Source organism: Sus scrofa, chromosome 18 (genome assembly GCF_054392235.1).
Source record: "Sus scrofa isolate SSC_HxYL_T2T_F1_AM1 chromosome 18, Sscrofa_HxYL_maternal_Yorkshire_Landrace_v2.0, whole genome shotgun sequence".
In the NCBI taxonomy this organism is placed as follows: domain Eukaryota; kingdom Metazoa; phylum Chordata; class Mammalia; order Artiodactyla; family Suidae; genus Sus; species Sus scrofa.
In genome coordinates, this window is record NC_139400.1 from 9,007,830 (window position 1) to 9,079,918 (window position 72,089).

Consider the following 72,089-nt stretch of genomic DNA (forward strand, 5'->3'; position numbering starts at 1 on the left):
GCAGCCAGGTTTGGGGGGTGGGGTGGGCAGTGTGTTTTGAGCGCTAGAGGCAGTCACTGGGTTTCAGAATTCCTTGCGTCCCTCCAGAGGTAGGACCCTAGACCCACACTGCATTGGTGTTGACTCGTGAGCTGGCCATCTTCAAGGCCCTGAAGGTCAGGGGTTTAGGTATGTGGCGAGAGGGGCTGGTGGTGATGAGTGAATGTGAGACTTCCCTGGCATTATTCGATGTGCTAATCCCCATGTGCTTTTGGCTCAAGAGACCTAGGGAAATTTCCTCTTACCCTTTGGGATAAGCATCTCTTTTCAGTCCATCCCCAGGGTAGGGAGGCCTGACCCAAACCAGCTATGATGAAATCAGCAGGTTTGATTCATATCATCAAGCAAGCACTCAGGGTGTTCCCTCTTGGCTGCCAGGCTAAGGAATCTCCCTCTTAGCTCATGAGGCTGTGTTAAGAGCTGCCTTGCCAAATCACATCCTGGCCAGAAAACAACCCGATGTTGCAGGTGGCACCCCCAAAAAATTAGAAGGAAAAATAGATATTGATAAGGATGAGCTCTATGGTTATAGAAATGAAGAAATACATATATACATGACTACAGAATAGCTAGAGGAAATGATAGGTAAGGCAAGATTTTTCTTTTTTTTTTTTTTTTGATCTTTTGTCCTTTTAGGGCTGCCCCCACTGCATATGGAGGTTCCCAGGCTAGGGGTTGAGTTGGAGCTACAGCTACTGGCCTACACCACAGCCACAGCCACAGCCACTTCAGATACAAGCTGCATCTGCAACTTACACCACAGCTCATGGCAATGCTGGATCCTTAACCCAATGAGCAAGGCCAGGGACTGAACACACAAACTCATGGTTCCTAGTTGGATTCATTTCTGCTGGGCCATCATGGGAACCCCTATATAAGGCCATCCTAAATGCTCTCCTGACACAACAGCTCTGTTGGCAGAGGCTTTGAAGTCCTAGCACGGGGTTATACAACAGTGGCATGGATGCAATTCCTAGCCAGAGAAGGTTTGCAAGACTCCAATTGGTGCAGAAAAACAAATAGGTAGGTTGAATAAATGCATACAGAAGGCAAGATGTTAATATAGAAATAAATTCATATATAATAATCTTAGGGAATTAGTTAAGGTCCCTTGTCACATGGCTAAAAATCTTGACTGATTCAACAGGGTCAGGTTGCCTGCTTGTATTTAGAGGCAGTCCTCTGGACCCAGCCACCATTTCTGGTTAACACTGAGCTGGCCATTTGGGTGTTTTTCATCAATTTTTAGTTTGATTTTAGCTGATTGGTAGTTCTCAAATTCTCTTTGACAGCAAAGTAAGAGATATCCATGTCCGTACATCTTCTTTTTCTCATATTATCCTTGACTTTGTTCCAATGTAAGTGACTAGACATACTTTCTGATACTATACATCAGGATCTCACTGCTTACCCATTCCAAGGGGAGATTTCACATCTATTACCCCCAAATCCCAGTCCTTCCCACACACTCACCCTCCAATCTCACAACCACACTTCCTTTTTTTTAATGTGTGTGTTTGGTCTTTTGTCCTTTTCAGGGCTGTACATGTGGCATATGGATGTCCCAAGGCTAGGGGTCTAATCGGAGCTGTAGCCACCAGCCTAGGACAGAGCTTCAGCAACACCAGATCCAAGATGCATGTTACCTACACCATAGCTCCCAGCCACGCTGGATCCTTAACCCACTGAGCAAGGCCAGGGCTTGAACCTGCAACCTCATGGTTCCTAGTTGGATTCGTTTCTGATGCACCACAGTGAGAACTTCATCACCATCACACATCTGTTTTCCAGTCCATGAGTTTCTTTTCTGTAAAGGGGTTCATTTGTGCCATTTGTTGGATTACAAATGGAAGGGCTATCCTAGGCTCTTTGTCTCTATCGCGCTTATCTCACTTCGTGTGGGAGTTTCTATTTCCATCTATGTTGTTCTGAAAGGCTTTGTTTTGGTACTATTTTATGGCTGAATAGTGTTCCATTGTGTATTTGTACAATATCTACCTAAAGCAATCATATGTTGATGGATATTGTGTTTGATTCCATGTCTTGGCAATTGTGCATTCAATATAGCAGGGCTTTTACCTTTCGGATAGAAATTTTTCTCCAAATATATGTCCCAGAGTGGGATTGTTATGTACCACAGGGGTTCTTTATTTATTTTTTCGATTTACCTCAACATGTCCACAGCGTTGGTAACTTATGAAATACACACTCACACTGTGAAGGGCACCCTCTTTTCAACACCCTCCTCAGGATTTGTTATTGGGAGGGTTAGTAGTAATAGCTATTCAGACAGGTGTGAGGTGGTCCATCAGAGTAGTTTTCATTTGCATTTCTCTCCAAATGAGTGATGGTGATATTTTTTTGTGCTTGTGGCCCTCTGCATATCTTCTTTAGGGTAATGTCTATTTAGAACTCTGGCCCATTTTTCCATTGGGTTGTTGGTTTTTTTTTCCCATTTCATGTTTTTTTAAATGGAGACCCCTATAATCAAACAAACTGCCAAAATAGACAAAAACTTGAAAGTCATTAGTCACAGGAGTTTCCTTGACTCTATAGCCTATAATTGTAACATCATGCTTTCCAGAGTTAAAGCTTGAAGAATTAATGAAACTCAAGGAAGTGGAAAAAAAATGAAAAGACACTGCCTACAGATTGTCCAAGCCATTTTGGGTTGTTGGTTTTGATTTGCAGGTGGGTGGTATCATTTGCCCAGCTGGAAACTGTGGAACCCCAGCCTGACCTGGCCTTGAGATCTGGATCAAATGCCTCTGGGTTATGCAAGGAAGTTGGTCAAATGGGGATATTTTGGTGAACAGCTGCTCTTATCCCTGTGCTTATTCTCTCAAGAGGGCTGCTGAAACTCCTTCCTTTCTTTCCATGGGAGCCGCTTGTCTTCTCTCTATACACATGCTCTGATGACCAGATCCATAGCCAAATTCAGGTGCATTAAGGCTGGTAGATTGATATAAAGAAAGGTCTCACGGAGATCCCACCTGGCTCTCTTGGGAAAAGTTCTGTCTTTGCACTGGGGGTGGTTTGGTAACCTCTGTGGTTTGAAAGCCATCGATGGGCTGGCATGTCATGCATGCTTCAGGTGGGGTCAATCAATGAAGAATAAAAGAGGGATCGAGAGATAGACAAAAAAGAAAGAAACAAAAGAAGCAAGACTTTATTGTATGAATTAAGGCATAAGTGTTGGAAAATGAAGAAAAAATCAATGGTTCTATATATACGCAACTAGCTTCATCAATCCATTAATGCAATGATATCTAAAATGAAGAGAAAGGGGTCATGAGTTGATGTGTCAGGAACTGAGGTTCTGGATGGTGTGGCAGGGGGTAGTTGGCCTCAGGGATCTGAAAGACTTTGACAGAGAAATAGCCCACTTGGAATGGACCTTCTTGGTATTTCAGAAAAGTGGAGGAGGGGAATCAAACCAGCATATTGCCTAAGGACAATAGCCAGAGAGAGGAGGAAAACCTGACAGTTGCTGTTAAAGCAGATGTCCACAAGATGGCACCAGAGTACCCTTTGGACCCAGGTGCAAGGCTGCAGGTGCACTCTCAGAGGTAGGCTGGATGGTGAGTTTGGTGGAATCCCCCCTGAGAGGTTTGGGTTTGTTTTCAGGGCAGGTGGGACTCTGTTCCAAGATGCCTCCTGTCAGGCAGAAGACACAGGTGTCCCTTCAGCATTTGGTGTGGATTGGCAGTCTGGTTGGGGGCTAGTTTCTTTTGAAACTTTGAGGGATTCAGAATGCCTTTGGTTCCTCCAGATGTGGGAGCAGAGAGCCACACTGCATCATTTTTAAATCACGAGCTGGCCACGTTCAGGCCCCTGACTGTCAGGGGTTTTAGTATGTGGAGAGAGAGGCTGGTGGTAATGAATGAATGCAGACATCACAGGCATGATGACAAGAAGCTGTGCAAATCCCTCTGTTGTTTTTGCTCAAGAGACCTAGGGAAATGTCCATCTTGCCTTTTGAGTTGAGCATCTATTTTGTGTTGGGTACCAGGGGAGGGAGGCCTGACCAAAACCAGGTTTGATGAATGAAGCAGGGTTGATCTGCATGATCAAGGAAGCTCTCAGGGAGTTCCCTTGTGGCCACCTGGCTTAAGAACCTCACTCTGTCCCTTCTGTGGCTGTTGTAATAGCTTCATTGGGAAGTTAAACCCTGGACAGGAAAAAAAAAAACAATGTCACAGGTGGCACCCAAATAAATTTGAAAAGAAAAATAGGTATTGCAAAGATGTAGTTCAATGGATATAGAAATCAAGAAATACATATATACCTGCCTACAGATTAGCTATGGGAAATGATAGATAAGGCAATCATAATAGATTTCCTGGCACAACACCTCTGTTGGCAGTAGGGATTCAAGTGCAAGCATGGTGTTGTACAGCAGTGGCATGAATTCAATTCCTAGCCAGGCAGTATCTATGGGACACAAATGTGTGCAGAATAATAAATAGGTAAGTAAAATAAATTAATAAATACATAAATTAAGGTGTTAGATAAAAACTCATACACCTCAGGTAATTACTTAATGTTGCATGTCACATGGCTACAAAACTTGACAGGTTCATTGGAGTCATGTTGCCTGTTTTATTATGGATAGGCAGTCTTCTGGACCAGGACACCTTCTCTGGTCAACACTGAGTTGGTACTTTTAGTTTTTTCCCATCAATTTCTGTATCCATTATTGCTGACTTACAATGCTCTATTACCCTTTGACAGCAAAGTAACACTGTCATGCATATATGTACAGATATTTTTCTCACATTATCTTTGATCTTGTTCCAAATAATGTGACTAGATATACTTCCCCATATTATATAACAGGATCTTATTGCTTACCCACTCCAAGTGCAAGATTTTGCATCTATTACCCCCCAAATCCCAGTCCTTCCCACACACCCCCCCTCCAATCTGGCAACCAAACATCTGTTTTCCAGTCCATGAGTTTCTTTTCTGTAGAGGGGTTCATTTGTGCCATTTGTTAGATTCCAGAGAGAAGGGGTATCCTAGGCTATTTTTATTTCCCTATCACACATCTGTCACTTAGGATGAGAGTTTCTATTTCCAGCTCTGTGGCTGTGAATGGTTTTATTTTGTTCTTGTTTTATGGCTGAGTCACATTCCATTGTGTGTGTACAACATCTACCTATTTCAATCATTTGTCAATAGATATTGTGTTGGTTTCCCTGTCTTGCTATTCTGAAGAGTGCTGAAATGAATATAGTGGGGATTTTAATTTTCAGAAAATAACATTTTTGTTCTGGATATATGCTTGAGTTGGATTGCTGTTTACTATAGTGTTTCTTTTTTCTGGATTTACTTCAATCCTCTAGTCGAGAGCAATGGTACCAAATTAACTGTTGGAGGGGACCCTCTTCATGGCACCCTCCTCAGGATTTGTTATTTATAGACTTATTAATAATGGCATTCAGACAGGGGTCAGATGGTACCTCAGAGTAGCTTGTATGTCCATTCCATTTCTCTCCTAATGAGTGATGATGATCTTTTTTTTTTTTTTTCCCCTGGTGCTTGTTGCCCTTTGTATATCTCGTTTAGGGAAATGTCAATTCAGGACTTTTGCCCACTTTCGAAAATTGTGTTGTCTTGTTTTGCTCTTGGGTGGTCAAGCTTCTAATATTGAACCCACAGCCTGACCTGGCTTTGGGATCCAGATCCAGTTCCTGTGGGTTGTGCATGGCAGGTAGTTAAATGTGGATATTTTGGTGAGCAGCTGCACCCATCACTGGGCTTTCCTCCCAAGAGGTCTGCTGAAACTCCATCCTTTCCTTTCCATTGTAGCTTCTTTTGTTCTCTCTCTACAGGTGGTCTGAAAACCAGAGTTATAGCCCCATTCAGATGAATTAAGGCTGGTGGGATTGGTATAAAATGAGCTCTCTCAGAGATCCTACCTGTTTCCCTAGGTTTAAGTTCTCTTAAAATCTGCATCTTGAAGTCCTTTGATGGGCTGGCAATCCATGCACACTTCTGGTGGGGTCAATAAAGTAAGAATGAAAGATGGATTGAGAGAGAGAGAAAGAAAGAAAACACGCAGGGCTTTTGCATGAACAGAGGTATAAGAGTAGGAAAATTAAGAAAAAAATCAATAGTTTTATATACACCCAACCGTCATCATCAATACTTAAGTGCAGAAATATCTAAAAGCGGAAGAAGATGGTCATGAACTGATGGGTTGGGAGCTGAGTGTTTGAACAGAGTGGCATGGGCTACACTGGCCTGTGGGATCTGAAAGCCTTTGAGAGAGAAATAGCCCACTTGGATGGGCCTTTCTTGGTATTTCTGGAAAGTGGAGTAAGGAAATCCAACCAGCATTTTTTGTCTTTTCTAGGGCTGCACCCACGGCATACAGAGGGTCCAAGGCTAGGGGTCTAATTGGAGCTGTAGCTGCTGGCCTACACCACATCCACAGCAATGTGGGATCTGCGCTGAGTCTGCAACCTACACCATAGCTTACAGCAATGTCATATCCTTAACCCACTGAGCAAGGCCAGGGATCAAACCTGCAACTTCATGGTTCCTGGTTGGATTTACTAACCACTGAGACATGATGGGAACTCCCCAACTAGCATTTTGACTAAGATTAATGCAGCACCTGGGGGTGGCTGAGCCAGAGAGAGGAGGAAAGCCTGACAGTTGGCACCAACAAGATGGCACCAGAGTACCTTCTGGACCCAGGTGCTGCTGCAAGCCTGCAGGTGCAGGCTCAGAGTTGGTGTGGATGGTGTGTTGGGCATAACACACAGCAAGAACCCATATGTTTGCAGTTGTTTTCAGGGCACCTGGGGCTCTCTGCTCCAACATGCCTCCTGTCAGGGAGAGGGCACATGCATCCCTTCAGCATTTACTGTGGAATGGCAGCAGGTTTGGGGGGGGAGTTTGTTTCAAATGTTTGAGGTGTTCACTGGGCTTCAGAATGCCTTGAATTCCTCCAGAGGGAGGAGAGACTTACACCGCATCAGTGTTGAATCATGAGCTGGCCATGTTCCATCCCCTGACTGTCGGATTTTAGGTATATGGAGAAAGAGGCTGGTGCTGATGAATGAATGGGGAACTTTGCTGTCATGATGGTGGGCTACTGTGCTAGTCCCTGTGCTGTTTTCACTCAAGAGGCCTAGTGAAATTTCCTTCTTGCCTTTTGAGATGAGCATCTACTTTCTGCACAGCCCCAGGACAGGGAGGCCTGACTGAAACCAAGCCTGAAGAATTAAGCAGTGTTGATCTGTATCATCAAGAATGTTCTCAGAGAATCCCCTCAAGGCTGCCTGGCTTATGAACCTCCCATGGTATCAGTCTTTCCCTTTAGGACATATTTCACTTGGTATGAGAGTTTATCTTTCCATTTATGTAGATGTGAATGACATTTGTTTTTTTTCTCTTTGTTCTTTCTTTTTTTTTTTTTTGCTGTCTATATGGCTGAAAGTATTCAATTGTATATGTGTATATCCTCATCCTAATCCAACAAGCTGTCCATGGTCATAGAGTGTGTTTGCATGTCTTGCTATTTGAATAGTGCTGCATGAACATAGTGGGGCAATGAAATATTTAAGAACATTTTCTGGATACATGCCCAGAGTGGGATTGCTGTCTCTTAGCGTCCTTCTATAATTATATTTGGATTTACCTAGATCCTGAGGTCCATAGCAGTTCTATGAATTTTCAGGCCCACCCACACCTTAGGAGGGCACCTTCTTCTTCACACCCTTTCCAGGTATGGTTATTTGAGGACTTAATAATATTGGCCATTCAGAGAGGTTTTATGTGGTACCTCAGCTTCTTTTTGATTTGCAGTGCTCTATGAATGAGTGATGGTGATCGCTTATCTAGTGCTTGTGGTTCTCTGTATAGAGAGAATGGTCTATTCAGGTATTTTGCCCATTTTTCAGGAGGGTTGTTGGTTTTGCTTGGCTGTTGGGTGGTATCAGTGGTAAAGCTGTTAATTTTGGAAGCCAAGGCTGACTTGGGCTTTGGGATCTGGAAAGTGCCTGCAGGTTGTTCATGGGAGGTTGTAAATAACAGATCTTTTAAAGAGCGGCTGTGCCAATCGCTGAGCATATTCTCTCACATGTTATCAGGAAACGCCATCCTTTCTTTCCATGTGAGGCTCCTTGGTTCTTTTATGAACCTGGTAAGAACAACTGGCCTAATGCCAGGCCAGGGATATTAAACCTGGTACATTGTTTGATATAAAGAAACCCCTAACTGGAATCCCTCACAGCACCCTGGGTACACTTCTGTCATTGTCACTCTGGTGGGTTTGGTAAAAGCTGTGGATTGAAAAGCATCAATGATCAGGAAACTCATGCATGCTTCAAGTGGGGTCAAAAAATTCAGAGAGAGGGAAAGAGAGAAAGCAAAAAAAAAGAATCCAGAATTTCCTGTACAAATGAAGGAATCACAGGTGGAAAATTAAGAAAAAAACAGTTGCATATCTACATAAAAATCTTTAATCATATGTAAGTGCAGGGATATATAAAAAAGGAAGAGGATGTCATTACATTATAAGTAAGGAGCTGAGTGTTTGAATGGATTGGAAAGGTGAAGTTCGGCCTCAGAGTTCTGACAGCCTATGAGTGAGAAATAGCCCACACGGAAGAGCACTTACTGGTATGTCAAGAAAGCAGGGTATGGAAATACATTGAGCAGTATAGACAAAGGGAATGCTGAGCTAAAAAGAGGAGGAAAAGCTGAGAGATCCTCTTAAATCAAATGTACACAAGAGAGAGACAGAGTACCATCTGGATGCAGGTGCAGCCCCAAAGTGCCAAGAGGTTAGAACTCCAAGCACTTCAAGTGCAGGCCTGGAGGTATGGCTGAAGGAGTCTTTATCTGAACCCCCAGCAAGCAACCAGCAGTTTTTTGGTTGTTGCCTGGGCACCAGGGATGCTCTGGTCCAAGACGCCTCAGGTCAGGCAGAGGGCACAGGTGTCCCTCCAGCATTTGGCAGTGGAGTGGCAGCCTGGTGGGGTGGGTGGCTGCGTGTGTAGAAGGCTTGAAGGATTCCCTGGGTTGGGAAGGCCTGGTGTTCCTCCAGCAGCAGGGGCCAAGATCCACACAGCATCTGTGTTGTATTGGGAGCTGGCCACTTTCAAGCCCCTGACCATCGGTGGCATCAGGTAGGTGGAGAAAAAGGGTGGTGCTGAAGAAGGAATCAGGGATTTTGGTGGCATGAGGCTGGGCCCTGGTCTAGCCCCTGGGATTTTTTTCACTCAAGAGGCTTAGAGAATATTCCATCTTGTGTGGCAAGATGAGCCTCCCTTTTCAGGTTGGTGCCAGGGTCTGGAGGCCTGACTGAAACCAGGTCTGATGAACTAAGCAGGCTTGGTTGATATCATCAGGCACGCTCTCAGGGAGTAAATTTGTGGCTGCCTGGCTTCCAAGTCTCTCCTTGTCATTGCTGGGACTGTGGCAAGAACTGCGTTATGAGATCCATCTCTGTCCCAACAACATCCTATTTTCATAGGTGGCACCCAAATATTAAAACCTTATACTGAAATGAATCATCTTCACTGATGAGGAAGTCACTGAATACATGTATGTCTACACACACACACACACGTATTCCTCCAGAGTAGCCAAGGGAATTGAGAGAGAAGGCAATCCCAAAAGCTGTCCTTACCAAGAGCTCAGGTGGCAGAGGGTATAAGGGATGAGGCTGGGGATGGATGTCCAGCATAGGAGGGAATTCATTGCAGGGCAGAGTGGATCTGCATGCCATACATGGGTGCAGGAGGATCAATAGGTCAGGAAAAACATCAGTTATGATTGTAATGTTATCCAAGAAATACCTTCATACATCCTAGGTCAGGTCAGATGTCATTTTCTAGGAAATATGGACAGGTTCCACGGAGTCAGTGTGCCCGTCCTTCTTCTCAAGAGGTGACAGTCATGACCGAGACACCTCCTCTGGTGAACACTGAGCCACCAGGTTTAGTGGTTGGTTTGATCATTTATTGTTCTCCATTGTCACTGCCGTTGGTGCTCCCTTTCACTTTGACAAGAAAGGGACCCAAACATATGCATATCTACAATTTTTTTTTCTTCAAGTGTCCTCCCCTTTGTTCCAAAAAGAGTGACACAATATTGTTCCTGGTGCTATACAGCAGGATCCCGAGGCTTGCCCACTGCAAAGGCGAGAGGTTGGAATGACTACCCTCTGAATCCCAGGCCTGCCAATGCCCCCCTCAAGTCTGGACACCAAACATTGGTTTTCCAGTCCATGCCTTTCTATTCTCTACAAAGGTTCCTTGGTGTCCTTTGGAAGATTCCAGAGGGAAGGGGTTTCCCATGGTTTATGTCTTTCACTTTCGGACACATGTCGCTTCATACAGAAGTATTTCTTTCCATGTCTGTGGCTGCCAAGGGCGTATGTTTTGGTGCTGGTGGGTGGGGTTGGTCTCCTTTTTATGGCTGAGTCATATTGCCTTGTGTACATGGACACCCTCTTCCTGATCCCATCATCTGTCCGTGGACATAGAGTGTGTTTCCCAGTCTTGCTCTTATGGAGAGTGCTGCAGGGACACAGCAGGGCACTGAGATTTTTGCAAAGAGCAGGTTCTGGATACATGCCCAAGAGCGGCATGGCTGGCTCGCATGTTCGTGCTCCGCTTCTTGTTTGGACTACCTGGATCCTGTGGGCCATAGTGGTTGTACACATTTCCATACACACCCACACTGGAACAGGGCATCTCTTCTCCAGCCCCTCTCAAGGGCTTGTCCTTTGTAGGTGTATGAATAATGGCCCCTTGTAGAGTGGTAAGGGGGACCCTCAGCTTCATTGTATTTTGCAGTTCTCTAGGAATGAGGGACGGGAATCCTGTTTGTGGTGCTTGTTGCCCTCTGTCTATCTGGTGTAGGGAAAGGACTCTTCAGATCTGTTGCCCCCTTTTCCATGGGGTTGTGGGCTTTGGTGGGCCCTTGGACGCTATCAGTTGTGGAGCTGTTCCTTTTGGTCAGCGCAGCCTGACCTCAGCATTGGGATCCCAAGAAAGTGCCTGCGGGTGGTGCACGGGAGGTGCTAGGCGGCTGGCAAATTGGAGAGCAGCTGTGCCAATCGCTGAGCACTTTGTCTCAAGACGTCTCCTGAACCTCGATCCTTTTCTTCCCATGGGAGCCTCTTCTTTTCCTTCAGGATAAAGTGCCCGTGGTTGGTGCATGGATGGTGGTACAACGGCGATGCTTTGGTGAGCAGCTGTGTTAATCCCTGTGCATTTTCTCTCATGAGGTCTCACGAAACTCCGTCCTTTTCTTGACCTATGAGCCTCTTCAGTTCTCTCAATACATGTGGTATTAAAATCTAACCTATGGCGGTAGATTGATGGATATAAAGAGAGTTTTCAGCAAGAATCCCCCCAATTCCCTGGGTAAAAGTTCGGTCTTTGTCCCTGTGTTGGGTTTGCTCACCACTGTTGCTTGAAAACAACAATATACAGACAACTCAGGCCAGATACAGTGGGGTCAATAAATTAGGAAGAATGAGGGAAAGAGAGGAGAAAAGGAAGGAAAGTAAAGAAGCAGTATTTTGGCATAGGAAGGAAGGAATCACATCTGGGAGATTATGAAAAAAAAAACATTGTTACATACCTACTTACCTCTCTTCATCAATACATCATTTCAGGGATTGCCACACAAGGAAGAAGGCTGTCATGATGTGATGGGTTGGGAGCTGAAGGTTTGAATGGAGTGGCAAGGTGTAGGTTGGCCTCAAGGCTCTGAAAACCTTTGCGAGAGAAATCTCCCACATGGATTGGCACTTCTTGGTATATCCCCACTTGGAACGTGGAGGGAGGAAATTCAAGGAGCCTATTACCCCCGGCCAGTGCCGCCCTGGAGGGCGGCTGAGTCAGAGAGGGGAGGAAAACCTGAGAGTTGCTGTCCACAAGATGGCGCCAGAGTACCTTCTGGACCCAGGTGCAGGTGCAAGGCTGCAGGTGCAAGGCTGCAGGTGCAAGGCTGCAGGTGCAGGCTCAGTGTTGGGGTTGATGTTGAGTTGAGCAGAACATGCAGCAAGAACCCAGATATTTTTCAGTCTCCTGGGCACCTGGGACTATCTGGCCCAAGATGTCGCATGTCAGGCCGAGGACACAGGTGTCCCACCTCTGAGGTGGATTTGCATCCTGGTTGTTGGGAGTGTGCTTAGAACACTTGAAGGATTCACTCTATGTCAGTATGTCTTGTGTTCCTCTGGAGGCAAGAGCTGAGAAACATACAGCATCTGTGTTGTATCATGAGCTGGCCATTTTCCAGCCCCTGACCATCAGGGCTTTCGAGACATGGAGGAAGAAGATGGTGCTGATGAAATTATGGGGGTCTCGGTGTCATGAGGTTGGGCAAGAGTGCTGACCCCTGTGCTTTTTTCACCCAAGAGACTTCGTGAGGTTTCCTTATTGCCTTTCGAGACAGGCCTCAGTTTTCAGTACCGCACTAGGTTATGGATGCCTGACTGAACCCAGGTCTGATGAATAAAGCAGGGTTGATTGGTATCATCAAGAAAGCTCCCAGGGTGTACCATCATGGCTTCCTGGCTTAAGAGTCTCTTTCTGTCACTGCTGCGGCTGTGGTAATAGGTGCGTTTTTAGATCAATCTCTGGACAGACCACATCCCAACATCACATATAGCACCCAAATCCCTTTATAAATAAAAAGAGATATTGAAGAGAATCAGTTGAATTGATAAGCATGTCGATGAATACGTATATTCCTACATAGTAGCAAAGCAAATTGATAGATAAGACAATCACAAAGGCTCTCCTGACCCAATACCTCGGGTGACAGAGTGAATTAAGTACTAGCCTGGGATGAAGAGCAGAGCCTTGCATACAATTCCTAGGCAGAGGGTATATACATTCACTGACACATGAATGTAGATACTCTCAAAGAAAGCTATCAGGGAGTTCCTAAGTGGCAACCAGGCTTAAGAGTCTCTCATGGTGACTGCTGTGTCTGGGGCAAGAGCTGGGTTGGGTGATTCAACTCTGGCCATACCACACCTCCATGTGTCAGGGGGCACCAAAATCCATGGATAAATATGAAGAGCGACTGAAACGAATGAGCTGAATGGATAAAGAAATGAGTCAATGTCAATCTCTCTCTATTTCTCTCTTTCACTCAGTCTCTCTCACTCTCTCTCTCTCTATGAATATATATACACACACATACATATATACATGTATATTTGTACATGCATACACACAAACACACCCCTATATAGTATGAAAGAATACCTAAGGAAATGGATAGATCTATCAATCCTAACTCTCTCCTGACCCAACATCTTGGGTGTGAGTGGGTTTGAAGTGCCAGCCTGGGGATGTCTAGCCTAGGAGGGGATGCTCTTGCAGAGCAGAGTGGATCTGCATGCCACACATGTGTGCAGGAAAATAATTCCATAAGTGAATAAATTCAAAATGCATCATGTCTTTATACTCAAAAATTCATCCACGCCTGGTCATTAGGTCAGGTCCGATGTGGCTAGGTTTGGAAATCTTGACCAAATCCACATATTCCTTAGGTCGGTTTCTTTTCCTGAGGGGCAGCAGTCTCAACCCTGACACCTTCTCTGGTGAATGCTGAAATGCTAATTTTTCATGTTTTTATTTTCATGACATATATTTGATTGTTGCTTACTATCAGTGGATCCATTGCAGTTTCCCAAAAAATGATCCCATCGCACATGTCTATCCATCCAGTTTTACACACATTCTCCTCCCTTTGATTCCAAGAACAGTGACTAGATACCAAACCTTCTGTTACACAGCAGGATATCTGCAACACACTGCAAGATCAAGGCTTTGGATTAATGATCTCCCAAATCCCAGGCATTCACACACCTTCCCCTCCCATTTGGCAACTGCAATCTGTATGGCAGTCTAAGGGTTTCTGTCCTGTAGGAAGTTTCCTGGGTGTCTTTTGTAATATTTAAGAGGAAGGGTGTCACATGATGTGTGTGTCTCTCACACAGACATATTCCATTTCATCTGAACGTTTCATTTTCCAAGACTGTGTCTGCCTATGGCACCATCATCTGTGCAATTTTATTGCTGAGTGATCTTCCATTGTGTATAGGGACAGCTGCTTCCTAATCCAATCCTCTCTCCACAGACAAAAAATGGTTTTTCATGCCTTGCTCTTGTGCAGCGTGCTGCCTGAATGTAGTGGGGTGTTTAAGTTTTGGAAGAGAATACTTTTCTGGAGACAGGGCTATGAGTGGTAATGCTGGGTCCAACAGTCAGGCCAGGGTTCTTTTTGGGATTCACTGGATCTTGTGGTCCATAATAATTGAACAAATGTATGTACGCACCCACCCTGTGGGAGGGCACAATCTTTGCTACACTCTACCCAAGGGTTGTCATTCAAATGCCTCCTAAATATGGCCATGGGGACAGGCCTGTGAAAGACCCTTGACTTCATTTGGATTTGGAATTCTCTAGGAAATAGAGTTGGAATTCTTTTTCTGATGCTGGATTCCCTCTGGCTCTCTGGATATTGGAATTGTGGCTTCAGGCCTCCTCCCCTTTTGTCCCCTGGGTTGTTGGTTTGGGTTTCTCTTTCCTGCTATGTGTGCATGGGCTGTTCCATTTGGAATCCCAGCATGAACTGGGTTTTGGAATGCACATAATATGCCTGTGAGCCATGAATTGGAGGTGCCAAAAAGGAGCTCTTAGGGATAGCAGCAGTGCCAAGCGCTGGGCATAGTCTCTCCAGAGGGCACATGAACCTCCCTTTGACTTTCACTGGGAGCATATTCTCTTCTTTCTAGGCACCTGGTGAGATGGTGTGAGCTAGAGCCAGACTGGGCATATGTAAGCTGCTCTATTAACTGAAACAAAGAAAGTACTTCCTGAGCTCCCTTCTGGCCCCCTTGGGGAAAAGGGCTGATTGGGTCAGTGTGGGAACCGCGGCGCCTTGGCAAACATCGATGGGGATCCAAATCAGGCATGCTCCAGGTGGGGTCAATCAATTTTGAGAGAAATCAGGAAAGAGAGAATCAGCAAGATCAAACAAGGAAGAAGGAAAGAATCGAGGCCAGACTGAACTGTAAGAAGGAAGGAATGAAGGGGAAAAGTGAAAACCAAAATACTCATTCCATCCTTACACACCTGTCTTCCTCCATACATATGTGCAAGGCTCTATCCAAACGGAAGCAGGCTGTTATGACCTGATTGATGTGGAGACAAGGGTTTCCAGAGTGAGGCATGGTCTAGGTTGGCCTCCGTGCTCTGAAAGTCTTTGAGAGATAGAGATAGAGCCCACATGGGAGGGTCCTTCTTGGTTTTCGCTGAAAGCAGGGGAAGGAGACTCTACCCTCCTATGGGCCCAAGACAAGGAAGCACCAGGGACTGCTGAGCCAGAGAGAGGAAAGCCTGAGAGTGGCTCTTTGAGCATATGTCCACACCGCCTCTAGTTCTCGAGGTATGTTCGTAGTTATTTAAAGGCTATTCCATTTGACGGGTGGTATGTTTGGATGAAAAATATGATCTCCACCTTTGCCTTATGGCCACCACTCTCATCAGTGTACCGAGGAATCAGTTCTAGAGGCTTGTAATTTGATCAGGGTATTTCTTAAGGGGAGCAGTGTGCAGGTCATCTTAAATCTTTAACTAAATATGGGAAAAATGTAACTACTCTATTTTGGTCATAATTAACACATCACTACAGAGTACAAACATGGAATACTTGCCCCTCTGCCTTCACCAAGCATGAGGATCTCAATATCACACCTGATAAATTCATTCTAAAGGGTGAATTTACTGCTCCGCTCTCCTGAATGTACATGTCAATAGCTAAAAAGACATGCTAACAGTTCAAAGGAAAAGGAATTTTAAACAGAGATTGGAACCTGGATATTTCATGTTGTATATCCATGGGTTGATGAGCTAAAGCCCCCATTCGCTTAGGATGCTGGCAGGTTCTTTGTTTACCAGAGCCAGTGTGAACTTGTCAGTGGTGACCACAATTTTTAGAAAGGGAAGCAAGATCTCCCTGCTGACTTCTGTGAGCCTTGGCATGAGGTCTTCATATTGAGGGTCTTGAGGGTTCCCACTTGGAGGATAGGGGGCTCTGTTCCTGCAAGTCCTGGGTCTAGAGATAGGCGAGTTGTTTCCCATAATGGACTATGTTTGGGTGACAGAAACCTCGCATTTTGGCCCACTGTTACCCAGCCTTTGGTCAAGATTGCTCAGACAGGGTTCCTATGCAAATGCAGTGAGACATGAAGAGTCACAGACATCAAATCCTAAATCCCACATGCACTAGACAAATAGTCCACCTCCCCAGTGAATTCAAAAGACAATCTTCCTTGTGTGGTCTGATGGAGGAAAGCTGATTCTTGATAGAGCCCTCATGTGAATGTGGTGAAAAGGATTTTTTCTCTGAGTCCAAATTTGAGCGCATTAGAATGCAGTCAAGAAAAGGTTGTCAGGGTTTCATAGTGATGGGCTGATCATTGTTTTACTGGGGGGAGGATGGCCCGAGTTTGAATGTCTCTTTTCCTAGAGAGGGGCTCTTTCTGGAACAAAGATTGTACTTTGGATGGGAGCTTATAAGACAGAGGGAAAATTTTTGGTAAAGTCTTGGACGGCTGTCCTGGCTGAGATAATTTTTCAAAAATCAACAAAGGAAAGCTTCTGGTAGTACTATTTGAGAGAATAAGATAGAAGCACAGATGGGGTGGTAAAAAAAAAAGGATATTTTGATTCAAGCAAGAGTTCAGGGCAAGATCTCATTGCTGATGAGGTGTCAGTGGTTCAGATGGATATTCAAATTCAGGGAAGAAACAGTACTTTTGTCCAAACTATTTCATTATTGGCAAGACTATAGAAATGAGGCCCTAAAATTCCCCACTCTCCACTGGAAGGTAGTGTTTAGAGCCCATGTTTGGTACCCTATTTCACTCAAATGACATGATGTGGGGATCAGGGTAAAGGACATAGACCTTTACCCTGAGCTGAAAAGCCAATTCACATATAAAGTGATTCTAATATTGTGTTCTTCCTCACTCTTTACTAGGTTTCAGGATCCAGTCTATATGTTATGTGGGTCTTTGTCACTCACATTTATGCTTTTCATCCTGAGGGTAATAATGGGTAGTTCTGGGATGCAGAGTTTAAATACGATTTTGACACTTAAATGCCATACATGTCCAGGGGAACAGCCACAATTCTATAGAGAACAGTTGTGTCTAGAGTGGGCAGAACTGCTTTCCCTCTGAACATTCCAGGCCAACTGATTTCCCTGGCAATGGGATGATGCCCATTGAGCCTTGTGTCACAACTGCCACTCTGTGAGATGAGGTGCATTTTGGGCAGCATGTGGGAAGATCTAACTCTCACACATCGGTGGTTGGACAATGGACAACCTGAGGTGTTGTCTCAAGGTATATTGATACTCATCTAAAGGCTGTTCCATCAAATGGGTTGTATATTTGGATGAAAAATATTATCTCTGTCTTTACCCTCATGACCACCACTCTCATCAGTCTACTTATATAGAAATTGATTATACAGACTTGCAGGTTGATCATGGCAGATCTTAAAGGGAGCAGTTAGCAGACCACCTCACATATTGTCTATGTGTGAAAAAAAATGAGTGTTTTAATGCCATAGTAAACACATCATCCCAGAGTACAAACATGGAAATCCAGCCCGTCTGCTTCACCGAGCACGAGGCTTTTGATATCACCACTGATAAAGACATTCAAAATGGGGAAACTACAGCTACGCTCTTCTGAATGTACATGTCAATAGTTGAAACCACATGCTAGCAGTCCAAATGCAAAGGAATTATATACAGAGTATGGAACCAGGATATTTCAGGGTGGATAACCATGGGTTGATGAACACTATCCCCCTTTACTTGGAATGCTGGCTGGTAGTGACCAGGGCCAGTGCCAACTTGTCAGTCATGACAACAATTGTTTGAAAGGGAAGGAGGGTCTCTTTGGTGAACTTCTGTGTGCCTTGGCATGATGTCTTCATGTTGATTGTCTTGATGGTTCCATCTTAGAGGAGAAGTGACTCTGTCCCTAAAGTCATAGGTCTAGGTAAGGATGAGTTGCTTCACATAACAGACTGTGTTTGGGTAACAGAAGTCTTGCATTGTGGCCAATTGTCAGCCAGGCCTTGGTCAAGATTCCTCAGACCGGTGATCTTATGCAAATGCAGACATGAAGCGTCATAGACATCAATTCCTAAATCACACATGGATTAGATGAATTTTCCACCCCCCTAGAAAATCCACAAGACTTAATCTTCTTTGTGTGGTGTGCTTCAGGAAAGCTGGTTCTTGATAGACCACTCATGTAAATGTGGTTGTAAATGTTTTGATTTCTGAGTCCAAATTTGAGCCAATTAGAAGGCAGTACATATGGTTGTCAGGAGGATACAGTGAAGGGCTAAAAAATTGGACTACTTGGGAAGAGCAGGCTGAGTTGGAATGTCTCTATTCCTACACAGTGGCTCTTTCTGTTACAGCAACTGTGCTTTGGGTGTGGGATCATAAGACAGAGGAAAATATTGGTAAATCCTCTGACAGATCTCTTGTCTGAGATAATATTTCCAGGATTAACAGAGGAAATCTTGTGGCAGTACTATTCGACAGAAAGTGATATAAGAACAAAGAGACAGAGTGGGGGGTGAGATAAAGGAGATTTTGATTCAAGCCACAGTCCAGGGCAAGTCTCAGCACTGAGGAGGTGTCCGTGTTTCAGGTGGATATCCCACTTCCAGGAAGAAACAGGACTTTGTCCAAACTATTTCATCATTATTGGCGAGACTATTGAAATGTGGCCGTAAAATTCATGGCTCTCCACTATAAGATATGGGTTAGAGCCCCCGCTTGGCATCCTTTTCCACTAAAATGGCATGATGTGGGGATCAGGCTAAAGGACAGTAGACCTTTTCCCTGAGCCAAAAAGCCACTTCCCATATAAAGTGATTATCATGTTGTGTTCCTCCTCACTCTTTACTAGGTTTCAGGATCCTGTCTATATGTGAAGTGTCTCTTTGTCACTCACATATATTCTTTTCAAACTGAGAGTAATAATTTGTGGTTCTGGGATTCAGATTTTAAATGAAATGTTGATCCTGTACTGACACACATGTACAGGGAAACAGTCACAATTCTATAGAGAGCAGGTGTGCCCAGAGTGGGTGGAATTGACTTCCCTCTGAAATATCCAGATCAACTTGATGCCACAGAAATGGGATGATGCCCATTGAGCATTGTGTCACAACTGCCACTCTGGGAGATGAGAGGTGCATGTTGGGCAGCAGGTGGGAAGACGTCACACTCACACCTTCAGGGTTGGATGATGGGTAACCTGAGCTGTTGGTCTTGATATATGTTGATACTGATCTAAAGGCTGTTCCATTAGATGGGTGGTATATTCATATGAAAAGTATGGCCTCCAACCTTAGGCTCATGGCCACAACTCTCATCAGTCTACTGAGCTAGAAATCAATTATACAGGGTTGCAGTTTGATCATGGTAGATCTTAATGGGAGTAGTGATCAGGCCACCTCAATTTTTTTTCATAAATGTGATAAAACAAACAACAACAAAAAAACTAGTGCCTTATGTACAGAATTAACAGGTCATCCCAGAGTACAAACACGGAAACACTGCACCTCTGCCTTCACAAAGCACGAGGCTCTTGATTATAATCACTGATAAAGACATTCAAAAGGGGGAATTTACTGCTCCACTCTTCTGAATATACATGCCAATAGCTGAAACCACATTCTAGCAGTCCAAATGCAAAGGAATTTTAAACATAGAATGGAACCATGATATTTCAGACTAGATATACATGGGTTGTTGAGCACAAGCCACCTTTGGTTTTGGGTGTGTTAGCTGGTAGTGTGAAGAACAGGGCCAGTGCAAACTTGGCAGTGGTGTCCACTTTTTTAAGAAAGGGAAGGAGGATCTCTTTGGTGAACTTCTGAGAGGCTTGGTGTGAAGTCTTCCTGTTGATGACCTTGAGGGCTCCATCTGTGAGGAGAGAGGTCTCTGTCCCTGCAAGTCATGCATCTAGAGAAGGATGAGTTTTTCCCATAATAGACTGGGTTTGGGTGACTGAAGACTTGCACTCCGGCCCATTGTAAGCCAGGCCTTTGTCATAGTGTTTTTCTGATTTAAATGAATTGAGACATGAAGAGTCATAGACATCAATTCCTAAATACCCCATGCACTAGACCACTTGTCCACTTCACCAGCGAATCCACAATACCTGATCTTCCTTTTGTGGTCTGCTTCAGGAAATCTAGTTCTTGATAGAGCCCTCCTGTGAATGTGGTTGAAAAGGTTTTGGTCTCTGAGTCCAAATTTGAGCCAATTAAATCATAGTCCACAAAAGGTTATCAGGGGTTCAGTGTGAAGTGGTGCTATTTGGATTACTTGGAGGAGGATGGCCCGAGTTGGAGTGTATCTATTCCTAAAGAGGGGCACTTTCAGGATCACTGACTGTACTTTGGATGGAGGATGATAAGATGGAGAGAAAATATTGGGTAAAGACTTGGATGGCTCTCCTGTCTGAGATAATTTTTCCAGGATCAACAGAGGAAATATTGTGGCAGTACTATTTAAGAGAAAGTGATAGAGGCACACACAGAGAGAAAGAGAGTCGGTGGTAGAAAAAGGAGATTTTGATTCAAGCAAGAGTCCAGGGCCAGATTTAAATGCCAATAATTTGTCAGGGTTTCAGCTGGATATTTGACCTCAGGGAAGAAGCAGCACACTTTTCCAAAATATTTCACACATTATTGGCAAAGCTATTGAAATGTAGCCCTAAAATTCACTGCTCTCCACTGGAAGATAAGGGTTAGAGCCACTTTTTGGCACCCTTTTCCACTTAAATGGCCTGATGTGGGTATAAGTGTAAAGGAGAGTAGACTATTTCCCTCAGCCAAAAAGCCACTTCCCATAAACAGTGATTTACATGTTGTGTTCCTCCTCACTCTTTACTAGTTTTCAGGATCCAGTCTAGATGTGAAGTGGGACTTTTTCCCTCACATATATTATTTTCATCCTGAGAGAACTAATGTATGGTTTTGGGATGCAGATTTTAAATAAACTGATGACCCTGAACTGCCATACATGTCGAGGTAAACAGCCACAATTGTATAGAGAGCAGGAGGGCTGAGAGTAGGCAGAATTACCTTCCTCAGAAAGTTACAGGCCAACAGGGTTCCTTGGCAATGGGATGAGGCCCACTGAGAATTTTGTCACAACTGCCACACTGTGAGATGGAAGGTGAGTGTTGGGCAGAAGGTGGGAAGATCTCACCTTTACACCTCGAGCATTGGAGGATGGGCAACCTGAGCTGTTCATCTCAAGGTATGTTGATACTGATCTAAAGGCTGTCACATCAGATGGGTGGTACATTTGGATGAAAAATATGGTCTCCATCTTTAGGCTCATGGCCACAATTCTAATAAGTTTACCAAGGTACAAATCAATTTAAAGTCTTTCAGGTTGATCAGGGTAGATCTTAAAGGGAGAAGTGAGCAGGCCATCTCAAATATTTTCCTAAATGTGAAAAAAAATCTAGTGATTATTCACCATAATTTCCACATCATACAAGAGTAAAAACAAGGAGAAACTGACATTCTGCCTTCAGCAAGCAAGAGGCTCTCCATATCACCCATGATAAAGACATACAAAATGGGGAATTTAATGCTCCCCTCTTCTGAACATACATGTCAATAGCTGAATCCACATGTTAGAAGTCCAAAAGCAAAGGAATTTTAAACAGAGAATGGACTTGGGATATTTCTGGTTGGTTATCTATGGGTTTATGAGCACAAGACCACTTTCACTTTGGGTGCTTGCTGGTAGTGTGGTGACCAGGGCCAGTTCCAAATTTTCAGTGATGTCCACATTTGTAAGAAAGGGAAGGTCTCTCTGGTGAAATTCTGAGGGCCTTGGTGTGAAGAATTTACTTGATTGTCTTGAGGGTAACTCTTGGAGGAGAGGGGACTCTGTCACTGCAAGTCATGGGTCTAGGGAAGGATGAATTCTTTCAAATAATAGACTGGTATTGGGTGACAGATATCTTGCCTTCTGGCCCATATTCAGGCAGGCATTACTCAAAATGGTTCATACAGGTATCCTGATGCAAATTCAGTGAGACAAGAAGAATCTGCATCAATTTCTAAATTCCCAATGCACAACACAAATTGTCCACCTCGCCAGAGAATGCATAAGACCAAATCTTTGTGTGTTGTGTTGCAGGAAAGGTGATCTTTAATAGAGCTCTCATGTGAATATGGTTGAGAATATTTTGATTTTTGAGTCCAAAATTGAGCCCATTAAAACGAGTGGAATCAAGGTTGTCAGGAGTTCCCAGTGAAGGGCTGATAATTGGATTACTTGGGGAGGATGGCCCAAGTTGGGATGTCCCAATTCCTCCAGAGGGGCTCTTTCTGGAACACTGGACTCTTTCTGGTTGTCTCTCTTGGCTGAGATATGTTTTTCCAGGATCAACAGCGGACATCTTCTGGAAGTGCTATTCGAGGGAAAGTGCTAGAAGCACAGAGAGAGAGAGAGCAAGGGGTGGAGACAAAGGATATTTTGATTCAAGCAACAGTCCAGGGCAAGATCTCAGCACCACGGTTGTGTCAGTGGTTCAGTTGGATATCCGACTAAGGGGAAGAAACAGCACTCTTGTCCAATCGATTTCACTCAGTATTGGCGAGATTGTAGAAATGAGGCCCTAAAATTCACAGTTCTCCCCTGGAATTTAGAGGTTAGATCCCCTGTTTGGCACCCTTTGTCACTCAAGTGGCATGATGTGGGGATCAGGGTAAAGGGCAGTAGACATTTTCCCTGAGCCAATTACCACTTCCCATATAAAGCGATTCTCATGTTGTGTTCCTCCTCATTCTTTACTAGGTTTCAGGATCCAGTGTATGTGTTAAGTGGGTTTCTGTTGCTCACATATATTCTTTTCAATCAGAGAGTACTAATGTGTGGTTCTGGGGTAAAGATTTTAAATAAAATGTTGACCCTGAACTGGCACGCATGTCCAGGTAAAAATCCACAATTCTAGAGTGAGCAGGTGGGCCCAGAGTGGGCAGAATTTCTTCCCTATGAGTGTTCCATGGCAACTGGTTGCCACAGCAATGGGATGATATCCAATGATCCTTGTGTCACAACTGCCACTGTGTGAAATGAGAGGTGGGTGTTGTGCAGCAGGTGGGAAGATCTCCCACTCACATCTGAAGCATCGGACGATGGGCAACCTGAGGTGTGGATCTCTAGGTATATTGATACATTTCTAAGGGCTGTTCCATCTGCTGGGGTTTACCTTCAGATGTAAAATACTATCTCCATCTTTAGGCTCATGGACCCCACTCTCATCAGTCAACCAAGCTAGAAAAAGTTATACAGGCTTGCAGGTTGATCATGGGAGATCGTAAAGAGAGCAGTGAGCAGGGCACCTCAAATCTTTTCCTAACTGTAAAAAAATACATTACAGTGTCTAATGGCCATAATTAACAGGTCATCCCAGAGTACGAACACAGAAAATATGCTCCTCTGCCTTCCTCAAGCACAAGGCTCTTGATATCACCCATGATAAAGGTATTCAAATGGGAAATTTACTGCTCCACTCTTCTGAGTTTGAATGTCCTAGCTGAAACCACATGCCGGCAGTGCAAAGGCAAAGGAATTTTGAACAGAGAATGGAACCGAGATATTTCAAGTTGGATATCCATGGTTTGATCAGCAAAATCCCCCTTTTGCTTTAGGTGCTACCTTTTAATGTGGTGTCCAAGGCCAGTGCCATCTTGTCAGTGGTGTCCACATTTTTAAGAAAGATAAATACAGTCTATCTCTTGATACTCCATGAACCCTGGTTTGAGAAATTCATGTTTTTTGTTTTGAGGCTTCACTTTTGGAGATGAGTGTACTCTGTCACAGCAAATCCAGGATCTAGAGAATGATGAGTATTGTCCCAATAATAGACTTGTTTTGTGTGTTAGAAGACTTGGACTCTGGCCTATTGTCAGCCAGAACTTTATCAAGATTCTAAGACTTTTTCTGGGGTCAATTCAGTGAGACATGAAGAGTCACAGACATTTCCTAAATTCCTCAATCACTAGTCAAGATGTCCACCTCCCTAGTGAACCACAAGACCAGATTGCCCATGTCTCTTCTGCTGCAGGAAATAAGCTTCTTCCTAGAGCACTCATGTGAATGTGGTTGAAAATATTTTGGTCTCTACGTCAAATTTGGAAGCCATGTAGTCCACAGTTCATATGAGGTGTTCAGTGGGTCACCATGAATATCTGAAAATGGGAAAACTGTTGGGCAGATTGCCCATGTTGGAATGTCTATTCCTACAGAGAATCTCTTTCTGGGGCACTGATTGAAATTTGGATGTGTGGATCAGAAGACAGAAGGAAAATCTTTGCTAAATACTTGGACTGTTCTCCTGGCTGAGATATTTGTTCCAGGAACCCCCTAAGAAATCTTGGGGCAACAGAATTGAAGAGATAGGGAAGGAAATAGAGAGAGAGAGAAAGAGAAAGGAGTTTGACTTCAAGCAATAGTCCAGGCCAATATCTAAGCACCAAGCAGGTGTCTGTGGTTTAGGTGGACATTGACTTCAGTGAAGAAACAGCACACTTGTCCCAAATTCTTCACTCCTTATTTGTGTGACTCTTGAGATTTGGCACTTATATTCACTGCTCTCCACTGGAAAATAAGGGTTCAAACCCATGTTTGGCACTCTTTTCTACTAAAGTGTCATAATTTTTGGATCAGTGTAAATTACAGAATATATTTTCCCTAAGATGAAAAGTCCCTTCTCATGCATAGGGCTTCTCATGTTTTGTTCTTCCTCACTCTATCCTCGTTTTCAGTATCCAGGCAATTTTAGAGCTCAGTCTTTTTCACTCACATATTTTCTTTTCCCATAGACAGTAATATTGTGTGGTCCTGGAATGCAGATTTTGAAATAAAAGTTTGACTCTGAACTGCCAAACATGTCCATGTAAACAGCCATAATTATGTAGAGAGCAGGCGGGCCCTGAATGGGCAGAGTTGCCATCCCTCTGAAAGATCCAGGCCAACAGGTTGCCATGGTAATGGGATGAGGTCCATGGAGCCTTGTGGCCCAGCTGCCACTCTGTGAGATGTGACGTGGGCAGCAGGTGGGAATTATTTACCCTCACACTTTTCAGGTTGGACGAAGGGCACCCTGAGCCTTTGTTCTGGAAGTATCTTGATACTGAGTTAAATGCTGATACTTCAGAATGGTGGTATATTTTGATGAATTATATTGCCTCCATATTTATACTCATGGCCACAACTCTCATCAATCTACTGAGCTAGACCACAATTATACAGGTTTGCTGTATAATCATGGTATATCCTAAAGGGACTAGTGTGCTGACCACCTCGTGTCTAATGGCCATTTTAATCACATCATCCCAGAGGACAAACAAGTAAATCATGACCCTATGCTTTCAACCAGGCATGAGACCCTTGATGGCACCAATGAAGTAGATATTCAGAACGGGCAAATTACACCTCCACTGTTCTTAATGTAAATGTTCACAGTCCAAAGGCAAAGAAATATTAATAGACAATTAAATCTATATATTTCAGGTTGGATATCCATGGGTCGAGAAGCAAAAGCCCTCTCTCTCTTTGGGGGCTGGTTGGTAGTGTGGTGACCAGGGCCAGTGCTAGCAGGTTAGTGGTGTCCACATTTGTAAGGAAGTGAATGAGGGCCTCTCCCATGTTCCTCTGTGAGTGTTAGGTTGAGGTCTTCATGTTTAGGGTATTGAGGTTTCCCTCGTTGGAAGAGAGGTGTCACTGTCCCTTCAAATAGAGGGTATAGAGAAGGATGAGATGTGTCCAAAATATAGACTGGGTTTGGGTGACAGAAGACTTGCACTCTGGCCCATTGTCAGCCAGGCCTTGGTCAAGGGTGCTCAGGCCATATTTTCTTTTCCAACTGAGCGTAATACTGTGTGGTTCTGGGATGCACTTTTTGAAATAAAATGTTGACCCTGAACTGCCACACATGTCCAGGAAAACAGCCACAATTATATAGAGAGCAGTTGGGCCCAGAGTGGTAGTAGTTGCCTTCCTTCTGAAAGTTCCAGTCCAACTGGTTGCCACAGCAATGGACTGACACCCATTGAGCATTTCAGACCAACTGCCACTCTGTGAGATGAGAGGTGCATGTTGGGCCGCATGTGGGAAGCTCTCAGCCTCACACCTCGAGTGTTGGACTATGGGCACCCTGAGATGTTGTTCTGGCAGTATGTTGATGCTCATCTAAAGGCTGCTCCAACTTATGAGTGGTACATTTAATAAAAAATATCATCTGCATCTTTATCTTTGATGAAGAGTATTATCTCCAACTTTAGGCTCATTGCCACCACTCTCATCAGTCTCCTGAGCTACACATTGAATATAGAGGCTTGCTGTTTCATCATGGTATATATTAAAGTGGCCAGTGAGCCGACCACCTCGTGGTTTTCCTGAATGTGAAAAAAGACTCGTGCATAATGGCTGTTTTAAACATGTCATTCCAGAGCACAAATAAGGGGAAAAAAAAACACCGTCTGCCTTCAACCAAGTATCTGGTCTTCAATTTTACCCACAAAGTATACATTCCAATAGGGAAAATTAGAGCTCCACTTGTCTGAATGGACATGTCAATAGCTGAAACCACATGCTAAACCTATAAAGGCAAAGGAATATTAACACAGAATGAGTTGGGGTATTTCAGGTTGGATTTCCATGGTTGATAAGCAAAGCCCACTGATTCTTTGGGTTCAGACAGATAATGTGGGGACCATAAGCAGTGCCAGAAGGTTATTTGCATTCTCATTTGTAAGGGAGGGATGGAAGTTCTCTAGTGAACCACCATGATCCCTGGATTGAGGTCTTCAAGTTGAGGGTCTTGCACGTTCCCTCTTGGAAGAGAGGGGACTCTGTCCTGAAAATCAAGGGTATAGAGAAGGATGAAGACTGCACAGAATATAGACTTGGTTTGGGTGACAGAAACTTGCACTCCAGTGCATTGTCTGCCAGGACTTTTTCAAGGTTGCTTAGACCAGTGTTCAGATGCCAATTCAGTGAGACATGTAAAGTCAAAGATTTCCTTTCCTAAATCCCCAAGCATGAGTCCAGATGTCCACCTCCCCAGTGAATCCACAATTCCTGATTTTCTAGGTGTGTTCTTCCACAGGAAAGCTGATTCTTGTGAGGGCACTCATGGAAATGTGGTTGTAAATATTTTGATCTCTGAGTCAAATTTGGGAGCAATGTAGACAACAGTTCACATGAGGTGGTCAGCGGGTCACCATGGAGTGCTGAAAATGGGAAGAGTGGGGGGAGGATGGACCGAGGTGGAATGTCTGTATTCCTACAGAGGATCTCTTACTGGGATATAAATTGTATTTTGGATGGGGGATTGGAAGATGGAGGGAAAATGTTGGGCAAAGACTTGGACTGCTCTCCTGGCTGAGATATCTCATCCAAGATCATCCCATGTAGACTGTGGAAGCAGGATTCGAGAGAGAGTGAATTTGGGAGAAAGAGAGAGAGACAGAGAGAAAGAGAGAAATGAGATTTTGATTCAAGCAAGAGTTCAGGATAAGATCTCAGCGCCAAGCTGTTGTCAGTGGTTCAGGTGGATATCTGACTTCAGGGAAGAAACAATACTCTTGACCCTGAATTTTCACTCCTTATTGGCATGACTCTTGAAACATGGCTCTAATATTCACTGATCTCCACTGTAAGAATGGAGTTAGAACACCTGTTTGGCACCCTTTTCCTCTAAAATTGCTTGACGTGTTTTTGTAATTATAATGTATACATGTAAGGATAACTTGATCCCCTTGCTGTACAGTGGGAAAATAAAAAAAAAATTGCTTGACCTGGGGTTCAGGGTAAAGGACAATAGTTATTATCCCTGAGATGAAAAGCCCCAACCCATGTAAAGTGCTGCTCATGTTATGTTCTTCCTCACTCTTTCCTTGTTTTCAGTATCCAGGATATTTGGGAATGAGGATTTTTCACTAGCATGTATTCTTTCAAACTTAGAGAAACACTGTGTTGTTCCGGGCTGCAGTTTTTGAAATAAATTGTTGACCATGAACTGCCACACATGTTCAGGAAAAGAACCACAACTACGTAGAGAGCAGGTGGGACCAGATTGGATGAAGTTGACTTCCCCCTGAAAGGTCCAGGCCAACTTGTGGTCATGGCAATGGCATGATGCCCCCTGAGCCTTGCTGTGCAACAGCAAATAGCTGAGATATCAGGTACATGTTGGACAACAGGTAGGAAGCCCTCACCCTCACAACTAGAAATGTTCTCAAGAATCTCCCCAATAAATCTCTGTGGAGCAGAATTCAAAGAGGGAGAGAGAGAAGATTAATGACAGACAGAGAGAGAGGAAATTCCGATCCAAGGAACAGTCCAGGTCAAGAACTCAGTGCTAAGCAGGTGTCTGTGGTTCAGGTGAATATCCAACTTCAGGGAAGAAACAGAATATTGTCCCAGATTCTTCACTCCTTCTTTGCCAGAATATTGAAATGTGGCCTTTACATTCACTGCTCCCCACTGGAAGATAGGGGTTAGAGACACTGTTTGGCACCATTTCCCTCTAAAATTGTATGATATGGGGATCAGAGTAAAGGACAGTAGACATTTCCCCTGAGCTAAAAAGCCCCTTCCCATGTAAAGCGCTTCTCATGCTGTGTTCATCCTCATTCTCCCCTTGTTTTCAGTATCCAAGCTAGGGGGGTAGTGGGTCTATTTCATTCACATATTTACATTTCAATTGAGAGTTTATACTGTGGATTCATGGGAAATAGCATTTGCAAAAAATAAGGACCCTGAACTGCCACACATGTTCAGGGAAAGATGCATCATTAGGTAGAGAGCATGTGAGCCCAGAGTGGGTGGAGTTGCCCTCCCTGGGAAAGGTCCAGGCCAACTGGTTGCCACAGCAATGTCATGATGCCCATCCAGCCTTGTGACACAACATTCACTCTATGAGAGGTGCTTTTTGGGCCCAATGTGGGAAGTTCTCACCCACACACATCAAGGGTTGGACGATGGGCACCCTGAGCTGTTGTTCTGGAGGTATGTTGATACTGATGTAAAGGAAGATCCATCAGGTGGGTGGTAAATTTTTTTTGTCTTTTTGCCATTTCTTGGGCCACTCCTGTGGCATATGGATGTTCCCAGGCTAGGGATCTAATTGGTGCTGTAGCCTATACCAGAGCCACAGCAACGCTGGATCCAAGCTGCATCTGAGACCTATACCACAGCTCGTGGAAACGCTGGATCGTTAAGGTGGGTGGTAAAATTTTATTAAAAATATTATCTCCATCTTTAGCCTCGTAGCCACCCCTCTCATTAGTCTCCTGAGCTAGAAATTGATTATACAGCATTGCTGTTTGATCATGGTATATCTTAAAGGGACCAGGGTGCTTTCAACTCAAGTCTTTTTCTACAGGTGAATAAAAACTCGTGACTAATGCCCATCTTAAACACTTCATTCCAGAGCCCAAAAAATGAAACCAGGCCCATCTGATTTCAACCAGGTGCGAGGCGTTTGGTATCAACCCTGAGGAAGACATTCAAAAGGGGTAAATTACAACTCCACACTTCTGAATATACCTGAAATCACAGGCTAGCAGTCCAAAGCAAAGGAATTTTAACCAAGAATGAAACTGCAATATTTCTGGTGCATTTTTCAAGGTGGAAAAGCACAAGCCCTGTTTCTTTGGGTGCTGGTTGTTAGTGTGGGGACTAGGACCAGTGCCAGCGTGTTTGTGGTGTCCACAATTGGAAGAAATGGAATGAGGGTCTCTCTTTTTATCCTCCATGAGCCCTGTGGTGAGCTCTTCAAGTGGAGGGTATTGAGGTTTCTGTCTTGGAGGGGAGGGGACTCTGGCCCTGACAATCTAGGATCTAGAGAAGTATGAGGAGTGTCCCAAATAGAGACTGGGTTTGGGTGGCTGAAAACTTGTTCTTTGGCCCATTGTCAACCAGGACCTTCTCAAGGGTGCTCAGACCTCTGTTCAGATGCCAATTCACCAGGCATGGAGAGTCACAGACTTCATTTAATAAATTCCCCAAGCACAATTCCATAGATCCACCTCCCAAGCAACTCCACAAACATCATCCAGGTGGGGTCTGCTGCAGGAAAGCTAATTCTTTCTAGAGCCCTCATGTGAATGTGGTTGAAAATTTGTTGATCTCTGAGTCAAATATGGGACAAAGTAGACTGCAGCACATATGAGGTGGTCAGCAGGTCACTGTGAATGGCTGACAGTGGGAAAAGTAGGGGTAGGACCGCCAAGTTGGAATGTCTCTATGCCTACGGAGGAGTTATTTCTGGACCCCCGCTGGTATATTTGTTAGGGGATCAGAAGATGGAGGGAGAATGTTGGGTAAGGACTTGGACAAATATCCTGGCTGAGATATTTCATCAAGGGAAAACACACGTTAACTTGGGGCAGGATGATTTTAGAGAAAGTGAAGGAGGGAGAAGAGGAGAGTGGTGGAGAGAGAGAGAAAGAGACAGAGAGAGAGAGAGAGACAGGACATTTTGATTCAAACAACAGTCCAGGGCACTATTTCAGCACCAAGTAGGTATCTGTGTTTCAGATGGATAGCTGACATCAGGGAAAAACCAGCACTCTAGCATCACATTCTTCACATCTTGAATGACTCTAGAAATGTGTCCCTTACACTCACTGCTCCCTGCTAGAAGATAGGTGTTAGAGCCCCTCTTTGGCACCCTTTTTTTCTCAAATGGAATGAAGTTGGGATCAGGTTAAAGGACAGTAGATATTTTCCCTGAGCCCAAAATCCCCTTTGCTTGGAAAGGACTGCTCATGTGGTGTTATTCCTCACTCTTTCCTTGTATTTATTATCCTGGCAATCTGGAGAGAGGGTACTTTTCAATCACATATTTTCTTTCCAAATGAGATTTTATACTGTGGATTACTGGGATGCAGTGTTTGAAAAAAAAAAACCTGAAGTGCCTACATTTGTGTGGAAATAGCCATCATTATGTAGAGAGCAGGTGGGCCCAGAGGGGGCAGATGCCTTCACTCTGAAAGGTCCAGGCCAATTGGTTCCCATGGCAATGGCATGATGCCCAGTGAGCATTGTGACACAACATTCTCACTGTGAGAGGAGATGGGCGTGTCGGGCCCCATGTGGGAAGCTCTCACCCTCACACCACGAGGGTTGAAGGATTGGCACCCTGAGCTGTTTTCCTGGAGCTATGTAAGTGATTGTCCATCAGATGATTCATACAATTCTAAAAAAAAAAATTGCCTCCATCTTTAGCCTTGTGGTCACAACTCTCATCAGTCTCCCGAGCTAAATATCAATTATAAAGACTTGCTGTTTGATCATGGTGTATCTTAAAGGGACCAGTGGGCAGATCACCTCAATTCTTTTCATACAGGTGAAAAAAGACTCCTGCCTAATGGTCATTTGAAACACATCATCCCAGAGCTAAAACATGGAAGCCATGCCCCCACAGCCTTCAACAAAGCATGAGGCCCTTGATGTCACCCCTGAAAAATACATTCCAAAGGGGGAAATTATAGCTCCTCTGTCCTAAACACACATGTCAATAGCTGAAACCACATGCTAGCCATTCAAAGAAAAGGAATTTTAACCAAGAATGAACCTGTGATATTTCTGGTGCATTTCCACAGTGGATAAGCAAAAGCCTCTCTTTGGGTGCTGGCTGGTAGTGTGGTGACTAGGGCCAGTGCCAAATAGTTTGTGGTGTCCACAATTGTAAGGAAGTGTAGGAGGGTCTCTCTTCTGATCCTCCATGAGCCCTGCAGTGAGGTCTTCATATGGAGGGTCTTGAGGATTCCCTCTTGTATGAGAAGGGGCTCTGTCACTGACAATCTTGGGTCAAGAGTTGGATGAGGTATGTGCCAAATAGGGAATGGTTTTGGTTGAGAGAAATCTTGCACTCTGGGCCATTTTCCACCAGGCCATTGTTCAAGGGTTCTCAGACCAGTGTTTGGATGCCAATTTATTAAGACCTGAAGAATCACACACTTCATTTCCTATGTCCCCATGCACAAGTCCAGCTGCGCTCCTCTGCAGCAAGTCCAGCAGACCTGATCATCCAGGAGTGGTCTGCTTCAGGAAAGCTGATTATTGCTAGAGCCCTCACATGAATCTGATTGTAAAAGCTTTGATCTCTGAGTCAAATTTTCAAACACGTAGACCACAGTACACATGACGTGGTCAGCTGGTCACTGTGAAGGCCTGACAATGGAAAGAGTGCAGGGATGATGGCCCGTGTTGGATTTTATGTCCATTCCTACAGATGAGCTCATTCTGGACCATCACTTGCAGTTTGGATGGGGGATCAGAATATGGAGGGAAATGTTGGGTAAAGATTTGGACTGCTCTCCTGGCTCAGATATTTCAACCAGGATCACCACAATTATTCTTGGGACTGCAGGATTAGAGAAAGAGTGAAGGAGAGAGAAGCAGAGAGAGAGTCTGTGTGTGTTTGTGCATGTGTGTGTGTGTGTGTGTGTGTGCATGTGTGTGAGAGAAAAAGAGAGAGAGATATGAGATTTTGATTCAAGGAATAGTCCGAGGCAAGATCTCAGCATTGAGCAGGTGTCTGTGGTTCAGGTGGATATCTGACTACAGGGAAGAAACAGCACTCATTTTCCAGATTTTCACTACTTCTTGGCATGACTATTGAAATGTTGCCCTTACATTCACTGCTCCCTGCTGGAAAATAAGGGTTAGAGCCCCTGTATGAACACTTTTCCTCTAAAATGGCATGATGTGGGGATCAGGGTAAAGGACAACAGACATTTCCTTCCCATGTAAAGGGCTGCTCATATTGTGTTCTTCCTCATTCTTCCATTGTTTTCCGTATCCAAGCTTAGTGAGATGTGGGTCTTTTTCATTCACATTTTTTCTTTCCAAATGAGTGTTTATACTTTGGACTTCTGAGATGCAGTATTTGAAAAAAGTTGATATTGAATGGCCACACACGTTAAGGGAAAGAGCCATCATTATGTAGATAGTAGGTGAGCCCAGAAAGGGTGGAGTTTACTTCCACCTGAAAAGTCCAGTCCAACTGATTGCCACGGCAATGGCATGATTTCCATCAAGCCTTGTGACACAACAGCCTCTCTGTGAGAGTAGAAGTTATTGTGTGTGGCATGTGTGAAACTCTCAAACTCACAGGTGGAGGGTTGGCCCATGGACACCCTTGGCTGTTGTTCTACAGGTATGTTGATACTGATGTAAAGCAAGATCAAACAGGAGGGTAGTACAAATTGACAAAAAATAATATCCCCATCTTTAGCCTCATGACCACCACTTTCATCAGTCTACCAAGCTAAACATCGATTATAAACTGTTGCTTTTTGATATTGTTATATCTTGAAGGGACCAGTGAGCCAACCACGTCAAGTCTTTTCCTACATTTAAAAAAAGACTCTTGCCTAATGGCCATTTGAAGCACCTCATCCCAGAGGTGTTTCCACACAAACAAGGAAACAATGCCCCACTGCCTTCAACCAAGCACAAGGCCCTCGATGTCACCTCTGAAGAAGATATTCCAAAGGGGGGAATTAGAGCTCCTCTCTTCTGAATATGTGTCAATATCTGAAACCACATGCTACCAATTCAAGGCAGAGGAATTTTAACTGAGAATGAAACCAGGATATTTCTGCTGCATTATTCAGAGATGGAAAAGTACAAGCCCTGTCTCTTTGGGTGCTGGTTGTTAGTGTGGTGACTAGGGCCACTGCCAGCTTGTGGTGTCCATAATTGTAAGGAAGGGAAGGAGGGTCTCTCTTCTTATCCTCTATGAGCCCTGTGGTGAGGGCTTCAAATGGAATGTCTTGAGGATTCTATCTTGGGGGAGATGGGACTCTGGACTTGCCAGTCGAGGGTCTAGAGAAGGATGAGGTGTGTCAAAGTAGAGAGTAGATTGGGTGACAGAATACTTGCACTCTGGCCCATTGCCAACCAGGCCCTGTTCAAGGGTGCTCAGATCAGGATTCAGATGCCAATTCACTGAGACATGGAGAGTCACAGACTTCATTTACTAAATCCACCATGCAAGAGTCCAGATTTACACCTCCCCAGGAAATCCACAAGATCTGATCATCCACGTTCGGTCTGCTGTAGGTAAGGTAATTAATGCTGGAGCCCTCATGTGAAAGTGGTTGAAAATATGTTGATCTCTGAGTCAAACATGGGACCATGTAGATCACAGTATATATGAGGTGGTAAGTGGGTCATTGTGAAGGGCTGACAATGGGAAGAGTGGGGGTGGGATGTTGGAATTGGATGTCTCTATACTTACAGAGGAGTTGTTTCTGGACCAACGCTTGTATATTTGATAGGGTATGGGAAGACAGAAGAAAAATCCTGGATAAAGACTTGGACTGCTCTCCTGTCTGAGATATTTCATCCAGGATCAACACAGGTAAATTTGGGGTGGGATGATTTGAGAAAGTGAAGGAGGGAAAAGCAAGAGAGAGAGAGAGAGAGAGAGAGAGAGAGAGAAGGAGAGAGGGAGGGAGACAGAGAGGGAGAGAGACAGAGAGACAGAGAGAGGTGATATTGATTCAAGCAACAGTCCAGGGCACAATCTCTGTGCCAAGCAGGTGTCTGTGTTTCAGGTGGATAGCCGACATCAGGGAAAAACTAGCACTCTTGTATCAGTTTCTTCACTTCTTTTTTTTAATTTTTTTATTACTGAAATGAATTTTTCACATCTGTAGTTGTATAATGTTCATAACATTCCAATTTCACAGGATTTCCATCCCACAGCCCAAGCACATCAACCCACACCCCAAACTCTCTCCTACGAAGACCATAAATTTTTCCATGTCTGTGAGTTAGCATCTGTTCTGCAAAGTTCAGTCTGTCCTTTTTTCAGATTCCACATGCCAATGAAAGCATTTGATGTTGGTGTCTCATTGTATGGCTGACTTCCCTTAGCATGATAATTCCTAGGTCCATCCATGTTGCTAAAAATGCCAGAATGTCTTTCCTTATTGTCCATTGTGTACCACATCTTCTTGATCCACTCCTCTCTCGATGGGCATTGAGGTTGTTTCCATGTTTTGGCTATTGGAAATAGTGCTGCAATGAACATGGGAGTACCTGTGTCTTTGTGAGTCGTGGTTTTCTCTGGATAGATGCCCAGGAGTGGGATTGCTGGATCAAATGGTAGTTCTATTTTTAGTTTTGTGAAGAATCTCCATACTGTTTTCCACAGTGGTTGCACCAATTTGCCATCCCAACAACAGTGTAATAGGGTTCATTTTTCTCCACACCCTCTCCAGCACTTATGGTTTGTAGACGTTTGGATGATGGCCATTCTGGCTGGTGTAAGGTGGTACCTCATAGTAGTTTTTTTTTTTTTTTTTGGCTTTTTGGCTTTTTGGCTTTTTGCTATTTCTTTGGCCCACTCCCGTGGCATATGGAGGTTCCCAGGCTAGGGGTCTAATTGGAGCTGTAGCCGCCGGCCTATGCCAGAGCCACAGCAACGCTGGATCTGAGCCGCGTCTGCAACCTACACCACAGCTCACAGCAACGCCGGATCCTTAACCCACTGAGCAAGGGCAGGGACCAAACCCGCAACCTCATGGTTCCTAGTCGGATTCGTTAACCTCTGCGCCACGACGGGAACTCCCCTCATAGTAGTTTTGATTTACATTTCTCTAATAATGAGTGATGTTGAACATCTTGTCATGTGTTTTTTGGCCATCTGTATGTCTTTGGAGAATTGTCTGTTTAGATCTTCTGTCCATTTTTTGATGGGGTTGCTTTTTTTGGTATGGAGCTGCAGAAGTTGCTTATAAATTTTGGAGATTAATCCCTTGTCAGTCGATTCACTTGCAAAGATTTTCTCCCACTCTGTGGGTTGTCTTTTTGTGTTGTTTAGGGTTTCCTTTGCTATGCAGAAACTTTTGTGTTTGATTAGGTCCCATTTGTTTATATTTGTTTTTGTTGTCAATACTCTAAGAGGTGGATCTGAGAAGATGATGCTGTTGTTTGTGTCTGAGAGTGTTTGGCCTAAGTTTTCCTCTAAGAGTTTTAGAGTGTCTGGTCTTATATCAAGGTCTTTAATCCATTTTGCCTTTATTTTTGTGTACAGTGTTAGGAAGTGTTCTAATTTTATTCTTTTACATGTGGCTGTCCAATATTCCCAGCACCATTTATTGATCAAGCTGTCCTTTCTCCACTGTGCATTCTTGCCTCCTTTGTCATAGATGAGTTGGCTGTCAGTGTGTGGGTTTAATTCTGGGCTTTCTATCCTGTTCCACTTATCTCTGTTTTGGTCTTTGTGCCAGTACCATGCAGTTTTGATTATTGTTGCTTTGTAGTATATTCTGAAGTCCAGGCGCCAGCTTCCTCCAGCTCCATGTTTCTTTTTCAGGATGTCTTTGCCTATTCTGGGTCTTTTGTGCTTCCAAACACACTTGAAACTCTTTTGTTCGAGTTCTGTGAAACATGTCCTTGGTAATTGGATAGGGATTGCATTGAATCTATAGATTGCCTTAGGTAGTATAGTCATTTTGATAATATTAACTCTTCCAATCCATGGTCATGGTATGTCTTCACTTCTTCTTGGAATGACTCTAGAAATGTGTCCCTTGCAATCACTGCTCCCCACTGGAAGAGAGGGTTGAGAGCCCCTGTCTGGTACCTTTTTTTTTTTTCCTCAAGTGGCATATCGTGGGGATCAGGGTAAAGGACAACAGACATTTCCCCTTAGCTAAAAAGCCCCTTCCCCTGTAAAGGCCTGCTCATGGTGTGTTCTGCCTCACTCGTCCCTTGTTTTCAGTATCCAATCTATGAGAGAAATGAGTTATTTTCATTCACATATTTTCTTTCCAAATGATACATTATACCGTAGATTCCTGGGATGCAGTATTTGAAAAAGCACATTGACCCTGAAATGCCACCCATATTTGGGATATTAGCCATCATTATTTAGAGACAAGTTGGGCCCTGAATGTGTGTAGTTGCCTTCCCACTGAAAGGTCCAGGCCAACTGGATGCCCCAGCGATAGCAAGATGCCCACCAAATCTTGTGACACAACAGCCTCTCTGTTTGATGAGAGGTTCTTTTTGGGCCCCATGTGGGAATCTCTTACCCTCACTCCTAGATCGTTGGATGATGGGCACCCTGAGCTGTTGTTCTGGATGTATGTTGATACTGATTTAAAGATGATCCATCATGGTGGGTTTTATAATTTGATGAAGAGTATTATCTCCAATTGTAGCCTCATGGCCAGCACTTGCATCCATCTCCCAAGCTAAACATCCATTATACATGCTTGCATTTTGATCATGTTATATCTTAAATGGACCGCTGAGCAGAACACCTAAATTTTTTCCAACAAGTGAAAAAACTCTTATGCCTAATGGTTGTTTTAATCACCTCATCCCAGAGGCCAAACATGGAAACCATGCCCCAATGCCTTCAACCAAGCATGAGGCCATCATTGTCATCCCTCAATAAGACATTACAAAGGGATAATTCACAGCTCCTCTATTCTGTTTATACATGTCAATAACTGTAATCACAGGCTAGATGTCCAAAGCAAATGAATTGTAACTGAGAATGTAACTGGGTTATTTCTGCTGAATTTTCCACAGGTGGATAAGCACACACCCTCTCTGGGAGCTGGCTGTTAGTGTGGTGACTAGGGCCACTGCCAGCTTGTTTTTTGTGTCTGCAATTGTAAGGAAGGGAAGGAATTGTCTGTCTTCTGATCCTCTGTGAGCCCTGTGGTGAGGGCTTCAAATGGAGGGTCTTGAGGTTTACCTCTTGCATGAGAAGGAACTCAGGCACTGCTAATTGAGGCTCTAGGGAATGATGAGGAGTGTCCCAAATAGAGACTGGTTTTGGTCGACAAAATTATTGCACTCTGTCCCATTTTCTGCTATGCCCTGCTCAAGGGTGCTCAGACCAGTGTTCAGATGCCACTTCACTGAGACATGGAGAGTCACAGACTTCATTTCCTATTGGCCCCAAGCTTGATTCCAGAGAACCACCTCCCCAGCAAATCCACAGCACCTTATCGACCAGGTGGTGTCTGCTTCAGGTAAGCTAATTCATGCTGGAGCCCTCCTGTGAATGTGGTTGGAAATATTGTGATTCTGAGTGAAATTTGGGGTCACTTTGACCAAAATACCATTAAGTGGTAAGAGTTTCAACTTCAAAGTCTGACCATGAGAAGAGGGTGTGGAGGATGGCCTGAATTGGAATGTCTCTATACCTAGAGAGGGTTTTTTCCTGGACCACCACATGTTGTTTGGATGTGGGTTAGGAAGTTGGATGTAAATGGTTGTGTAAAGAGTTTGGCTGCTCTCCTGGTTGAGAAATTTCTTCCAAGATTACCCCAGATATTTTTGGGGCAGCAAGATTCAAGAGAGATTTAAGGGGGTCTTTGGATAGATAGAAAGAGAGAGATAGAATAGATTTAGATTCAAGAAACAGACCAGGGCAAGATGTCAGCATGGAGCAGGTGTCAGTTTTTCAGATGGATGTCCAACTTCGGGGAAGAGACAGCACTATTGTCCCAGAAATGTCACTCCTTCATGGAATGAATATGGAAATGTGGCCCTTGCATTCACTGCCTCCCACTGGAAGATAGGGGTTAGAGCCCCTGTTTGGCACCCTTTTCCTCTAAAATGTCTTGATGAAGGGATAAGTTTAAAGGACAGTTGGCTTTTTCCCCTAGACAAAAAACCCCTTCCAATGTAAAGGGCTCCACCTGTTGTTTTCTTCCTCACTCATTTCTTGTTTTCAATATCCAGGCTGTTTGGGAAGTGGGTCTTTTTCACTCACATATTTTCTTTCCAACTGAAATTTTATACTGTGGTTTCCTGGTTGCAGTTTTAGAAAAAAAATGTTTAACCTGAACTGCCACACACGTTCAGGGAAAGAGCCATAATTATGTAGAGAGCAGGTGGGCCCAGAGTGGGCAGAGTTGCCTTCCCTCTGAAAGTTCTAGGACAACTGGTTGCCATGGAAATGGCATCATGTGCATTAAGCCTTGCAGCCACACTCCCACACTGTTAGATGACAGGGGCTGTTTGGGCAGCATGTAGGAAGCAATCCAACTTCACTCTGAAAGTTCTAGGCCAACTGGTTGCCACAGCATTGGAATTATTCCCATGGAGGCTTGTGGCCCAACTGCCACTCTGTGAGATATAAGGTGCATGTGGGCAGCACATGGGAGACTCTCACACTTACACCTAGAGGGTTGGATGATTGGCACCCTGTGCTGTTGTTCTGGAGGTATGTAGATACTGATGTAAATGATATTGCATCAGATATGTGATACATTTTTATGAACAGTATTATTTCCATCTTTAACCTCATGGCCACCACTCTCATCAGTATACTGAGCTAGACATGGATAATACAGGCTTGCTTTTTTATCATTGTATATCTATACAGTGGGAAAATATTTGGTAAAGACTTGACTGATCTTCTGGCTGAGATGTTTCACCCAGGATAACCCCAGTTATACCTGGGGCAGCAAGTTTTGAGAGAGAATCAAGGAGGGAGAGAGAGAGAGAGATTGAGAGAGATTTGGATTCAAGGAACAGTCCAGGGCAAGATCGATCTCATTGCCAAGCAGTTCTCTGTGGTTCAGGTGGATATCCAACTTCAGTGGAGAAACACATTCTTGCCCTAGATTCTTCTCTCCTTATTGGCATGACTCTTGAAATATGGCCCTTACATTCACTGCTCTCCACTGGAGGAGAGGTGTTAGAGCCCGTTTGTCACCCTTTTCCTCTAAAATGGCATGATGTGGGGATCAGGGTAAAGGACAGTGTATATTTTCCCTGAGCCAAAAAGCCCCTTCCCATGTAAAACTCTTCTCATGTAGTGTTCTTACTCCATCTTTCCTTTTTTTCAGTATCAAGTCTATTTGGGAAGTAGGTGTTTTTCACTCACATATTTTCTTTCTGACTGAGAGTTTATACTGTGTATTACTTGGATGCAGTTTTGGAAAAACTATGTTGACCCTGAACTGCCACACACGTTCAGGGAAAGGGCCATAATTATGTAGAAAGCAGGTGGGCCCAGAGTGGGCAGAGTTACCTTCCCTCTGAAAGTTCTAGGACAACTGGTTGCCACAGAAATGGCATCATCACATTAAGCCTTGTAGCCACACAGTGACACTGTGAGATGAGAGGGGCCGTTTGGGTGGCATGTAAGAAGCAATCAAACTCAGACCTTGAGGGTTCAATGTTGGGCACACTGGGCTGTTATTCTGGAGGCATGTTGAAACTGGTGTAAATGATGATGAAACAGGTGGGTGGTACATTTTTATGAGAAATATTATTTTGATGAGAAATATTATCTCCTTCTTTAGGCTTATGCCCACAATCCCATCAGTCTACTGATCTAGACATTGATTATACAGGGTTGTCATTTGATCATGGCATATCTTAAAGGGACCAGTGACCTAACCAACTCAAGTCTTTTCCTAGACATGAAAAAAGACTCATGCCTAATGACCCTTATAAACACGTCATCCCAGAGCACCAACATGTAAACCATGCCCGTCTGCCTTCAACCAAGCACGAGGCCCTGGATTTCACCCCGGAAGTAGACATTCCAAAGGGAGAAATTACAGCTCCACTCTTCTGAATATACCTGTCAATACATGAAAGCACATGCTGGTCTTCCAAATCAAAGGCATTTTAAATGAGAATGAAACCAGTATATTTCAGGAGGATTTTCCACATGGTGATAAGCACAAGCCCTCTCTCTCTTTGGGGACTGGCTGGTAGTGTGGTGACTAGGGCCAGTGCCAGCTTGTTTGTGGTGTCCACAATTGTAAGGAAGGGAAGGAGGGTCTCTCTTCTGATCCTCTGTGAGCCCTGTGGTGAGGGCTTCAAATGGAGGTTCTTGAGGTTTCCCTCTTTCAGGAGAGGGGCCTCTGGCCCTGCAAATCAAGGGTCTAGAGAATGATGAGGAGTGTCCCAAATAGCGACTGGTTTTGGGTGACTGAAAACTTGCATTCAGGCCCATTGTCAGCCAGGCTTTTGTCAAGGGTGCTCAGACTGGTTTTAGGATGCCAATTCAGTGAGACATCAGTAGTCACATTGCATTTCCCAAATTCTCTAACACGAATCCAGATCTCAATCTCCCCAGCAAATCCAGAAGTCCTGATATTCCAGGTGTGATCTGCTGAAGGAAAGCTAATTTTTGCTAGATCCCTCATGTGAATGTGGTTGAAAATATTTTGATCTCTGAGTCAAATTTGGGACCACCTAGACCACAGGACACATGAGGTGGTCAGTGGGTCACCGTGAAGGCTGATGATTGTAACAGTGGGGAGAGGATGGCCTGAGTTGGAATGGCCCTATTCCTACAGATGAGTTCTTTCAGGACAACCAATAATGGAGATTTTGATTTAAGAAACAGTCCAGGGCAAGTTCTCAGTGCTGTACAGGTGTCTGTGTTTCAGGGGGATATTCCACTGCAGGGAAGAAACAGCCCTCTTGTCGCAGATTCTTCACTCCCTCCTGGCTTGACTCATGAAATGTGGCCCTTATATTCAGTGCTCCCCGCTGGAACATAGGGGTTTGAGCCCCTGTTTGGTCCCATTTCCTCTAAAATGACATGATGTGGGGATCAAAGTAAAGGAGAGTACACATTTTCCCTGAGGCAAAAAGCCGCTTCCCATGTAAAGGGCTTCTCATTCTGGGTCTTCCTCAGTCTTTCCTTGTGTTAGGTATTGAGGCTATTTGGGAATTGCACCTTTTTCACTCACACATTTTCTTTCCAAATGAAAGTGTATACTGTGGATTGCTGGGGTTCAGTTTTCAAAAAAAATTTAACCCTGAACTGCCACACATGTTCAGGTAAAGATCCATAATTGTGTAGAAATCAGGTAGAACCAGAGTGGGTGGAGTTGGTTTCCCTCTGAAAGTTCCAGTAAAAGAGTTTGCCATGGAAATATCATGACACACATGGAGCCTTGCAGCCCATCTGCCACTCTGTGAGAGGGGAGGTGCTTGTGCTGTGGCATGTGGGAAGATCTCAACCTCACTAATTGAGGGTTGGATGATGGGCACCCTGAGCTGTTGTTCTGGAGGTATGTTGATACTGATATAAATGATGATCAATCAGGTGGGTTGTACATTTTGATGAACAATATTATCTCCATTTTAGCCTTATGGCAACAACTCTCATCAGTCTCCTGAGCTAGACATTGATAATACAGGCTTGCTTTTTGATCATGGTATATTTTAAAGGGTCCAGTGAGCAGAACACCACAAGATTTTGTACATGTGATTAAAAACTTGTGGCTAACGGCCATTTGTAACATGTCATCACATAACCCAATCATGGAAACCATGCCCCTCTGCCTTAAACCAAGCATGAGGCCCTTAATTAACTCCTTAAGAAAATATCAAAAGGGGTAAATTACAGCTCCACTCTTCTGAATATATATGTCAATATATGAAAACACATGCTAGTCATCCAAAGGAAAGGAATTTTAACTAATAATTAAACCGGGATAAATCAGGTGGATTTTCCACAGGTTGATAAGACCAAGCCCTCTCTCTCTTTGGGTGCTGACTGGTAGTGTGGTGACTAGGGCCAGTGCTAACATGTTTGTTGTGTCCACAATTGTATGGAAGGAAAGGAGGTTCTCCCTTGTCATCCACCATGAACCCTGTGGTGAGGGCTTCAAGTGTAGGGTCTTGAGGGTTCACTCTTGGAGGACAGGGGATTCTGGCCCTGCAAATCGAGGGTCTAGAGAAGGATGAGGAGTATCCTAAATAGAGACTGGTTTTGGATGACAGAATTCTTAAACTCAACACTTTTGCATCCAGGCCTGGGTCAAGGGTGTTCAGACCATTTTCCTGATGCCAATTCGGTGAGTCATGAAGATTCCCAGACTTAATTTCCCAAATCCCCCAACAAGAGTCCAGATGTCCACCTCCCCAGCAAATCCAGAAGACCTGATTGTCCATTTGTGGACTACTGCAGGAAAGCTAATTCTTGCTAGAGCCGTCATGTCAACATGGTTGAAAAGGTTTTCATCTCTAAGTCAAATTTTGCATCATGTAGGCTCAGTACACATAAGGTGGTCAGCGGGTCATCATGAAGGGCTGACAATGGGAAGAGTGAGGGAGGATCACCCGAGTTGGAATGTCTCCATTCCTAAAGATGATTTCTTTCTCGAGTACCACTGGTATTTTGTATGGGTGCTCAGAATACAGAAATTGTTGTGTAAAATCTTGGGCTGCTCTCATGGCTGAGATAATTCATCCAGGATCATCCCATGAATTCTTGGGTAAGGATTCGAGAGAGAGTGAAGGAGTGAGAATTGTAGAGAGAGTGATAGCGAGAGAGAGAGGGAGAGATAGAAATAGAGGTAGAGAGAGATAAAGGAGATTTTTATTCAAGCAACAGTCCAGGGCAAGAACTCAGCACCAAACAGTTGTCTGTGGTTCAGGTGGATATCCAACTTCATAGAAGAAACACCACTGTTGTCCCAGTCTTTTCACTACTTATTGGTGAGAATATTGAAATGTGGCCCTTATATTCACTGCTCCCAGCTGGAAGATAGGGGTTAGAGCCCCTGTTTGTCACCCTTTTCCTTTAAAATGGCATGATGTTCTAATCAGCTTAAAGGACAATGGACATTTTCCCTGAGCCAAAAATACCTTCCCATGTAAACAGCTTCTCATGCTGTGTTCTTCCTCACTCTTTCCTTGATCTCAGTATTCAGGCTATTTGGTAAGTGGGTCTTTCACTCACATATTTTCTTTCCAACTGATTGATTATACTGTGGATTCTTGGGATGCAGGTTTTAAAAAACTTTGACCCTGAACTGCCACGCATGTTCAGGGAAAGAGCCATAATTATGTAGGGAGCAGGTGGGCCCAGAATGTGCAGAGCAGCCTTCCCTCTGAATATTCCAGGCCAATAAGTTGGCATGAAATGGCATGACATGAATTGAGCCTTTCAGCCCAACTGCTATTCTGTGGGATATGTGGTGCGTGTTGGGCAGAATGTTGGAAGCTCTCACCCTCGCACATTGAGATTTGGAACATGGACACCTTGAGCTGTTGTTCTGGAATTATGTTGATACTGATGTAGAGGATGAGGATGATACATCAGATGGATGGTACAATATGATGAACAATATTATCTCTACCTCTAGCCTCGTGGCCAACACTCTCATCACTCTCCCAAGAAAGACATAAATTATGTAGGCTTGCTGTATAATGGTATATCTTAAATTGACCAGTGAGCTGACCACGATAATTTTGTGTACATGTGATAAAAACTTGTGCCTAATGACCATTTCAAACACCACATCCTAGAGAACAAACACGGAAACCATACCCCACTGCCTTCAACCAAGCACAAGGCCCTTGATGTCACCCCTGAAATAGATATTCAAAAGAGGGAAATTAGATATCCTCTCTTCTGAATATACATGTCAATAGCTGAAAGCACATGCTATCCATCCAAAGCAAAGTAATATTAGCTGAGAATGAAATGGATATGTCAGGTGGATTTTCCACAGGTCAATAAGAAGAAGCCCTCTCTCTCTTTGGGTGCTGGCTGGTAGTGTGGTGACTAGGGACATTGCCACCTTGTTTGAGGTGACCAAAATTGTAAGGGAGGGAAAGAGGTCTCTCTTCTGATCCTCCATGAGCCCTGTGCTGAGGCCTTCAAATGGCGAGTTTGAGGTTTCTTTCTTGGAGGAGAGGAGACTCTGTCCCTGACAATTGAGGTTCTAGAGAAGGATGAGGAGGGTCCCAGGTAGAGACTGTTTTGGGGTGACAGAAAACTTACACTCTGCCCCATTATCAGCCAGGCCTAAGTCAAGGGTGCTCAGACCAGTGTTTGGATGACAATTCAATCAGACATGAAGTGTCTCATACTTCATTTCCCAAATCCCCCAAGCATGAGTCCAGATGTCCACTTCAACAGCAAATCCAGAAAATCTGATCATCCAGGTGTAGTCTGCCTCAGGAAAGGTAATTCTTGCTAGACTCCTCTTGTGAACGCTGTTGAAAATATGTTGGTCACTGAGTCAAATTTGGGACCCTGTATAACACAATACACTTGAGGTGGTCAGCCTGTTAATGAGAAGTGCTGACATTAGGAAGTGTGGTGGAAAGATGGCCTCAGTTAGAACGTCTCAGTACCTACATTCTGGATCACCACTTTTATTTAATCAAGCTAAACATCAATTATACAGGCTTGCGGTTTGACAATGGTATATCATAAAGGGACCAGTGAGCCAACCACCTCAAGATTTTCCCACATGTGAGAAAAGACTCATGACTAATAGCCTTTTGAAACACATCATCCCAGATCAAAAACACAGAGTTCATGCCCCTCTGCCTTCAACCAATCAGGAGGCCCTCAATGTCACCCCTGAAAAACACATTCCAAAGGGGGAAATTATAGCTGTACTCTTATGAATGTATTTTGTCAATAGCTGAAACCACATGCTGGATTTCACATACAAAAATGCTGAATGTGTATGAAACTGGGGTAATTCTGGTTGGGTATCCAAGGGTTGATGTGCACAAGCCCTCTGTCTCTTTGTGTTCTGTTTGGTAGAGTGTTGACTATGGCCAGTGCCAGCTGGTTAGTTGTGTCCACATTTCTATGGAAAGAAAAGAGGGTCTCTCTGGGAATCTTTGTGAGCCCTGGTGTGAGGCCTTAAAGTTGAGGGTACTGTGGGCTCCTTCTTTTATGAGAGGGCTTTCTGTCCCTGCAAATTGTGGGTCTAGATAAAGATGAAGTGTGTCACAATTATAGACTGGTTTTGGGTGTTAGAAGACTTGCACTGTGGCCAAATGTCAGCCAGGCCTTCGAAATGGTTGCTCAGACCGCTTTTAAGATGCAAATTAAGTGATACAAGAGTCACACACTTCATTTGCTAAATTCCCCAAGCAATAGTCCAGATGTCTACCTCCCCAGCGAATCAACAATGCCTGATCATCCAGGTATGATCTGCTGCAGGAAACCTAATTTTGGTAGAGCCCACTTATGAATGTTTTTTAAAGTATTTTGATATCTGTGTCAAATTTGGCATTCATGTAAACCACAGTTCGCATGAGGTGGTCAGCTGGTCACCGTGAAGCAATGACAATGGGAAGATTGGTGGGAGGATGGCCCAAATTGGAATGTGTCTACACCTACAGAGAATCTCTTCTGGACAACCAATTGTATGTTGGATGGAGGATCAGAAGATGGAGGGAAAATATTGGGTATAGACTTGGACTGCTCTCCTGGTAGAGATATTTTCTCAAGGATCACCTCAGGAAATCTTGGGGCAGCAGGATTCATAGGGAGAAATAGGGAAGGAGAGAGATAGAGAAAGAGAGCAAGAGATAGAGATAGAGATAGAAAGAGAGATAGAAAGGAGTTTTTGATTCAAGCCTGAGTCTAGGGCAAGAACTCAGTGCTGAGCAGGTGTTAGTTGCTCAGGTGGATATCTGACTTCATGAAAGAAACAGCACTCTTCTCTTAGATTCTTCACTCCTTATTGTCGTGACTTTGAAATGTGGCCCTAAAATTCACTGACCTCCACTGGAATATAGTGGATAGAGCCCGTTTTGCACCCTTTTCCTATAAAATGGCATGATGTGGGAATCTGGTAAAAGACAGAAGACGTTTCCCATGAACCAAAGCCACATTTCCACGTTAAGGGCTTCTCATGTTGTGTTCTTCATCACTCATTCCTTATTTTCAGTATCCAGTCTATTTGGGAAGTCGGTATTTTTGGCTCACATATTTTATTTTCCAACTGAGAGTAATACTGTTCCAGGATGCAGTTTTTGAAGAAAGGATTGACCCTGAACTGCCACACAGGACCAGGGAAACAGCCACAATTATATAGAGAGCACATGGGCCCAGATTGGGCAGAGTTGCCTTCCTTCTGGAACTTATAGGTCAACCATATTTCATGGCAATGAGATGAAGCCCACTGAGCCTTGTGTCACAACTGCCACTCTGTAAGATAAGGGGTGTGTGTTGGCAGAGGTGGGAAGCTCTCAATATCACACCTCGAGGGTTGGACGATGGGCAACCTGAGATGTTGTTCTGGAGGTATGTTGATGCTGAGGTAAAAAATGATCCGTCAGATGGGTGGTACAATTTAATGAAAAATATGACCTCCCTCTTTATCCTCATGGCCACCACTCACATCAGTCAACCGTGCTAGACATCTATTACACAGGCTTGATGTTTGATCCTGGTATATTTTAAGGGAACAGTGAGCTGACAACTTCAAGTCTTTTCCTACATGTGAAAAGAGACGCATTGTTAATGGCCATTTTAAACACATCATCCCAGAACACAAACACTGGACTTATGCCGCTGTGACTTCAACCAAGCATGAGGCCCGAGATGTCACCCCTGAAGCAAATATTCAAAAGGGGAAATTACAGCTACACTCTTCTTAATGTACAAGTCAATAGATGAACTCGTATGCTAGCAGTCCAAAGGCAAAGGAATGTTAACAGAGAATGAAACTGGGATATTTCTTTTTGGTTATACACTGGTTTATGAGCACAATCCCTCTCTCTCTTTGGGTGATTCTTTGTAGTGCAGTGACCAGGGCCATTGCCAGAAGGTCAATGGTGTCCCCATTAGTAAGAAAGAGAAGCAGGTTCTCTCTTGCGAACCTCCATGGGCCCTGGCATGAGCTCTTCACGTTGAGGGTCTTGAGGAATCTCGTGGAGGAGAGGGGACTCTGTCCCTCCCAATTGAGGGTCTAGGGAAGGATGAGGAATTCCTGAATAAAGACTGGGTTGGGGGTCTCAGACATCTTGCACTCCAGCACATTGTCAACCAGGCCTTTGACATGGTTGCTCATACTGGTGTTCAAATGTCAATTCCAAGACATGAAGAGTCACATACTTCATTTCCTAATTCTCCCAAGCACTAGTCAAGATGTCCACTTCCCCAGCGAATCAACAAGGCCAGATCATTGAGGTGTGTTATGCTCTAGGAAAGCTGATTCTTGCCAGTGCCCTCATGTGAAAATATTTTGATCTTTGACTAAAATTTGGGAAACAAGTAAATCACAGATCACATTAGGTGGTCAGCAAGTCACCTTGAAAATCTGACAATGGGAATAGTGTTTTGTAGATGGCCCGAGTTGGAATGTCACTACTCCTACAAAGATCTCTTTCTGGACACCTATTATTTTGGATTGTGGATGGGAAGATGGTGGGAAAATGTTGGGTAAAGACTTGGACAGCTATCCTGGCTGAGATATTTTCTCCAGTATCCCCCCAGGAAATCCTGGGGCAGGAGGATTCGAGAGAGAGTGAGGGAGAAGTAGAGAGAAGGAGACACAGAGATAGAAAGAGAGAAAGATAGAGAGATGGAGAGACTGAGAGAGAGAGTAAGGGAGAGAAAAGAATTTTGATTCAAACTGGAGTCCAGGGAAGATCTCAGTGCCAAGCAGGTGTAAGTGTTTCATGTGGATATCCAATTTCATAGAAGAAATGGCACACTTTTGCCAGATTCTTCACTCCTTTTTGTCCTGGCTCTTAAAATGTGGCCATAAAATTCTCTGCTGACCACTGGAAGAGAGCGTTTAGAGCCCCTGTTTCACACCCATTTCATCTAAAATGGCATGATGTGGGGATGAGTCTAAAGAACAGTAGATATTTTCCCTGAGCCAAAACCTATTATTCTCATATCGTGTTCTTCCTCGCTCTTTCCTTATTTCAGGATACAATCTATTTGGGAAGTGGGTCTTTTTCACTCACAAATAAATTTTTCGAACTGAGAGTAATAATGTGTGTTTCTGGGATGTAGATTTTGTAACAAATGTTCACCCTGAACTGCCACACATGTCCAGGGCAACAGCCACCATTATATGGAGAGCAGATGGGCTCAGAGTGGATAGAGCTGCCTTCCCTCTGAATTATACAGGCCAACTGGTTGCCATGGCAATGGCATGATGCCCATGGAGCCTTTAAAACCATCTGCTCCTTTGTGAGATGAGGTACATGTTTGGTGCATGGTGGGAGATCTCACCCTCTCGCTTCAAGGTTTGGATGATGGACACCCTGATTTGTTCTGGAGGTATATTTATGGTGAGGTAAAGGATGATCCATCAGATGAGTGGTACAATTTGATGATCAGTATTATCTCCTTCTTTAGCCTTATGGCCACCACTCTCATCAGGCTCCTGAGGTAAACATTGATTATAAATGGATATGGTTTAATCAGGATTTATCTTAAAGGAACCAGTGAGCCAAGCCTCAAGCCTTTTCCTATATGTGAAAGAAGACTGGTGCATACTGCCCATTTGAAACACCTCATTCCAGAGCCAAAAGCATGAAACCAGGCCACTCTGCCTCCAGCCAAGTGCGAGGCCCTTGATATCATCCCTGAAGAAGACACTCCAAAGGGGGAAATTACAACTCCATGCTTCTGAATATACATGTCAATAGATGAAATCACAGGCTAGCAGTCCAAGCAAAGGTATGTTTCTGAGAAGGAAGCTGGGATATTTCAGGTGGATTTTCCACAGGTTGACAAGCACAAGCCCTGTGTCTTTGAGTGCTGGCTGTTAGTGTGCTGACTAGGGTCACCGCCCACATGTTTGTGGTGTCCATACTTATTGGGAAGGGAAGGAGTGTCTATTTTCTGCTCCTCTGTGAGCCCTGTGGTGAGGACTTCATGTGGATGATCTTGAAGTTTCCCTCTTGGAGGAGAGGGGACTCTGGCCCTGACAATCTAGGGACTAGACAAGGATGAGGAGTGTCCCAAAGGGAGCCTGGTTTGGGGTGACAGAAATCCCCCAAGAACGACTCCAGAGAATGACCTCCCCAGCATATCCACAAGACCTGCTCATCCAGGTGGGGGCTGCTTAAGGGAAGCTAATTCTTGCAGGATCCCTCATGAGAGTGTGGTTGAAAACATGTTGATCTCTGAGTCAAATATGGGACCAAGTAGAACTCAGTTCATATGAGGTAGTCAGCAGCTCTTGGTGAAGGTGTTGTCAATGGGAAGAGTAGGGGTATGATGACCGAGTTGGAATGTCCCTATACCAAGAGAGGAGTTATTACTGATGCACCAATTGTATATTTGATATGGAACGGGCAAATGGAGGGAAAATGTTTGGTAAAGACTTGGACTTCTATCCTGGCTGAGATATTTCATCCAGGATCTCCACAGTTAAACATGGGGCAGTACAATTCAGGAGAAAGTGAATGATGCAGACTTGGAGAGAGAGGGGGAGAGAGAGAGAGAGGAGATTTTGATTCAAGCATCAGTCCAGGGCAGGATCTTAGGGCCAAGCCTATGTCTATGGTTCAAGAATATATGCGACACAAGGGAAAATCCAGCACTCTTGTACAAGATTATTAACTCATTCTTGGCCTGCCTCTAGAAATGTGTCCATTACAATCACTGCTCCCCACTGGAAGATAGGCGTTAAAGCCCCTGTTTCACACCCTTGTCTTCTCAAATTGCATGATGTAGAGATCAGGTTAAAGGACAGTAGATATTTTCCCTGAGCAGAACAGCCCCTTGCCCTGTAAAGGACTGCTCATGTGGTTTTCTTCCTCTCTCTTTCCTTGTTTTCATTATCCAGGCTTCATGGGGACTGGGTCTTGTTCAAGTACATATTTTCATTCTAAATGAGATTTTATAATGTGCATTCATGGTAGGCACTGTTTGAAAAACCTCATTGACCCTGAAGTGTCGCACATGTTAGGGGAAAGAGCCATCATTATGTTGAGAGCAGGTGGGCCCAGAGTGGTTGGAGTTGCCTTCCCTCTGAATGGTCCAGGCCACCTTGTTGCCATGGCAATATCATGACCCCCCATCGAGACCTGTGACACAACAGTTTCACTGTGGTAATACAGGGTCTTGTTTGTACCCATTTGGGAAACACTCACCCTCACATTTTGAGGGTGGTTCATCAGGCATTCTTATCTAAAGTTCTAGAATTGTGTTGATACAGATATAAAGGGAGAACCATCAGATGTGTGGTAGAATTTAATGACCAGTTTTATCTCCGTCTTTAGCCTCATGGCCACCACTCTCATCAAGCTCTTGTGCTCAATATCTATTATACAGTCATGTATATTGATCATGGTATATCTTAATGGGAACTGTGAACTTACCACCTCAAGTATTTTACTACATATGAAAAAAGACACCTGCCAAATGCCCATTTGAAACACCTCTTTCCAGATCCCAAACCATGAAACCAGAACCCTCTGCCTTCTTCCAAGTGTGAGGCCCTTCATATCACCCCTGAAGACGATATTCCAACAGTCAAAATTCAAATTCCACGCATCTGAATACACATGTCAATAGTTTAATTCAAATGCTAGGCCTCAAAATCCAAGGAATTTAAATGAGAATGTAGCTGGGATATTTCTGGTGTATGTTTCACAGGTTGATATATACAAGCCCTGTTTCCTTGGGTGCTGGCTGTTCTTGTGGTGATGAGTGCCACTGCCCGCTTGTTTGTGGTGTCACAATTGTTGGGAAAGGAAGGAGTATCTCTCTTCTGAACCTCCATGGACCCTGTGGCGATGGCTTCAAATGGAGGTTCTTGGGGATTCCCTCTTGGTGGAGAGGGGACTGTGGCCCTGCCCATCGAGGGTCTAGAGATGGTTGAGGAGAGTCACAAAGAGAGACTTGTTTTGGGGGACAGAAAACATTCACTCTGGCCCATTGTCCACCAGGCCCTGGCTCAAGGATGCTCTGACTGGTGTTTGGTTGCCAATTCCCTGAGCCATGGAGAGTCACAGACTTCATTTCCTAAATCCCCCAATCACGAGTCCAGAGATCCACCTCCCCTGAAATTCCACAAGTACTGATTGTCCAAGTGAGGTCTGTTGCAAGTAAGGTAATAATTGCTAGAGCCCACATGTGAATGTGGTTGAAATTGTGTTGATCTCTAAGTCAAATACGGGACCATGTAGACATCAGTACTTATGATATTGTCAGAGGATGACTGTGAATGGATGAAAATGGTAAATTTGTGGACTGGATGGCCGAGGTGGAATGTCCCTATACCAACACAGGATTTCTTTTTGTACCACCGCTTTTTAGTTGATAGGGGATCAGAAGAAGTAGAGAAAATATTGGGTAAAGACTTGGATGGCACTCCTTGTTGATATATTGCATCCAGGATTACCACAGGTAAAATTGGTGCATGAGGATTCAAGAGAAATTGAAGGATGAAGAAGAGGAGAAAGAGAGGCAAAGATAGAGAGAAAGACAGAGCCAGAGACAGGGAGAAATAGAGAGTGAGATAAAGAGATTTGGATTGAAGCAAGTGCCCAGGACATGAACTCAGTACCAAGCAGGTGTCTGTGTTTCAGGAGGATATCTGACACAAGGGAAAAACCATCACTCTTGCACCAGATTCTTCACTCCTTCTTGGCCTGACTCTAGAAATGAGTCTATTACAAGCACTGCTCCCCACTGGAAGATAGGCGTTAAAGCCCCTGTTTAGCAACATTATCTTCTCAATTGTCGTGAAGTGGAGATCAGTTTAAAGGACAGTAAATATTTTCCATGAGTGGAAAAGCCCCTTCCCCGGTAAAGGGCTGCTAAAGTGATGTTTTCCTCACTCTATTCTTGTTTTCATTATCCAGACTCCTTGGGGAGTGGGTCTTTTTCAATCACACATTTTCACTCCAAATATGATTTTATACTGTGTATTCGTGGGATGCACTGTTTGAACAAGCATGTTCACCCTGAAGTGCCTCACATGTTCAGGGAAAGTGCCATCATTATTTAGAGAGGAGGTGGGCCTAAAGTTGGTGGAGTTGCCTTCCTTCTGAAAGGTCCAGGCCACCTTGTGGCCACGGCAAAGGCATAACACCCATGGAGCCTTGTGACAAAACAGCAGCACTGTGAGAGAACAGGGGCATGCTGGGCCCCACATGGGAAGCTCTCACCCTCACACCTCGAAGTTTAAACAATCAGCACCCTAAGTTCTTGTTCTGGAGGTATGTTGATATAGATGTAAAGGAAGAGCCATCTGATGAATTGTAGAATAGGACCAACAGAATTATGTCCATCCTAAGAATCTTGGCCACCACTGTCATCAGTCTCCTTAGATAAATATCGATTATAGAGGCTAGATGTTTTTTCATGGTATATCTGAACAGGACCAGTGAGCCGATCAACTCAAGTCTTTTCCTACATGCGAAAAACACTCTTGCCTAATGCCCTTATGAAACACCTCTTTCCAGAGCCCCAAACATGAAACTAGACCCGTCTGCCTTCAACCAAGTAGAAGGCCCTCGATATGACAACTTAAGAAGACATTCAAAAGGGGGAAATTACAACTCCACTCGTCTGCATACATATGTCAATAGCTGAAAAAACAGGCTAGCTTCCCAAAGAAAAGGAATTGTATAGGTAATGAACCTTGGATATTTTTGGTGGAGTTTTCACAAGTTGATAAGCACAAGCCCTGTCTTTTTGGGTGCTGTCTGTTAGTGTGATGACTAGGGCCACTGCCAGCATATTTGTGGTGTCCACAATGTTAAGGAATGGAAGGGGGCTCTCTCTTCTGATCCTCCATCAGCACTGTGGTGAGGTCTTCAGTTGGAGGATATTGAGATTTCCCACTTGGAGGAGAGAGGACTCTAGCCCTACCAATCCAGGGTCTAGTGAAGGATGAGGAGTGTCCCAAGAGACACTAACTTTGGGTGACAGAAAACTTGTGCTCTGGCCCATTGTCAGCTACGCCTGCTTCAAGGGTGCTCGGACTGTTGTTCAGAGGCCAATTCACTAAGACATGGTGAGTCACACACTTCATTTCCTAAATCCCCCAGGAAGTAGTGCAGGGATCCAACTCCCCAGAAAATCCACAAAACCAGATCAGCCAGGTGGGGTCTGTGGCAGGTAATCTAAATTGTGCTGTAGCCCTCATGTGAACGTGGTTGAAAATATGGTGCTCTCTGAGTCAAATATGGGACCACGGAGGCCACAGTACATATGTGATGGCCAGCAGGTCACCTTGAAGGGCTGACAACGGGAAGACTCAGGGTGGGATGGTTGAGTTGGAATGTCTTTATATGAACAAAGGAATTCTTTCTGGACCACCGCTTGTATATTTGATAGGGGATCAGAAGATGAAGGGAAAAGGTTGTGTAAAGACTGGACTGCACGTCTTGCTGAGATATTTCATCCAGGATCACAACAGGGAAATTTGGGGTAGGAGGATTTGAAAGAAAGTGAAGGAGAGAGATGTGGATAGAGAGAGAAATGAGATTTTGATTCAAGCAAATATACTTGCACAATCTCAGTGCCAAGCAGGTGTCTGTGTTTCAGGGGATAGCCACCACAAAGGAAAAACCAGCACTCTTGTACCAAATTCATAACTCCTTCTTGGCCTGACTCTGGAAATATGTCCATTAAAATCACTGTTCACCACTGGAAAATAGGTGTGAAAACCCTTTTTGGCATCCTTAACTTCTCACATGGCATGATGTGAAGATCACGTTAAAGGTCACTATTTATTTTCCCATAGTGGAAAATCCATTCCCATAAAGGCTGCTCATGTGCTTTTATTCCTCACTCTATCCTTGTTTTCATTATCCAGGCTACTTGGGGATGGGCCTTTTTCAATCAAATATTTTCATGTGACAGAAAGTGAAGGAGGGAGAATGGAGTGAGAGAGAGAGAGGGAGAGAAAGAGAGAGAGAGTGATGAGAGAGAAATGAGATTTTGATTCAAGCAACAGTCCATGGCATGATCTCAGAGCCAAGGAGGTGTCTGCATTTCAGGAGGATATCCAACACAAGGGAAAACTTGTAGCAGATTATTCATTCAATCCTGCCCAGACTCTGAAACTCTGACCATTACATTCAATACTCCCCACTTGAAGTTAGGGGTTAAAGCTACTGTTTAGCATGCTTATTTTCTCAAATGGCATGATATGGAGATCAGGTTAAAGGACAGTAAATATATTCCCTGAGCAGTAAAGCCTATTCCAATGTAAAGGGCTGCTCATGTGGTTTTCTCCATCAATCTGTACTTGTTTTCATTATCTAGGCTATTTGGGTACTGTGTCATGTTCAATCATATATTTACTTTCCAAATGAGATTTATACTGTGTATTCATGACATACAGGATTTGGAAAACCATGTTTACCCTGAAGTGCCACACATGATCAGGGAAAGGGCCATTTTTATATAGCAAGCACGTGGGCCCAGAGTGGGCGGAGTTGCCTTTGCTCTGAAAGGTCCAGGCCAACTGGTTTCCATGGTAATGGTTTGATGCCCATTGAGCCTTGTGACACAACAGCCTCTCTGTGAGAGGAGAGGGGCTCACACCTTGAGGGTTGGACCATGGGCATCCTGAGCTATTGTTCTGGAGGTATGTGGATACTAATGTAAAGGATGATCCATCAGATGGGTGGTACAATTTGATGAACAGTATTATCTCCAAATTTAGCCTCATGGCCACCACTCTCAAGAGGCTCCAGAGCTAAACATTGATGATAGAGCCTCGCTCTTTAATCACTGTATATCTGAAAGGTACCAGTGTGCTGAACACCTTAAGTATTTTTCTACACATGAATAAAGACTCCTTCCTATTTCCTTTTTCAAAGACCTCATTCCAGAGCCCAAACCATGCAACCAGGCCCCTCTGCCTTCAACCAAGTGTATGGCCCTAAATATCACCCCTGAAGAAGACATTCAACTGGGGGATATTACAGCTTGACACTTCTGAATACACATGTCAATAGCTGAAGTCACAGGTTAGCCCTCCACAGCACAAGAATTTACACGAAAATGAAGCTGGGATAAGTCTTGTGGATATTTCACAGGTTGATAACACAAGCTCTGTCTCTTGTGTGCTGTCTGTTAGTGTGGTCAATAGCGTAATGCCCTCTTGTTTGTGCTGTGCAAATTATCAGGAAGGGAATGAGTGTTGTGATTCTTCTCCTCTGTGAACCCTGTGGTGAGGGCTTCATGTGGACGGTCATGAGGTTTCCCACGTGGAGGAGAGGGGACTCTGGCCTTCCAATCGAGGGTCTAGAGATGATGAGGATTGTCCAAATTAGAGACTGGTTTGAGGTGAAAGAGTACATTCACTCTGTCCCACTGTCAGGAAGTCCCTGCTCAAGGGAGCTCAGACCAGTGTTTGGATGCCAATTCACTGGGTCATGGAGAGTCTGAGACTTCTTTTCCTAAATCCCCAAGGCACAAGTCCAGAGATCCAGCTCCCCAGCAAATCCATAAATGTGGGGTCTGCTGCAGGTAAGCTAAATCTTGCTGGAGCCCTCATGTGCACCTGGTTGAAAGTGTGTGGATCTCTGAGTCAAATATGGGACCATATAGACCATAGTACATATGAGGTGGTCAGTGGATCACCATGAATAGCTGACAATGGGAAAAGTCGGCATAGGACGGCTGAGTTTGTATGTCTCTAGGAACACAGGAGTACTTTCTGGACCACTACTTGTATATTTGATAGGGGATATGAGATAGAGGGAAAATGTTGGGAAAAACACTTGGACTCCTCTCCTTGCTGAGATATTTCATCCAGGATCACCACAGTTAAAATTGGGGCAGGAAGATTAGAAGGAATGTGAGGGAGGGAGAAGTGGAATTAGAGAAAGAGAGAGAGAGTGAGATAAAGATAAAGGAGATTTTGATTCAAGAAACACTCCATGGTATGACCTCAGCACAAAGCAGGGTTCTGTGTTTCAGGAGGATATCTGACACAAGGGAAAAACCAGCACACTTTTATCAGGTTTTTCACTCCTTCTTGGCCTGACTCTAGAAATGTGTCCATTACAACCACTGCTCCACGCTGGAAGACAGTGTTGAAAGCCCCTCTATGGCACCAATATCTTCTCAAGTTGCATGTGTGTGCACATCTGGTTAAAGGACAGTAGATATTTTCCCTGAGCAGAAAATCCCCTTACCCTGTACATGGCTGCTCACGTGGTGTTCTTCCTCACTCTCTCTTTCTTTTCATTACCAAGACTACATGGGGAGTGGTTCTTTTTAATCATATATTTTTTCCCAAATGTGATTTTATATTGTGGATACATGTGATGCAGTGTTCAAAAATCCACATTGACCATTGCCCTGCCAGACATGTTTGGGGAAAGTGCCATCATTATGTTCAGAGCAGGTGGACCCAGACAGGCCAGCATTTCCTTCCTTCTGAAAGGTCCAGGCCAACTGGTTGCCATCACAATGGCATGATGCACATCAATCCTTGTGACTCAACAGCCTCTCTGTGAGAGGATAGGGGTGTGATGGGCCCCATATGGAAACTCTCACCCTCACACCTCGAGGGTTGAACAATGGGAAAACTGAACATTTCTTCTGCAGGTATGTGCATACTGATATAAAGGATGGATGGGACAATTTCACGTACAGCATTATACCCGTCTTTAGCCTGGTTGCCACCACTCTCATGAGTCATCCAAGCTAGACATCAATTATACAGTGGTGCTGTTTGATCATGGTATATCCTAAAGGGACCAGTGAGCTGACAACTCAAGTCTTTTCCTACACATGAGAAAGACTCGTGCCAAATGCCCATTTGAAACAACACATTCAAGAACCCAAACCATGAAACCAGAATGCTCTTCCTTCATCCAAGTGTGAGGCCCTTGATATCATCCCTGAAGTAGACATTCCAAAGGGGGAAATTAAAAATCCATGCTTAGAATATATATGTCAATAAATGATATAACAGACTGGTCATGCAAATAAAGGAATTTTATCAAAAATGAAGCTGGGATGTTTCTGGTGGAATTTTCACAGGTTTATAAGAACAAGCCCTGTCTCTTTGGGTGCTGTCTCTTAGTGTGTTGACTAGGGCTGGTGCCCACTTGTTTGTGGGTTCCACAATTTTCAGGAAAGTAAGAAAGACCTCTCTTCCGATCCTCCGTGATCTCTTTGGTGAGATCAAGTGGAGGGTCTTGATGTTTCTCTCTTGGAGGATAGGGGATTCTGGCCCTGCCAATTGAGGGTCTAGAGAAAGATGAGGAGTATCTCAAATAGAGACTGCTTTTGGAGGACAGAAAATTTGCACGCAGACCTGTTGTCAGCCAGGCCGTGCTCAAGGGAGCTGACACCAGTGTTTAGATGTCAATTCCCTGAGGCATGGAGAGTCACAGATTTCATTTCCTAAAACCCACAAACGTGAGTCCAGAGATCTACTGCCCCATCACATCCACAAATCCTGATCATCCAGTTTTTGTCTGCTGCATATAAGCAAAAACTTGCCAGAGACCTCATGGGAGTGTGCTTTAAAATGTGTTGATCTCTGAGTCAAATATGTGACAGCAGATACTGCAGTATATATGAGGTGGTCAGCAGTTCACCTATAATGGTTAATAGTAGAAAGCATAGGGATAGGATGGCCGAGTTGGTAACACTGTATACCTACAGAGGAATTCTTTATGGACCACCACTTGTATATTTGAGAGAGGATAGGAAAATGGAGAGAAAATGTTGGGTAAAGACTTGGACTGCTCTGCTGCCTGAGATATGTCATCCGGGTTCACACAGGTAAGCTTGGGGCAGGGGGATTCTAGATAAATTGAAGGAGGGAGAATTGGATATAGACGGAGTGAGAGTGAGAGCAAGAACGAGACAGAGAGCAAGAGAGAGAGTGAGAGAGAGACAGAGATAAATGAGATTTCAATTGAAGCAAGAATCCAGGGCATGATCTCAGCAACAAGCAGGTTTCTGGGTTTCAGGAGGATAGCAGACACATGGGAAAAACCAGCATCTTTGTACCAGATTTTTCACTCTTTCTTAGCCATTAAATCATTCTCCCCGCTGGAAGGTAACTCTTAAAGCCCCTGTTTGGCACCCTTATCTACTCAAATGGCATGATGTGGAGGTCAGTTTCAAGGGCCAGAAATATGTTCCCTGAGTGGAAAAGACTTGTCTCATGTAAAGGCCTGCTCCTGTGGTGTTCTTCCTCACTCTTTCCTTGTTTTCATTATCCAGGATACTTGGAGACTGGGTCCTTTTCAATCACATATGGCCTTTCCAAATGAGAGTTTATACTGTGTATTCCAGGGATGCACAGTTTGAAAAGCCACATTGACCTTGAAGTGCCACACATTCTCGGGGATAGAGCCATCCTTATGTAGAGAGCAGGTGGGCCCAGGTTGGATGGAGTTGGCTTCTCTCTGAAAGGTCCTGGCCAACTAGATGCCACAGCAATGGCATTTTTCCCATTGAGCCTTGTGACACAACAGCCTCTCTGTGAGAGGAGAGGGGCATGATGGGCCCCATGTGGGAAGCTCTCACCCTAATACCTCGAGGGTTGGATGATGGGCAATCTGAGCTGTTGTTCTGCAGGTATGTTGACACTTATGTAAATTATGATCCATCCCATTGGTGGTACAATTTGTCCAACACTATTATCTCAAACTTTAGCCTCATGGCCAGCACACTCATCAGGCTCCTGAGCTACACGTCAATTATACAGGCTTGCTGTTTGATCAATGTATACCTTAAAGGGAATTGTGAGACTACTACCTCAAGTGTTTCCTACATGAGAAAAAAGACTAGTGCCTAATGGCCATTTGAAACATGTCAACCCAGAGCACAAACTAGGAAACAATGGCCCAATGCCTTCAATGAAGCATGAGTCCCTCGATGTCACCCCTGAAGGAAACATTCCTAAGTGGGAAATTACAGCTCCACTCTTTGGAATAGACGTGTCCATAGCTGAACCACATGCTAGCCATCCAAATCAAAGGCATTTGAACTTAGAAGGAAACCAGGATAGTTCATGTGGATTTCCCACAGGTGGATAAGCACAAGCCCTCCCTCTCTGGGTGCTGGCCTGTAGGGTTGTGCCTAGGGCCAGTGCCAGCTTGTTTGTAGTGTCCACAATTGTTTGGAAGGGAAGAAGGGTCATTCCTCTCATCTCTGGGAGCCCTGTGGTGAGGTCTTCAAGTGGAGGTGTTTGGCGGATCCCTCTTGGATGAGAGGGACTTTGTCCTTGATAATCACGGGTCTAGAGATGGATGAGGAATGTTCCAAATAGAGACTGGTTTTGGTTGACACACATCTTTCACTCTGGGCCAATGTCAGCCAGGGCATTGGTCGAGGGTCTTCAGACCAGTGTTTGGATGCCAATTAGGTGAGACAAGATGAGTCACAGACTTCATTTGCTAAATCGATCAAGCAAGATTCCAGAAGTGCAGCTCCCCAGAAAATCCAGAGACCTGATAATCCAGGTGTGGTCTGCTGCATGAATGCTGATACCTGCTAGAGTCTTCACGAGAATGTGGCTGAAAATATTTTGATCTCTGAGTCAAATGCTGGACCACATATCACTCAATATTCATGAGGTTGTCAGCAGGTCAACACGAATTGCTGAACATGAGAAGAGTTGGGGGAGCATTTCCCATGTTGGAATGTATGTCAATTCCAACAGAGGAGTTAGTTCTGGATAACTGCTTGTAGTTTGGATGGGGAATCTGAAGATGGAGGGAAAACATTGTAGAGACATGAACTGCTCTGCTGGCTCAGATATTTCACCCAGGATCACCCCAGATATTCTTGGGACAGCATGATTAGTGAGAGAGTGAAGGAGAGAGAATCTGGGAGAGAAAGGGTGTGTGTGTGAGAGAGAGATACTGAGATATATATGTACATATATATATATAGAGAGAGAGAGGAGAGAGACAGAGAGAGAGAGAGAGGAGAGAGACAGAGAGAGAGAGGAGATTTTGAATCAAGGATCAGTCCAGGTCAAGGTCTCAGTGCTGAGCATGTATCCATTTCAAGTGGATATTTAACTTCACGGAAGAAACAGTACCATTTTCCCTGATCCTTCACTCCTTGGAGTGACAATTGAAAGGTGGCCCTCACACTCACTGTTTGGCACCCATTTCCTCTAAAATGGCATTATGTGGGCATCAGGGCAAAGAAGAGTATACATTTACCCTGAGCTGAAAAGCCCATTCCCAGGCTAAAGGCTTCTCATGGTGTCTTCTTCCTCACTCCTCCCTTGTTTTCATTATTCAAATTATGTGTGAAGTGTGTATTTTACACGCCAAATTTTTGTTACAGCTGAGTGTTTATATTTTGGATTCCTGGGTTGCAGATTTTGAAAATTTTGGACCATTAACTGCACACATATTCAGGGAAAGGCCATGATTATGTAGAGAGCAGGTGAGCCCAGAGTGGGTGGAGTAGCCTTCCCTCTGAAAGATCCATACAACTGGTTGTGATGGCAATGGACTGAACCCATCAATCCTTGTGGCCCAATTGTGACTCTGGGAGAGGAGAGGTGCCTGTTGGCTGGCATGTGGGAAGCTCCTCAGCTAACACTACGAGGGATGGATGATGGGCAATTTGAGCTGTTGTTCTGTAGGTATGTTGATACTGATGTAAAGGATGATCCATCAAATGGGTGGTACAATTTGATGAACAGTATTATTTCCATAATTCTCTACAGGCCATCACTCTCATCAGGCTCCAGAGTAACATCCATTTCTCATGGAGTATCATAAAGTGACAAGAGAGCTGACAACTCAAGTCTTTGCCTACACAGGAAAAAAAGACTCATCCTTAATGTCCGTTACAAACCCCACATTACAGAGCCCAAACCATGAAACCAGGCCGCTCAACATTCAAACAAGTGTGAGGCCCTCGATAGCATCTCTGAAGGAGACATTCCAAAAGGGGAAATTACAACTCCATGCTTCTGAATATACATTTCAATACCTGAGATCGCAGATGGGCCATCCAAAGCAAAGTAATTTTACCGAGAAGGAAGCTGGGATATGTCAGGTGGATTTTTCACAGGTTAATAAGCACAAGCCCTGTCTCTTTGGGTGCTCTCTCTTAGTGTGGTGACTAGGGGCAGTGCCCACTTGTTTGTGGTGTCCACAATTTTCAGGAAGGGAAGGAAGGTCTTGCTTCTGAACCTCCATTAACCCTGTGGTGAGATTTTCAAGTGTCTGGTCTTGAGGTTTCCCTCTTGTTTGAGAGTGGACTATGTCCTGCCAGTTGAGGTTCTGGAAAATGCTGAGGTGTATCCCAAATAGAGACTGGTTTTGGGCTACTGAAAACTTGTGCTATGGCCAATTTTCAGTTAGGCCTTGCTCAAAGGTGCTCATACTGGTGTTCGTTGCCAATTCAATGAGACATGGTGAGTCAGAGACTTTCATTTCCTAAATCCCCCAAGCATGAGGTCTGAGATCCACCACCCCAACATATCCACAATACCTGATCACCCTGGTTTGGTCTGCTGCAGATGAGCTATTTCTCGATAGAGTTCTCATGATAATGTAGTTGAAAATGTGTTGATCTCTGAGTCAAATATTGGACAATGTAGACAGCACTATGTATGATGTGGTCAGCGTGTTAACATGAAATTGTGAAAATGGGAAGAGTTGGGGGGGATGACTGAAGTGGAATGTCTATATCAACAGAGGTATTCGTTCTTGACCAATTCTTTTATATTGGATAGGGGATAGAATGATGGAGGCAAAATGATGGGTAAAGACCTGGACTTCTCTCCTGGCTGAGATATTTCATCCAGGATCACCACAGGTAAACTCGAGGCATGAGGATTCGACATAAAATGAAGGAGGGAGCATTGGATAGAGAGAGATAGGGAGGGAGAGGGAGAGATAAATGAGATTTTGATTCGAGCAACAGTCCAGGGCAGGATCTGAACTCCAAGAAGGTATCTGTGTTTTAGGAGGATATCGAACACAAGGGACAAACTAGCACACTTGTATCAGATGCTTCACTCCTTCTTGGCCTGACTCTAGAAATATGTCCATTAGAGAGAGAGGACAAGATGGCGGAGGAGTAGGGGGACACGCTCGACCTCTCCCACAAACACAACAAAAAAAGCACATCTACAGAATAAATGACTCGCACAGAACAGCAACCAATCGCTGGCAGAGGAACCTAAACTCCAATAATGGCAAGAAGTTTGTGACATTACTGGGCAGAACAGGAGAAAAGAGGCGAGTGAGAGAAGGTGAATCCGAGCGGGACGGGCGCTCCCGAAAGGGAACTGCGGAGGAGAAAGGGATCCCGCACCCTGGAAAGTCACCTACCGGGCGAAAGATCAAACGAACCGGAGGAATCTCCAGATGCAGAGAAGAGTGTAGCAGTAAGTCGGAGTACGGAAAAGCCGATCAAGAACTCAACGGACCATCTGAACTACAGGCACAGTCACCAAAAATTGAGACGCCTAGGTGGGGGCTGGGCACCAAGACCTCACCTCCAAAGGTTAGTCCCCGAGAAAGGGCCGGGGGACACCTGGGTGGGGGCTGGGCACCAAGACCTCACCTCTGAAGGTTAGTCCCCGAGAAAGGGCCGGGCGACGCCTGGGTGGGGGCTGGGCACCAAGACCTCAGCTCCAGCCAGAGGTTAGTCCCCGGGCTGGGGGGGCAGGGCGGAGCGGAAACTGCTTGGGAGGTCTAGAAACCATTTGACAGGGCAGAGACTGCCTGGGAGACTAGAAAACAAAGCTGTCGCAGAGGAAGGGAGCAATACTCCAGGGGTGGGGAAGTGGAAAGCCGCATCAGAGGGAACCTGGGAGAGGAGCCTGGTCTGCGCCCACGCTGGGGAGGGGAGAAAAGAAGGGGTGGGTCCCCATAGAATACCCCCCATGCCACAGCAAGCTTACAGGCCGGCTAGCTAGCAGAAAGCTGTGCTTCCCAGTGCATCCCCTCCCCCCACCCCCACCATCCCCTATGCTTTCACCAGACCTGGGGCTGCCTGCCATACAGGAGGGCTGGCCTCAACAATTGCCTGAAGCCTACCACTGCAGGGGCTGTCCCTGCACAGGCCTGCTTGCCCTTTGGAGGGGCTACACTTCTGCAGAGCAGCACCAAACACCACCAACCTCCGAGAAAAGGTCTGCAGCCCAGAAAAGCTAGAACAATCTTAGCCAGGCCGTGAATAGATCGGCCTAATTCTCGGACGGTTTTTCTGAGTCGGGTTGCCCAAGGGAGGAGCCTCTTGGGTCTCCAATGGCCCTGCTAACCACCCAAGCCCCCAGGGGGTGCCCTAGTGGATCAGCTGCATAGGACTGCCAGCTCCAGGCAGGACCCCCTACAGCCCAGAAACGCTGCAACAAGCCTGGCCGAGTCAGGAAAGGAACTCAGATGGTTTTTCTGAGTCGGGCTGCCCCAGGGAGGAGCCTCTTGGGTCTCCAACGGCCTGCTACCCGCCCAAGCCCCCAGGGGATGCCCTAGTGGACTAGCTGCATAGGACTGCCAGCTCCAGGCAGGACCCCCTGCAGCCCAAAAAAGCTGCAACAAGCCTGGCCGAGTTGGGAAAAGATCTCAGATGGTTTTTCTGAGTTGGGCTGCCCTGGGGAGGAGCCTCTTGGATCTCCAACGGCCCTGCTACCCGCCCAAGCCCCCAGGGGGTGCCCCACTCCTGTGAAATAACTGCTCAGCACCACCAGCCCCCTGGAAGAGCACCTGCAGCCCAGAAAAGCTGCAACAAGCTCAGCCAGACTGTGAAAAGATCCGCCTACATTCTCAGGCTGTCTTTCTGAGTTGGGCTACCTTAGGGAAGAGCCTCTTAGGTTCTCAGTGACCCAGATAGCTGCTCCAGCCCCCAGGGGGTGATGCACCTCTGAAGAGCAGCTGCCCAACACCGCCAACCCCCTGCAAGAACCCCACAGCCTAAAAACACCAGAGCAAGCTCTGCATGACCAAGTGAAATCTGCTACCATCGTGGTGTGGACCTCCCAGTCCTGTCTGCCCTCAGGAAGTCCTCCTTTGCTTCAAAGAAACACTGTTAGCCCCATCAACACTCCAGAAAAGCCACACTGCCTCAAAAAAGATTGACCAACAACGCCAGCCCTCAGGAAATATTCCACGGCAGTGACAAGGCAAACACTGCCCGATAACGGAGAGTACAACTCCTCTCAGGAGAAAGAAAACAACAAGCAAGATGAAGAAGCTGAGAAACCACCCCCAGTCAAACCAACAGGAGAACTCACCTAAAACAGTCAACAATGAAACAGATCTCTACAGTCTGACAGACCTGGAGTTCAAAAGAGAAATAGTGAAAATACTGAAGGAATTAAGAGAAGATATGAACAGTAATGCAGATACCCTCAGAAAGGAACTAGAAAATATAAGGAGGAGCCAAGAAAAACTAGAACATTCATTTGCAGAGATGCAAACTGAACTAGGGGCAGTAAAAACCAGAATGAATAATGCAGAAGAACGAATCAGTGATATGGAAGATAGAATAATGGAAATCACTCAATCCGGTCAACAGACAGAAAACCGAATCAAAAAACTGGAAAGCAATATAAGAGACCTATGGGATAATATAAAGCGGGCCAATCTATGCATAATAGGAATTCCAGAAGGAGCAGAAAAAGATAAGGGAATGGAAAATATATTTGAAGAAAGTATCGATGGAAACTTCCCAAGTCTAAAGGATACTGGATTCAAGATACAAGAAGCACAGAGGGCCCCAAACAAACTGAACCCAAACAGACCCACACCAAGACACATCCTAATAAAAATGGCAAAAGTTAGTGATAAAGAGAGGATCCTAAAGGCAGCAAGAGAAAAACAGAATGTTACCTACAAGGGAACCCCCATAAGAATATCAGCTGATTTCTCTACAGAAACACTACAGGCCAGGAGGGAATGGCAAGAGATATTTAAAGTGCTCAAAGGAAAAAATATGCAACCTAGAATACTCTATCCAGCAAGAATATCATTTAAAATAGAAGGGGAAATAAAAACTTTTCCCAACAAACAAAAACTTAAAGAATACAGCAACACAAAACCCAGGTTAAAGGAAATATTGAAAGGGCTTCTCTAAACCAAAAAGAAAGGAAGGAAAGGGAAGAAAAAAGAAAAGGAAAAAAGAAGAAGAAGAAGAGGAAGAACTAGGACTGAGGAAACCGCAATCAGAGAGCAGTCACTCAAATAAGCCAGCATACAGATTTAATCATGAGTATGCTTCAAACAAAATAAAATTAAAAAGAAAAAAATAAAAAAGAGTCATCAAAACCATAAAATGTGGGCAAGGGATGTTAGGAAGTAAATAACCCTTTTTGTGTGTTTGTATGTTTCTCTTCTTAATTTTAATATAGTAATGAAGTGTTTGAACTTACAGGACCATCAGGCTAAAACACACAATTATGGGAAGGGGTTAGCACACTTAAAAAACAGGGCAACCAGAAGACAAAACCAAATATTGCATTTGCAAAAAATGAAAAAAAAATACACTCAAGCAGATAATAACAGGAGACCATCCAACCAAAACAAAAAAAAAAAAAAAAAAAAAAAAAGAAAGGAAGAATGGAGAACCATAGAATCAACTGGAACACGAGGTTCAAATGGCAATAAATAATCACCTATCAATTATCACCTTCAATGTCAATGGACTGAATGCCCCAATCAAAAGACACAGAGTGGCTGAGTGGATAAAAAGGCAAAAACCTTCAATATGCTGCCTACAAGAAACTCACCTTAGGACAAAAGATACATATAGATTGAAAGTGAAAGGGTGGGGAAAAATATTTCGCACCAATCGACATGACAGAAAAGCAGGAGTCGCAACGCTCATATCAGACAAAATAGACTTTAAAACAAAAGACATAAAGAAAGACAAAGAAGGACACTATTTAATGATTAAGGGAACCATCCAAGGAGAGGATGTTACTATCGTCAACATATATGCCCCAAATATAGGAGCACCCAGATACATACATCAAATATTAACAGACACAAAGGGAGATATTGATGAGAATACAATCATAGTAGGAGACCTAAATACCCCCCTTCACATCAATGGACAGATCCTCTAGGCAGAAAACCAATAAAGCAACAGAGATCCTAAAGGAAACAATAGAAAAGTTAGACTTAATGGATATCTTCAGGACACTACATCCAAAAAAATCAGAATACACATTCTTCTCAAATGCTCATGGAACATTCTCAAGAATCGACCACATATTGGGACACAAAGCGAATCTCAATAAATTTAGGAGCATAGAAATTATCTCAAGTATCTTCTCTGACCACAATGCCATGAAATTAGAAATCAACCATGGGAAAAGCAAAGAGAAAAAACCTACTACATGGAGACTCAACAACATGCTACTAAAAAACCAATGGGTCAATGAGGAAATCAAGAAGGAAATTAAAAACTACCTTGAAACAAATGATAATGAAGACACAACCTCTCAAAATCTATGGGATGCTGCGAAAGCAGTGCTCAGAGGGAAATTTATAGCAATCCAGGCCTTTCTCCAAAAAGAAGAAAGATCCCAAATCGACAACTTAACCCTCCACCTAAATGAATTAGAAAAAGAAGAACAAAAAAGTCCTAAAGTCAGCAGAAGGAAGGAAATTATAAAGATCAAAGAAGAAATCAATAAAATAGAGACTCAAAAAACAATAGAGACAATTAATAAAACCAAGAGCTGGTTCTTTGAAAAGGTGAACAAAATTGACAACCCCCTGGCCAGACTCACTAAAGAGAGGAGAGAAGGAACCCAAATCACCAAAATTATAAATGAAAAAGGAGAAATCACAACGGATACAGCAGAAATACAAAAAACCATAAGAGAATACTATGAACAACTGTATGGCAACAATTTTGACAATCTGGAAGAAATAGAAATATGTCCATTATAATCACTGCTGCCTGCTGGAAGATAGAGGTTCAAGCCTCTGTTTGGCACCCTTATCTTCTCAAATGGCAAGGTGTGTACATCTGGTTAAAGGACAAATATATTTTCCCTGAGCAGAATGTCCCTTCCCCTGTATAATGGCTGCTTACGTGGTGTCCTTCCTCATTCATTCCTTGTTTTCATTACCAGTCTCCTTGGGGAGTGGTTTTTTTAATCACATATTTTCTTTCCAAATGAGATTTTATACTGTGGATTTGTGGGATGCAGAGTTTGAAAATCCACATTGACCGTGAACTTCCACACGTGTTCAGGGATAGAGCCATCATTTTGTAGAGAGCAGGTGGGCCCAGAGTGGTTGGAGGTGCCTTCCTTCTGAAAGATCCAGGCCCCATGGCTGCCACGGCAATGGCATGAGGCCCATGGGTCCTTGTGGCACAACAGCCTCTCTGTAATTTAGAGAGGTGTGATGGGCCCCATGTGGAAAGTGCTAACCCTAAAACATCGAGGTTTGGACAATGGGAGACCTGAGGTTTTTTTTGGAAGTTTGTTGATAATGATGTACAGGATGTTCCATTAGATTGGTGGTACAATTTGATGACCAGTATTATCTCCATCGTTACCCCCATGGCCACAACTCTCATCAGGCTCCCAAGTAAATATCCATTATACAGACTTGATGTTTGATGATGGTATATCTAAAAGGGACCAATGAGCCCAACACCTCAAGGCTGTTCCTACACGTGAAAAAAAATTTGTTCCTTATGACCATTTGAAACACCTCATTCCAAAGCCCAAACCATGAAATGAGGTCCCTCTGCCTTCAACCAAGTGCAAAGGCCCTCGATATCACCTCTGGTGATGACATTCCAAAGGGGGAAATTATAAATCTATGCTTCTTAATACAAATGTCAATAGCTGAAATCAAACACTGGCCATCCAAAGTAAAGCAATTTTACTGAGAATGAAGCTGGATATTTCTATTATATGGTTAACTGGTTGACGACACAAGCCTTGTCTTTTTGGGTGCTAGCAGTTCCTGTGGTGGCTAGGGCCACTGCAAGCTTGTTTCTGGTGTCCAGAATTGTCAGGAAGTAAAGGTCAGTCTCTCTTGTTATCTTACAAGAGCCCTGTATTGAGGGCTCTAAGGGCAGTTCTTGAGGCTTCCCTCTTGGAGGAGAGGGGCATCTGGCCCTGACACTAGTGGGTTAGAGAAGAATGAGGATTGTCCCAAATAGAGCCTGTTTTGAGGTGACAGAACCTCTCTGGCCCATTGTCAGCCAAGCCCAGCTCAAGGGTGCTCAGAATGGTGCTTGATTGCCAATTCACTGAGATATAGAGAGTCACAGACTTCATTTCCTAAATCCCTGGAGCATGATTCCAAATATCCACCACCCCATCAAAGCCACAAGACCTGTTCCGCCAGGAGGGGTGTGTTGCAGATAAGCTCTTTCTTGCTGGAGCCCTCATGTGAAGGTGTTTGAAAATGTGTTGATTTCTTAGTCAAATATGGGACCACATAGACCGCAGCATATATGAGGAGGTCAGTGGGTCAACATGGGGGACTGACAATGGGAAGAGGAAGTAGGATGGATGTGTTGGAATGTCTCTATACCAACAGAGGAGTTCTTTCTGGACTACCGATTTTATATATGAGAAGAGATTGGATGAAGGAGGTAAAATGATGTGTAAAGAAGTGGACTGCCCTCCTGGCTTGATGTTTCACCCAGCTTCACCACAGGTAAACTTGGGGCAGGAGGAATCAAGAGAAAGTGAAGAATGGAGAAGTGGAGAGAGAGAGAGAGATACAGTGAGAGAGAGAGATAAATGAGATTTTGATTCAAGCAAGAGTCCAGGGCAGCATCTCAGCTCCAAGCAGGTGTCTTTGTTTCAGGAGGATATTGGACAAAAAGGATAAACCAGCACTCTTGAACAAGATTTTTCACTCCTTCTTGGCCTAACTCTACAAATACGTCCATTGCAATCAGTGCTCCACGATGGAAGACAGGGTTGAAAGCCCCTCTTGGGAACACTTATCTTTGCAAATGGCATGATAAGGAGTTCAGGTTAAAGAACAGTAGATATTTTCCCTGAGCAGAAAAGCCCGTTCCGTGTAATGGACTGCTCATATGGTGTTCTTCCTCACTCTTTCCTGGTTTTCATTATCCAGGAAGATTGGGGCATGGGTCATTTTCTTTTTTTTTTTTTTTTTTTTTATGTTCCCACTTTACAGCAATGGGATCAAGTTATCCTTACATGTATACATTACAATTACATTTTTTCCCCACCCTTTGTTCTCTTGCAACATGAGTATCTAGACAAAGTTCTCAATGCTATTCAGCAGGATCTCCTTGTAAATCTATTCTAAGTTGTGTCTGATATGCCCAAGCTCCCGATCCCTCCCACTCCCTCCCCCTCCCATCAGGCAGCCACAAGTCTCTTCTCCAAGTCCGTGATTTTCTTTTCTGAGGAGATGTTCATTTGTGCTGGATATTAGATTCCAGTTACAAGTGATATCATACGGTATTTGTCTTTGTCTTTCTGGCTCATTTCACTCAGTATGAGAGTCTCTAGTTCCATCCATGCTGCTGCAAATGGCATTATGTCATTATTTTTATGGCTGAGGAGTATTCCATTGTGTATATATACCACATCTTCCAAATCCAATCATCTGTCGATGGACATTTGGGTTGTTTCCATGTCCTGGCTATTGTGAATACTGCTGCAATGAACATGCAGGTGCATGTGTCTCTTTTAAGGAGAGTTTTGTCCGGATAGATGCCCAAGAATGGGATTGCGGGGTCATATGGAAGTTCTATGTATAGATTTCTAAGGTATCTCCAAACTGTTCTCCATAGTGGCTGTACCAGTTTACATTCCCACCAAGAATGCAGGAGGGTTCCCTTTTCTCCACAGCCCCTCCAGCACTTGTTATTTGTGGATTTATTAATGATGGCCATTCTGACTGGTGTGAGGTGGTATCTCATGGTAGTTTTGATTTGCATTTCTTTTATAATCAGCGATGTTGAGCATTTTTTCATGTGTTTGCTGGCCATCTGTATATCTTCTTTGGAGAAGTGTCTATTCAGGTCTTTTGTCATGGGTCATTTTCAATGGCATATTTTCTTTCTAAATGATGTTATAAACTGCGTACTCCAGGGATGCAGTGTTTGAATAAGCACGTTGACCCTAAAGTGTCACACATGTTCGGGGAAAGAGCAATCGTTTTGTAGAGAGCAGGTGGTCCTCGAGTGGGTGGAGTATACTTCCCTAAGAAAGGTCCAGGTCAACTGTTTGCCATGGCAATGGCATGATGCCCATCGAGCCTTATGTCAAAACAGCCTCTCTGTGAGAGGAGTGGCATGATGGGCTGAATGTGGGAAGATCTCACCCTCACATCTCAAGGGTTTGTCATTGGGCACCCAGTGCTGTTGTTCTGGAGGTATGTGGATACTGATGTAAATGAGATCAATCAGGTGGGTGGTACAATTTGATGAACAGTATTATCTCCAACATTAGCCTCATGGCCTCCACTCTCATCAGGTCCCTGAAATACACATTGATTTTAACATCTTGCTGTTGGATCATGGAACATCCTAAAGGTACCTGTATGCCAAACACATCAAGTTTTTCTCTCAATGTGAAAAATGACTTCTGCCTAATGGCTGTTTGAAACACACCATCCCAGTGCACAACAAGGAAACCATGCTCCAATATCTACAACCAAGCATGAGGCCCTCGATATCACCCCTGAAGAAGACATTCCAAAGGGGGAAATTACAGATCCACTCTTTGGAATATATCTGTCAATGCCTGAAACCACATGGTAGCCATCCAAAGCAAAGGAATTTTAACTGAGTAGGAAACGGGTTATTTCAGGTGGATTTCCACAGGTAGATAAGCTCAAGCCTTCCCTCTCTTTGGGTGCTGGCTGGTAGTGTGGTGACTATGGCCAGACCCATGATGTTTGTTGTGTCCACAATTGTAAGGAGGAGAATGAGTGTCGCACTTCTGATCTACTGGGAGCACTGTGGTGAGGTCTTCAAGTGGAGGGATTTGAGGGATCCCTCTTGCATTGGAGGGGAATCTGTCCCTCAAAATCATGGATCAAACATTGGATGAGGAATATTTCACATAGAGACTGGTATTGGATGAGAGAAATCTTGCATTCTGTGCCATGGTCTGCGAGGCCATTGGTCAAGGGTGCTAGGCCATGCCAATTCAGTGAGATATGAAAAGTCACAGACTTCATTTCTTTAATCCCCAAATCATGAGTGCAGATGTCCACCTCCCCAGTAAATCAGGTGGGGTCTGCTGCAGGTAAGCTAATTCATGCTACAGCCTTCATGTGAAAGTGTTTAAAAA